The sequence below is a fragment of the Lactuca saligna genome, chromosome 5 (genome assembly GCF_052625555.1).
Source record: "Lactuca saligna cultivar CGN05327 chromosome 5, ASM5262555v1, whole genome shotgun sequence".
Taxonomy (NCBI): domain Eukaryota; kingdom Viridiplantae; phylum Streptophyta; class Magnoliopsida; order Asterales; family Asteraceae; genus Lactuca; species Lactuca saligna.
The window spans coordinates 221,898,974-221,971,062 of NC_136421.1; the positions used below are offsets into that span (position 1 = coordinate 221,898,974).

At 39.5% G+C, this 72,089-nt stretch overlaps 1 protein-coding gene across 1 annotated transcript; it reads left to right on the forward strand.

The window, feature by feature from the left end:
- The first annotated feature begins 38,461 nt into the window (after positions 1–38,461).
- EIF3K (eukaryotic translation initiation factor 3K) lies at positions 38,462–40,904 on the forward strand. Its single transcript, XM_078993443.1, has 8 exons — positions 38,462–38,658; positions 39,601–39,657; positions 39,758–39,808; positions 39,915–39,977; positions 40,081–40,131; positions 40,227–40,293; positions 40,402–40,484; positions 40,574–40,904. Exons 1-8 carry the CDS (start codon positions 38,536–38,538, stop codon positions 40,775–40,777), a joined length of 699 nt encoding a protein of 232 aa, XP_078849569.1. The 5' UTR covers positions 38,462–38,535; the 3' UTR covers positions 40,778–40,904.
- Positions 40,905–72,089: the final 31,185 nt, after the last annotated feature.

Below are 72,089 nucleotides of genomic sequence, written 5' to 3' on the forward strand. Positions count from 1 at the left end.
GTGAGCGAATGCCGCCTCATTTCCTGTTCCTCGTTTGGTTGTGGATTTAGGGCGGAGTCGCTCAGTCAATAGTCCTCCCCACCTTAAATATACATGACTAGTATATGTGAGGCGATTATAGAAATGCCTTGTGAGAATTCCTTCGTTAAAAAAAAAATAAAAAAAAAAATACTCTATTCGGAAACACTTAGAAATCTCTATAGTTCCGCGTCAACTCTATCAGTCCCAGCATCCGCGGTAGTGATACATAGGACGAAAACTGAGATGCCTAGAACTGGTGTGCCTGTTCGGCACATGACTCTATCAATCTTCACTTTATATCATGTCGGAGTGTGCCAACTTCGACAACTCTATTGATCACGGTTTGACTTCGTGCAACCGTGTGTACATCCTTAGTGTTGTGTAGAAATAACTTCCTCCATATCCATGTCGGCAAATAAAGTTCCTCCCGAACCTAAAACATAACACAAATAATCCACCTAATGCGATCCGTCTATCGTCTCTCTTAACTCGAACCTTCCGAAGTACCCAAGAAAGGGTACAGTGCACCGTCGACCAACCCCTCGTAGTCAGATGAACACCGAAGTGAACGACACTGTAGAAACTTCATTAGATGACAACCAACTAAAGCATTCTTCGTAGATTCCCCAGAAAGACCCTTCGCACCTCGCACATCAGGTTCGTGAACCCAGAGAACAAAACTTGTGAGGCCCTATACTCACTAGATTTGACCTAGACCACGGAAACTCAGAACCTTCGGAGGAGTAGTTGTAGAATATGCTCGCACTACTCAGGCACTTCGTCTGCCCAGTTATAGACGAGCAATGCCTATCATCCTCCACCCTCTCGTATGGAGGAAATCATCGTCGCTCTGTAGATGATAGACTTCATTCTCCGAAGTGAACCCTAGGATACCGAGAACTACAGGATACCCTTCGTAGCCAAGAATACTCGATCGAAGTGTGAAAGTAGTTGCGTTAAGCCTCAAGTCCCGAATCCCGAAGAGATTATAGACTTGACACAAGCCTTGGTGTTAGTCTAGGGATTATGCAAGAGCCTGCGCTTTCCGCACTAGATCAAACAAAAGTCTTAGAGGTTAATTGGACTATTAGGTGTTTCACGAATACTGTCTCATGTGGAGATAGTAGAACCACCTCCCGAGATAGTCCAACACTCGTCTGGTGAAACCTTATATTCCCGACCTCCAGGGTTTCCGTATCTCAAGCTTCATTAGTGCAGGTCCATTTTGCACAAGCTTGAGATAGACACTCTACAGCAAACCGATAACCATAGTCACGCAACCCACTTGACAATCTAGAAAGTCTCTATCAGCCAGTTGACAGGCAACACGAAACCAAAGACCACTCGAGATTCCTAAGAACCAACCTGAAGGACTACACACACAGTGCGAGTGAGAACGTTAGGAACTTCGGAATGGCGATCACACCAGTGATGATCTTGCCATAGAAGTAAACTATGTTCTGAGTACTGAAAAGCCCTACCATTCTGAGAGCTTAGGACCATATGAGAATTCTCGTGGAGACTTGGTCCAACCCTTTTCAGGCCGCTACTACCTTCGGATATACCACAAGATTCACACCCGGTCGATCCACTTCTTAGACTTGATATATGAATTCCTGACAACACTCTTCGTTCCTCATACATCTTGATAGGAACCATTGAGAACCTTGACTTCATAGATACACCAGTCAGAACCCACTAGCTACACTAGACGGAATCCGCATCCCGTATGTGAAGGTCTGTTGGAATGACAAACACAGACTAGAGTTCACATGGGAATGCGAGGACAAACTGTGTAGGAGGTACTCTCTTACCTCTTCTTGGCCATTCATACCTACTTCCTTGCCTAGACCTGAATTTCGGGACGAAATTCCCTCTAACGGGGGGATGATGTGACAACCCAAGTTGTCCCGTTACATTTTCCCCGTTATCATTAACGGAATATTCCACTGTATAAAAGTTCCATTAATTTTAGGGCGTCAATTTAATAAACATTCCATTGGTTCACATTAATATGCCGTTAAGTCGTGATAAAAGGAAATAAAAACAAATAACACACATTTCCATTTAAATGGAAAATGTTAAGTTTTATTGTTACGACCACTAAATCGGGTGCGACCAAAAGCCCCGTTTAACGGTAGTATCGGGTAAAATCCCACTGAGCCCCGACTCGGAACCCTATATAAGGATGAGTGGAGTCCATTGGAGACTTTTGACACTCTCTCTATACTCTCTCTAGACCCGTTTTCGCCCCGAATCCGCAACCAAACGCTTCCAAATTGTAAGTCCGCTTACCCTAGCTTGTGCTAAACATTACTAGCTGTAGTTATACCCCAAAAATCGTCCAAGAAGGCAAGGAGTAAGGAGTTTACGGCCCAAGAACACTCTAGGGCTGTAAACCCCTAAAATGATGCCAAACTTGCCTTTAAACTGACCCTTAATCTTGGAAACTAATTGGAGATCTAACCTAGGAGTATTTAAACATCAAAACACAATGATTTAGGGCATAAAAGAGAGTTTACGGCCCAAGCACATGCTTAGGCCGTAAACCCCTCTAAACCATGTCAAAATACCCCAAAAACACTCCCAAACCACCCTAGGGCTTCATTCATAATTAAGGGACTTAGTATTTGGGGTTTGGACCAATTAAACACAACAAAATGAAGGGTCCAAAGGAGTTTACGGCCCAGGCATGTACCAGGGCCGTAAACACCCTTAAACATTCCCAAAACATTAATTTTGTCCCCCAAATGGCCTTAGACTATTATCAAAATGCTTAGGAAATTACCCACTACCATTTAAGCCCTTAATACACCAAAAGAAAGAGGGTATAGGAGCTTATGGCCTTAAGCTCCCTTGCTTATGGCCGTAAACTCCTCAAAGGGGCCATTACATGCTTAAACTCATTCACACTTTATGGTTTTGGACTTAGGATAATTCCATGAGCAAGTAGAAGCCTTAAAACACCCAAGGAATATGTCCCTAGGAGTTTACGGCTGTACACTCCCTTGATTAGGGCCGTAAACTCCAAGTTGGTCCATATAGGTGCTTTAAACCCATTCACACACTTGATATTTGAGTTTAGCAAAATTCCACAATTGATATGAGACACTTTAGCACCCTAGAACAGCCTCACCATGAGTTTACGGCCGTAAACTCATGGTGAGTAGTCCCTGGGCCGTAAACTAGGTATTAAGGGTTTACTCTTGGACAGTAAACTCCATTCCTTAGCCATACACACCCTTAAACGCTACCCGGGACACCCAAACATTTAACCAAAGTGTTTTCCGCTCCTGTGAGCGCGTATATTTGTTTAATTAGTATTAAATATACTAATTGTGTGCGAACATATGTTATCATATGTTAAATAGGTCATTGTGTGTGTTCAAGTCCTTGCGTGACACCGAACGCCCAAACGGCACCTTCGTCGGACCTACTTACACCAGGTGAGTTCATACCCCTTAATGAACCTTTTAAATGTTTTAACATGTTTGATAGGGGGAGAATAAAAGTTAAACATGCCAGTTATTATATCAATCACATGTGATTGATAACCCGCATGCACAAGATTTTACCACTGTACACTGTTTTACCTAGTAGGACACTATAAATGGCTTTAAAAAGGGTTTTCATTTGTTCAAGTTCTTACTTTTATTGCTTTATCAAAGTTCCATTTTCAAACCGATTTATGAAAGATTCCCAAAGATTTCTAAAGGTTTTCACACTTAATTTACAAAAGAATAAAAATACAATTTTCCTGAGTATAAAGGTTTTTCCAAAGTTTTCATGTATACTTTTACTTGTTAGTTACTGCTGCTTTACTTATACTTATTTTTTTTTAAACTCATACTTAATAACCCTTTCACTTTGTGATGTGTTTATACTTGGTATTGTCTCTATTTCGCTTATACTTGTAGCCGCTTATACTTAATAGACGCCCTTACTTCACTTATCGTCGTTTCCACTTCGTGATACACTTACACTTGGTACACATATACTTCATGATTCGATTATCCCACTCTGTACGCTTATACTTCACGACTCAGATGTTACACCGTACACTTATACTTCACTGTATGATACCACTTGATACACACTCAAGCGTAGTTAGATGTATGTTTGTGCTTGTATAGATGCATATAAATAATGATTGAAGGACTTAGGAAGGCTTGTCCGCCCTATTTCCTTTTCTTCGTTGAGATGTGGTCTGGTGGGATCGGATGTCCATCCGAAGGTCGTTTGATTCATTAGTTATATATTATGTACACAAGCATAGATATACGGGTTTTCTTTAGTCAATTCAGTTAAGAGTCTCTACCTCTAGGTCAACACTTACATTAGAAACCCACTACCCACTGTTTGGAAGTCATTACCCACTATTTGGGATGCATCTTCGGGACACGGCCTTCTCCGTCGTCTAGATGGTAACCAGAGTCTCCCGTAGGGAGAACGGACATTGTGTGTATAGATCTATATGGGATTGACACCCCCGCACCCTGACTGCTAGCTACAGTCCACGGCTCACCAAGCCAAGGGGTGACAAATGTCACATTATATAGACGCTTGTAGGGCGTCTGGTACTCTAGTTTCGGTTAGTATGGTTACGAGTATCTCGGGTTACCTTATAATTCATGGCCTTAAGGTAATGGTATTTCGCCAGTAATTTACACTGTATGCTGGTAATTCATTTTCAGAGTCACACTGTTTTGACCCTACAAGACATATCTTTCATTTGATACTGTCTGGAGTCTGTCTCCTCTGTTTTAACCTTACAAGATGTATCTTTCATTTGATAATGTCTGGGGTTTGTCTCCTCTGTTTTGACCCTACAAGACGTATCTCTCATTTGATGCTGTCTAGGGTCTGTATCCACTGTATTCACTGTTTTATACCGGGCTAGACGTATCTTTCATTTGATATTGCATGCGGTCTTTATTCACTGTTTTGGGCCTTACCAGCTGTACCTTTCATTTGGTACCTTCTGGGGTCTGTGTCTCTATTTGTTAGACGGAGCCAGACGTATCATTCGTTCGATACTCTCCTGGAGTCTATGATTCCTTTGCCTTAGTCGGCAGTCCTCACTGCTGAGGCATATGTTATTTCCCAGTCGTCTCTTGGTTTGTTTAATAATCAAATTCAGTATTTTGATAATGATAGCAATTAAGGGAAAACCACTTTTTACCACATAACACTGACCAGTCTTGGTAGAAGGCTGCTTTGATTAAAGAAAATATAGGATTTTCTGGAAAGAACCCTAATACACTGTAAACACTTAAACTATTACTTTATGAAGTTATTTGAATGAAATGTGACTTTATACTTATGAACTCACCAGCATTTGTAAAAATGCTAATACTCGCTTTTCAAATAACTTGTATTCTCAGGTTAGCATTAGACAGGTACATCTCGGAGCTGTTGGTGAAGATAGCTTAGTATTGCGCTGTATCTATTCGATTATTTGTATTACTTTGATGTATTGATGTAGCCATGTAAAACTATTACTATTAATGCAATGTTTTGTTGTACTTTGATTACTATAATGCATGTGTTGTGATACTTGACATGACGTCATCCACCCTAGAACTTTTCCACCGTTCCGGTTTTGGGGTGTCACACCTCGTTAGACCACATCAAGGTTTGGGCTGTCACACCCGCAAACCGAAACGATAGAAATGTTCGGGGGTGGAGGACGGCATGTATTGTATCACAACAATTGCATCATAGTAACCAAAGTAAACATAACTATTACATTAAGATATGAATATTTAAATCTATTTGATTTATTGTTTGTGTACATCAAAAGTATGACAGAATATGTAAAAGACGTGTCTCTAAACACCCTGTCTTCTCAAAATGTTGTGGGAGTAGCTGCCTACTGATTTCCTGAGAATACAAGTGATTTTGAAAGAGTATCAGCATAAAGCTGGTGAGTTCATAAAGAAATTTTGGTAATGGAAACTTGTCAATGTATCTGTAAAATGTAAGTATGTTTCCCAAGAAAATCCAATATTTTCTCACATATATGCTTGTTACTGTGTTCTGAGTTGTGTATCAAGTAATGGTTTGTATGCCCGGATACCACCAGCTGTATCGTATATCATTGTTTTGAATGAAAACCTTTTGTATGAAAACCCTAGTTACTACCAGTAAGTATTGTATGTTCTGATTGAAAACCTTGGTTACCACCTATATGTATAGTAGTTTTATTATTTAAAATATAACCCAGTATTGTATCCCTGGAATCCTCCAGTGTAATGTCTCGTAGTTCTATTAATTAAAATAAAACTCATGGAGAATGAAATCCCGTAAACAAAGGTTAGTTTGTACTATTGTGATTCATATAACCATGCTTGATATGACTGATGACCTCAGCGACGTTCTTCAGGCGTCGTACGGTATGATATTTGTCACCCCAGACATGCCTTCCTAACTGTAGCTAACAGTTTAGGTGTGGGATTGTCCGTCCCGAATAGATCTATTCACAAATCTTACGCTCTCCCTCCAGGAGACTCTGGTTACACTAAACGTTGAGGATTTTACCAGTACCCCGAAGGATACAATTGAAGAATTGTCTTACAATCATGTATAAACTAGTTTACGTGTAGTTTTGTATTGTTTTCTCGTATTTGAAACCATTTGTATACTTGGTAGAGTATTAATAATTATACTTAAATAATTATTTAGCGTTATACTCTTGTTATCCGAATGTAGTAATGAATATCATAAACCTAAGCTATGATAGCTTATATATTTGCCCATTTATATAGTCTGAATTGGTAAAAACTGTGTTATGAATTCCCAAACTATACCCATTATAGTGTGCCTAAAATGTTGTGTACCTGGTTCGTTAAATGCTTTCAAAACTATGCAATTATAATTTCAAGTTGAAAGCGTCCCTTATGCTCACCATGTTACAAAAAGGAAAAAATATCTAAGTATTTTATAACAATGTGGAAATCGTTTGACTATACCAATTGCATAAGTTTTAAACTTGTTGAAATTCTTTTGTATTAGTTTACAAAATCATTTGTGTTTGGCTTGTATTCCCCCTGAAAAAGTTAAAACCCATAAAAGCATAAGGGTACGAACTCACCTTTAGTTGCGTGAAATGTCGAACAATGAAACTGGAAATCAAGACCCTCGGATTGATGTACGTGGCACTTAATGGAATCCTAATAACAATTAAATACATATATGCATCTATATTAGCGATTTCGTTAGATAAAATGTTAGAGAAACACTTGTTTTTATTTAAGGAATGTTACCGAGACTTGATTGAATCGAGGAAAGCGGGTTTTCAGTCAAAGTCACCACTTAGGGAGGGTTTATGGTTGTGAAAAGGTTTGCAGCCGTGAACTATTCTCGGCCGTGAACAGCCTCTTGAAGGGTTTACAGTCGTGAACTGTGTTCATGAAGTAATTATGAAATTTTGAAGGGTTCTCGGACGTAAACTCAAGAACAACTCTAACATCCCAACAATACAGTCTCAAATTTTCATTTTAAATTAGTAATAAAACCATATTCATCAAACGTCATATAAGAATCATAAAAAATGTATCTCAAAATATCATAACAACTGTCAAATATATCAGAGTATAAACATCCCAGGCTGAACACATGGTGTGTGCACTGCAATCTTCCCGAGCTCCTCTTTTGAAAACTGAGTACCTGAAACCAAAACTGAAAACCGTAAGCATAAAGCTTAGTGAGCTCCCCCAGACTACCACATACCATACAATAACATATAAACACATACTGGGCCTTGCCCACTGCATCGGACCGAAGTTCGGAAACTGCATCGAACTGAAGTTCAGAACTAACCAGGGCCTTGCCCTCTGCATCGGACCGAAGTCCGGAAACTGCATCGGACCGAAGTCCGGAACTGACTGGGACCTTGTCCCCTGCATCGGACCGAAGCCTGGAACTAATTGCATCGGACCGAAATCCGGAACTGACTGGGACCTTGTCCCCTGCGTCGGACCGAAGTCCGGAAACTGACTGAGCATAACATTTCATAACATATCATATCAACTAGCGTAAACACATATACTACATACTGCATTGGACCGAAGTCCGGAACACATAACACAAAACATGCTTGAATCACAAAGACATCAAGCAATCTAACTACTGCATAACATTTCATAGCATATCATATCAACTAGCGTAAACACATAAACTACATACTGCATCAGACCGAGGTCCGGGACTACTGCAAACTAAACGGGCCGGCATTGTGGCCGTAGATCCGTTCCTACAGGAAGGAAACTCACCTCACACTGCTGAAGTCCCGTAGACACAACCCAACACTGCTGAAGTTCCGCAGACTCAACCCTAGCTGCTAGATGACAGATTGCCAAACTATCAACACCAAAATAACACCCAATTAATAATTGGGTTCTAACACATTACTATAAATACATACTTTGGATAATTACTACATTACCCCTAGCTTGGCTTACCTAAGCCCAAGGCCCAATCCATAAGCCCAAAGTCAACTAGGGATCAAAGCCCAACATATGGCCCAACTTTCCAAATTGAGCCCAAACCTCTACGTGGACTTCCCTTAAGGCCCAATTGTTCAGTCTAGTCCAACATGTCTCATTCTAAGGGCTCAATATCATACAACCATCTAGGCCCAAACTATGGCCCATCTATGGCCTAATTTTCCAAATTGGGCCCAATCCTTCATATAGGCCTTACCCTAAAGCCCAACTAATTACTCTAGTCCATTTGATTATTCTTGGATGGCCCAACACAAAGCCTAAGTGAAATTAGGGTTTCACATAAAATGACGATTAGGGTTAAGTGTTTCTTACTTAACGTATTAAGGGCTTAACCCACTAAGGACTTAATCTACTAAGGACTTAATCCATTAAGTCTATTATTGCTTAGATTAATTTCTTCCAATATTTATTATTTAATATTTTACTTATTTAATAATTCTTGTGTGTTTGTGTGTCCCGATAAGTTCTCAAAATTAGGGTTTTCTCACTTAGCCCATTAAGGACTTAATCCGATAGTTCCTTTACTCTGCTAGATAAATGACATGGAATAATTGGGCTTAATATTCAATCCAATCTCAATGGCCCAAAAGTGGGTCCAATAAGTCTAAGGCCTAATACTCATAATTAGGGTTTTCCACCCAAAGATGGCCCAATAGGCCCAAAACCAATCTCTAAGCCCATTAGGGTTTGCTAGTGGGGCATCACCTACTACCACCTCGGGTAGTGGTGGTCAATGGCGGCTTCGGCAGTGGCCACCACCTTACGGTGGTGGTTTGAGTTTCTTTTCATTAATCTTTTGGAACTTACAATTACAATGCTTTATCCAAAATAATCCACACACTCACTAACACACACACTAACTAATTCACATAATAATTAACACACACATAGCCACACCATGGTGGCCGGCAGCGGTGCTTAGCAGCACCCACCACCTCACGGTGGTGGTGGTGGTGGCTTTCTTGATTTATTCGGCATGCAAAAACCCAGTCATTCGTCACTGAAATAACACACACCCACCCCTAAGCTCGAAAAGTTACACAGCCACCACCTGGTGGCGCTCGGCGGTAACAACGATGGTCTTGGGGTGGCAGTGGCGTTTGACAGCAGCTCCCGGCGACAACCACCATGGCTGGCTGCCATGTTGGTCCTCTTGCGTTCTCAAGCCAACCCTTCACCCACATATCTCTCCAGCGACCACTGAAACACGCACTAAAACGACATTGGCTGAGATTCGAGCACACACACAAAACACACACTGCACTGCCACACATCAGGTGGCATACGGTGACCCGGAAAGGTGTATCATTGGGACGCGATAGCCATCGGGCAGAGATGGAGATGCTTATGAGGGAAAAAGGAAGTAGGATGAGAGAGAGAGAGAGATATAGAGAGAGAGGGAGGGGGAAGGTTTACCAATACTGGAGATTGTAGAGGAACAGCAGCCCCCGACATCATCCTTGACTCGCGCATCCGTCGATAGCGAAACAACAATGATAGTGCTCCGCTCACTCAGTGTCTCAACTGATCGGAAGAATAGCGTAACTGGTGGTGGCGGTTCCTCCGACTCCAACACTCTTGGCGGCCGTCGGTAGAAGAAGAAGAAGGAAGGAAGATGGCGGCTGCAACTCTCCATATTAGGGTTAGGGTATTTGCTGTTGAACCTTCATACGAGAGGGTATAAGTCGTCGGGTTCAAGTCCCATGTATATACCAAACTTCCATACACTTTTGTCAAAACCAGCCCCTCCTTGCCAATTCTTTTTCAAACTAAATCCAAAATTTACCTTTTTTGGCCCGTGATTCTAAAGTTCCTTTCAATTTAAATCCTTAATTTACTAAACAGCTCTCGACCTTCAAAATTCTTTACAACTAATCCGGAATTACACTTTCAACCCCTGACCACTGAAATTGTGACAATCAGCTTCTCGAAATCACACCTCGCTATATAATTATTGATTTTAGGGCTACTATCCATTCATCAACTTTATCTATTTATTCATTTAATAAACAGGTTGTTACAACTCTCCCCCACTTAAATTAGATTTCGTCCTCGAAATCATCTCTTGTCATTCCTTACACGCCTAACTAGTCAAGTAACATGGTCACAACCCTAGGCACACCCGAGCCTTCTCAGGATTACTGTGACCAAACATCACAAGGCCTTAAATTCTGCAGATTAACGAATTCCTGGCAACAAGATCACATCTACTCCGTCTGGAACCTATTGTCTCGAGATGGTCTGAATCCCCGACAGGCCACTCTTACTGAATCATTATTGCCGAATCCATTCTACTTGCCTCTCAGTTACCTATTGATCTCCTGATAACTCAAAGCCCCCACTAGGAAAAAAAAATCACAGATCCACTTATCCTTGTGATTCACTTATACTGACCAAAACTTAGATAATCCTGCTATAAGTTACTTAGCATATCCCAAGCTGTCTGAATCACTGGTCTGCCTGGAAACACTGAACTGCCTGAAACACTAACTGTCTGAAACACTAAACTACCTGAACCTTGAACTACCTAACACACTGAACTGCCTGAACACTGGATTGTCCGAAACATTGTACCGCTTGAAACACCATGCTGCTACATGGCTGCTTTCCAACATTTATCAAGACCTTCCTGGTCTCAATTCATTCGTCAGTCATATGAAATATCGGGTTCCAGCCCGGCTGCGGAGCCAAAGGACTCCCTATCTAGTCGCCTCACACGACTTTTGAACAAAATCCTTCTGTGGAACTAGTTTCCACTAGTTATCATGTCACCGAGGCTCTAACAACCTCCTGATCCAACCGATCGAGTTCGTACGTCGAATCCTGACGTCACCAAATACAGTCTAAAAGTGATTGCTACCTAACTGATGGTAGCCCTATATCACACGCAATCTTATACAATCCATTACTTCCCTGATCCCACAACTACAGTGGTACTCCTGCAGTCGTATCACTGACTCAACCTGATCTAATCTTTCTGGGTGATTCCGAAATCTAATCTGTGGATTTCCATATCCTTACTGCTACACCCGAGCTGGTGGGTACTACTATTCTTTCCGCGCCGTAACAACACAATCACGCTATCTACCAACCTAGTGAATGCTACGGCTACACCCGTAGACTTACAACAGTTTATCACTATCTACTGCTAGTGAATGCTACGACTACTCCTACAGACTTACAACACTCTAACACTATCTGGCTGCTAGTGAAGGCTACAGTTACACCCGCAGACTTGCAACACTCTAACACTATCTGGCTGCTAGTGAATGCTATGGCTACACCCGCAGACTTACAACACTCTAACACTATCTATACTGGATCGAACACGCACTTGACCCACACTCTTCTGAACTCATGTCCTGACTGGAATCCCCAACCAGATTCCCTAAGGCTTGTTAGCAACATTCTGAGAACGCGATCTCATCATTGGCAAGTTTTTTCGAACTTCCATATCACACTCTCCTCGAACCATACAACCACATGGGTTGTCTTCCTTTCAGAAAAGGATGCAAAACTTATCCTAGCCTCAAAACTGCTCCCGCTTCTGAATCCTTGGGCGATTCTCCCCCACTTTGATTCAGCTAATGCCTTACAACATACCAAACTGGAATAATTCCCAATCCTTCTCACCACCCATGACCAATCTGCTAGAACTCACGCTTATCCGTGCTAGAGTTTCAACACCAACTAATCCAAAAGATCACACAACTTCCAAAAATCTGAATAAATCTCCGGTAATAACCCGCTAGACCCAGGAAGCGCCGAATCTCAATTGGAGACCTCAGAATCTCCCACTGCATCACGACCTCTATCTTGGTCGGATCTACTAGAATATTTTTCTTATTGACAAGGTGCCCAAGAAATTGTACCCCGCGCAACCAGAACTCACAATTAGAGAACCTTGCGAAAATTCTCTCCCTCCTCAAAGTCTCTAGCACCTCCCAAAAGTGCTTCTCGTGCTACTCCTCAGTCTTGGAATAAACCAAGATGACGGTGTACTCTCCTACTCCCGCTAGTGTTGCACCGAATCTGGTCCCGTTGGTCTCTCGAAAGCTAATCTGAAATCTTGGGTCTCCTCTCGAGACCCTTCTATATAAACAACTGATTTGGTTCCCTTTTCCTAATGTGCTCCAAGCCCATATCTCGTTCTCAGGCTCAAGAAGCCATATCATTCAGGGTCTTGCACCCCGAGATACTCACGATCTCCCTGCTATCATTCTACAGTATGCTCTGATAACTTTCCTTCTTCATTTCCTCATCTACTGCATACTGTGGTACCATATAAGCTCTTTCCCGAGACTTGGCAGTGATCTCTGCCACGGTCTCAGTCGTCTGGTGGAGATCTAACAACCATTGTGCTAACTGTTGCGCCTCAATCTCTTGGTCACACTCTGCCCATAATCTGGTCTAAAAGTCATCCCATGACCTAGCATTAACCGCATCATCACACAACTCACTACCGACCTCTTCCTATCAATCTCGTGCTCTATCCCTCAGGAGACAGGAAGTAAGCCAGATCTTGTCTCCTTTCGAGACAACATCTGGTACGAAAATTGTTGGCAACATCTGCTAACCATCTGCTGCTAACAATGGGGTCCCTAACCCCCATATTAATCTGAAGCCTCACAAACTCTAAATTCCCGAAACATAAACATCTGGGTCTCTATCATGACTATTATCTCAGTGCTGAATGCACTCGGCCTCTCATCACAAATCTCTATAATGCTCTCCTTGATCATTAAGGATCACAGGAGTCTGGTCAATGATACTGCGTGAAATTCTTGGATGGAATGAACTCCCTCATCTTATCATCAATCTGTCTGGCTCCAGAGTCCGAGCCTGATCCCTCGTCGACGCCAGAACTACCATCTAGTCTACCGCGTAGTACCACTATACTCGGTAATATACCACCACTAACATCACAATGCTCATCAAAACTCAAGGTATCTCACACACTACAAGTTTCCTGGATTCATCTCAGCCTTCCTTGATTCGAGTACGGATCCTCTGCTTTCAGTAGTACGGGCCCATACTACCTTCCACATCTATCCGTTCTTTCCTCAAGTACTGCCTCGACTCCACCAAGTCACTTCTACTACTACTGATCTCTGCTACTCTCATCCTAGGCTTGCCCTAAGTAAATCTCTGACTCCACCCAATCCAGTCCTCAGCTGCTGAAGGCCTCCCTGTAATGCTAATTAGCCATCACCTGAATACCATCACATGTGATGAGGCTCAGATAATCCTTCGAGTAAAAGACTCGTCCCTACAATGGTTAGACTCAAACAAGAGCTGCGCAATAGGGCCAAATCCAGCACTCTGAGATTATTCAACCCTGATCACATGTGACGTGACGTACTCACCTAACGGCTAACTCCCATCTCTCAGAGTCCTACAAAGCACAAAGCAAGCAGCATTCGGACACAGGAAACTGCTCAAGCAAATCTATTCTCATAACGAGAAATTGTACTAGCATACAATGCTAAGCTCATACTATCAGGCATAACCTAAACAAGCTATCCTACTACTGTCTACTCAATACTAGCATGCAATTCTCATAAAGCTGAAACACATATAGCAGGCACATAAGGTATCCTCCTAGATCCTTAGTCCTATTCTAGCATGCTGTTCTACTGAAACTGAAACTGACAATCATAACATAAACTTGTATGGGTAATTTTGGAGTACTTAATTGAGCTCGACTGATTGCATGCACCACACCCTTTTCTATTTTCTAAACTTTTTTCGCTTTTTCTAAAACTCTTTTCTTTATACTTTTTCTAAAATTGTTTTCTTTTCTCAAAATTCTTTTGTAACCATGGTTTTTCTATTGAAAACTTTATACCACTTCCTTAGTTTGAGTTCAGACACACTCGTGAGTGCACCCGAATCCCTCAAACCAAGGCTCTGATACCAACTTGTAACATCCCAAAAATACAGTCTGAAAATTTCGTTTTAAATTAGTAATAAAACCATATTCATCAAACGTCATATAAGAAACATAAACAATGTATCTCAAAATATCATAACAACTGTCAAATATATCAGAGTATAAACATCCCAGGCTGAACACATGGTGTGTGCACTGCAATCTTCCCGAGCTCCTCTTTTGAAAACTGAGTACCTGAAACCAAAACTGAAAACCGTAAGCATAAAGCTTAGTGAGCTCCCCCAGACTACCACATACCATACAATAACATATAAACACATACTGGGCCTTGCCCACTGCATCGGACCGAAGTCCGGAAACTGCATCGGACCGAAGTCCGGAACTGACTGGGACCTTGTCCCCTGCATTGGACCGAAGCCCAGAACTAATTGCATCAGATCGAAATCCGGAACTGACTGGGACCTTGTCCCCTGTGTCGGACCGAAGTCTGGAAACTGACTGAGCATAACATTTCATAGCATATCATATGAAATAGCGTAAACACATATACTACATATTGCATTGGACCGAAGTCCGGAACACATAACACAAGACATGCTTGAATCACAAAGACATCAAGCAATCTAACTACTGCATAACATTTCATAGCATATCATATCAACTAGCGTAAACACATAAACTACATACTGCATCTGACCGAGGTCTGGGACTACTGCTAATTAAACGGGTCGGCATTGTGGCCGTAGACCTGTTCCTACTGGAAGGAAACTCACCTCACACTGCTGAAGTCCCGTAGACACAACCCAACACTACTGAAGTTCCGCAGACTCAACCCCAGCTGCTAGATGACAGATTGCCAAATTGTCAACACCAAAATAACACCCAATTAATAATTGGGTTCTAACACATAACTACAAATACATACTTTGGATAATTACTACATTACCCCTAGCTTGGCTTACCCAAGCCGTAGGCCCAATCCATATGCCCAAAGTCAACTAGGGATCAAAACCCAACATATGGCCCAACTTTCCAAATTGGGCCCAAACCTCCACATGGACTTCCCTTTAGGCCCAATTGTTCAGTCCAATCCAAAATGTCTCATCCCAAGGGCCCAATATCATACAACCATCTAGGCCCAAACTATGGCCCATCTATGGCCCAATTTTCCAAATTAGGCCTAATCCTTCATTAGGGCCTTACCCTAAAGCCCAACTAATTACTCTAGTCCATTTGATTATTCTTGGATGGCCCAACACAAAGCCTAAGTGAAATTAGGGTTTCACATAAAATGACGATTAGGGTTAAGTGTTTCTTACTTAACCCATTAAGGGCTTAACCTACTAAGGAATTGATCTACTAAGGACTTAATCCATTAAGTCTATTATTGCTTAGATTAATTTCTGCCAATATTTATTATTTAATATTTTACTTATTTAATAATTCTTGTGTGTGTGTGTCCCAATAAGTTCTCAAAATTAGGGTTTTCTCACTTAGTCCATTAAGGACTTAATCCATTAATTCCTTTACTCTGCTAGATAAATAACATGGAATAATTAGGCTTAATATTCAATCCAATCGAATGGGTCCAATAAGTCTCAGGCCCAATACTCATAATTAAAGTTTTCCACCCAAAGATGGCCCAATAGGCCCAAAACCAATCTGTTTGCTAGTGGGGCACCACCTACTACCACCTCGGGTAGTGGTGGTCAATGGCGGCTTTCGGCGATGGCCACCACCTTACGGTGGTGGTTTGAGTTTCTTTTCATTAATCTTTTGGAACTTACAATTACAATGCTTTATCCAAAATAATCCACACACTCACTAACACACATACTAAGTAATTCACATACTAATTAACACACACAGCCACACCATGGTGGCCGGCGACGATGCTTAGCGGAAGCCACCACCTCACGGTGGTGGTGGTGGTGGCTTTATTGATTTATCCAGCCAGCAAAAACCCAGTCATTCGTCACTGAAATAACACACACACACCCCTAAGCTCGAAAAGTAACACAACCACCACCTGGTGGCGCTCGGCGGTAACAACGATGGTCTTGGGGTGGCAATGGCGTTTGGCAGCAGCTCTCGGTGACAACCACCATGGCTGGCTGCCATGGTGGTCTTCTTGCATTCTCAAGCCAACCCTTCACCCACACATCTCTCCGGCGACCACTAAAACACGCACAAAAATGACATTGGCTGAGATTCAAACACACACACAAAACACACACTGCACCGCCACATATCAGGTGGCTTACGGTGACCCGGAAAGGTGTATCATCGGGAGGCGATAGCCATCAGGCGGAGATGGCGATGCTCATGAGGGAAAAAGGAAGGAGGACGAGAGAGAGAGTGAGAGAGAGAGAGAGGGAAAGGTTTACCAATACTGGAGAACGTAGAGGAACAGCAGCCCCCGAAGTCGGCCTTGACTCGTGCATTTGTCGGTAGCGAAACAACAATGATAGTGCTCCGCTCACTCGGTGGCTGAACTGATAGGAAGAATAGCATAACTGGTGGTGGCAGTTCTTCCGACTCCAACACTCTTGGCGGCTGTCGATAGAAGAAGAAGAAGAAGGAAGATGGCGGCTGCAACTCTCCATATTAGGGTTAGGGTATTTGCTGCTGAACCTTCATATGAGAGGGTATAAGTCATCGGGTTCAAGTCCCATGTATATACCAAACTTCAATACACTTTTGTCACAACCACCCCCTCCTTGCCATTTCTTTTTCAAACTAAATCCAAAATTTACCTTTTTGGCCCCTGCTTCTAAAGTTCCTTTCAAATTAAATCCTTAATTTACTAAACAACCCTCGACCTTCAAAATTCTTTACAACTAATCCGGAATTACACTTTTAACCACTGACCACTGAAATTGTGACAATCAGCTTCTCGAAATCACACCTTGCTATATAATTATTGATTTTAGGGCTACTATCCATTCATCAACTTTATCTATTTATTCATTTAATAAACAGGGTGTTACAACAACGATGCTTGATCCGACGAAAAACGTGTTTTAGATGTTCCACAATAACCCCCAAAGGTGATTCTTGGAAGAAAAGAGGGTATTTGGTGTTTGCAGTTGAGAGGTTAGAGAGAGAACGGGGGAGTTTTCGGCCAAAAAAGTGTAAATGAGGGTAGGAATCACGTATATATAGGGAGTTCATGGTCGGTGGTGGGGTCCACCAGCCGTGAACTAGTTTACGGTCATGAACGGGTTTACGGTCGTGATCGGGTTCATGGCCGTGAACACCAGTCAGGCTGGAAACTGCGGCTTTTTGAAGGAAAATCGGGTTTTTCGCACGATTTTTGGTTCTGACTCGTATATAAATTTAATTATATAAAACTTAAATGATTTTTCCAAACCATAGAAATTAACGGAACAAATAAAATATGAAATTTATTTAACGGAAAACGGTAAACTTTAACGGATAAAGGTTCGGGTTGTCACATTGGATTGCGAAACTTTTGTGAGAAAAGAAACTCATGATAAGCTCGATTCTTGTAGTGAGCGATGTATTTTCATCAGATACCCATAAAAATCTTTTGGATATCTCTTCTATAGACTGAGTGACAATGTTGTATTTGTTGCGAGGAGAGGAGTCTTTCACGAGAGAGAACTCATATGCCATCAGGATAGTGGGAGGCAAATTGACCTTGAAGAGCTTCAAGAGTTATGTAATGAAGGAACCTCAAACACTAGCGCTCAACCCGAGGAGGATGTGTACATGAATCAGCCAAAGGGTTTTGTTAATGTAGAGTATCGGAATAAAGTGTGTAAGCTTGAGAAATCCATTTATGGATTGAAGCAAGCATCTGGCAGATGGAATCTTTGTTTCGGTGAGAAAGTCAAAGAGTTTAGCTTTTCGAGAAGCGAGGATGAGTCCTGTGTATATATCAAATCTAGTGGGAGTATATTTAGCTTTCTCGTGTTGTATGTAGATGCCATAATGCTCATAGGAAATGACATCCCAACCTTGCAGGAGGTTAAGTCCTGGATTGGGATGCTTTTCGCTATGAAGGACCTCAAAGAAGCTGGCTATATTCTTGGGATAAGGATATTGAGAAACAGGAGTAAAAGGCTAATAGGACTTAGTCAAAGTATCTACTTGGACAAAGTGTTGAAATGTTTCAGCATGGAGGCTTCCAAGAAAGGAGAATTACCTATCCAGAGCAATACCAAACTGATTAAGACTCAGAGTCTGAGTACAGATGCAGAAATAGCAGAAATGAGTCGAATACCATGTGCTTCTATCGTTGGCTCGATCATATATGGTATGACATGTACTTGTCCTGATGTAGCCTTTTCTTTGAGCATGGTTAGTAGATATCAGGGGAACCCTGTTAAATCTCATTGGACTATAGTAAATAACATTCTTAAGTACCTGTGGAGGACTAAGGATTGGATCGCTACCCTCGGTGGGAGTGATGACTTGAGAGTGAGAGGGTATAGTGATGATAGCTTTCAGACCGATAGAGATAATTTATGCTCTCAGTCGGGCTGGGTATTTACCATGGATGGAAGAGCAATAACTTGGAAGAGTTCTAAACATGAAACTGTAGTTGATTCTACGTGCGAATCAAAGTACATAGCAGCAAGTGAAGCGTTGAAGGAGGCGATATGGCTAAAGAACTTCATCGGATACCTTGGAGTTGTACTGGCTGTAAATGAGCCTATAGATATTTTCTGCGACAATGAGAGTGTGGTCGCCTTAGCCAAGGAATCAAGGGGTCATGGCTGATCCAGGAACATCGACAGAAAATATCACTTCATAATACATCAAATAGAATAAGGACTTCTCGTAATGAAGGGGGTATCATCAGAGGAGAACCCAACAGATCCCCTTACGAAGGGACTGGGCAAGGTTGAGTACTTGCAGCACGCTAGGAGTATCGGGCTAAAGAACAATATTAGTTTTAATGATTAGATAGATATTTAGAAACTTGTAATAGCTAATTTGTAATTGACATTTGATGATTGAATAAAATGAGTTTTATTTATAAGTAAAGTTACTATCTTGTGTTAATTATTTACTATTGTTTCAATTTGCATGTTTTGACTTCCAGAATAATTAAATTATTCAAACTATCCACAGTCGATCATACTTTGGAAGTAGGTTATGAAAGTAGACCATCATGAATGGGTTTTTGTAAGACTATCTACGGAGTTAGACATTGCAAAGTTTGCTACATACATTTATAAGTGCTCTTGAAATAAGATTTGAGTATTGGATTTGACCCACACTCACATGAATCACTTCATGAAATTTATCACAAGTGATTATGAGATGATAATATCATATAGTCTTCAAACCAATATATATATATATATATATATATATATATATATATATATATATATATATATAGCTTGTACAGTGATAGTGCGTAAATGCATCAGTAACTTGGTGTTATAAAACGTGATGTTATGTATGATTTAACGAGTAGTTAGTACAAGCATATAAGTCAAAGTTTATCTGTTCCTTTTATCCTAAGAAGGTTAAAAGCGATATATTGGGCCACGCCGATGATTTTGTTCTGACTTATGTGTCGGGCCCGGTCAGAACTAAATTGATGTGTTCAATTAAGTTCTATGTCAAACAAATCAGAAATCGGGAAACAAAATGTTGGACAATGAGTATGACGTTAATTCCATGTCTTTGTCCACACAATATCTTAAAGAACAGAGGATTTATGATCCCTTATCTAATGGAAACATCAGATTTTAACAACTTTATGAGAGATATGATTACTAATCGGATTTAAGTTACATTGGCAATTATAGTTATTAGATTTATCCAAGTGGAGACTGTTGTATTAGGTGTCTAAGCCCATAACTATAATTAGTATGTACTTGACCCGATAGTAGCATGGTCCATTTCGAGTTGCCTTCACCAGAACAGTTTGATAGAGGGATATTTGAGTAAGAGGTTATTAGTTATTTATTAATATATTATAAGTATAATATATTAATTGAGAAATCAGATTATTTAATAGCATTGATCAAGAATTAATTTGGAATTGATTTAGTGATCAAAAGAGACTAATTGAATTAATAGGGACTGATTATGTAAATCATGTAATACATATGAATTGGGCTAATGATCCATGATTGATTTGTGATGGGATATGCTTATGGGTTAATCTATGAAGTGGTAATCCAAATAAAATGCATGGATCATAAGCTTAAGTGTAATATTAGGGTTACACATGACTCTTGGAATTCTACACTATAAATATGTAACCCTATGCACTAAAATCGGCTACCACCTTGCATTTCAAGAAGAGAATCTGATTTCTAGTCTCTTAAACCTCTCTCATATCCATTTAGTTGTATATTGGTGTTTGTGACTTGTTTGAGGCACAACACTTGGGGTGCTAAGCTCACTTAAGGTGAAAGTCCCACTAGCTACATCAAGAGGTAATCTTTTAACTTATATTATGATTCATATATCAAATTTTGCATGCTAGTTTAGGCTTCATGCTTTGGAAACAAATGTTGCATGTAAAATTAGAGAAAACTTAGATCCAAAGCATTAGGGTTGTATGTGCACCATAGGGATGTTAGAGTACATAAAACCCTACAGGGATCTCCAAGATAATTGGATAAACCCTAATTTGAATAATAAAATATTAGATTTTATCTATTCAAGGCAGTTATCCTTATCAGTTGTAGGAGACTTCCAAAAATCCTAGAACCCTCCCTAAAACCACCCATACCATGGAGGGTTATGGAAGTTCTTTTGTTCAACTTTTGAACAATTACAATTCAGTCCTTGTACCTTTAATTAATTTCAATTAACCCCAAACTAATTCTATATTAATTTTATGTAACGTCCCAAAAATTACTAAGTAAAAATTTCATTTTAAACCAACAGAAACATCATTCATTCATTTCAAAAACCAATCAAAACATGATAATGTATAAAATATTTATTAGAGTATAAATCATGTCATAAAATTCAAAATGCAGGTGGATGCGATACAATCATACCGCGCCCTTCCTTTTCGAACTGGAAGTACCTGAAATCATAAATATAAAACTGCAAGCACAAAGCGTTGTGAGGTTCTCCCAAAATACCCCTTACCATACATACATAACAGTTCAAAACTAAATTACGTCTATTTTATCCCCTTCGGTATCTTTCAATCGGTACTAGGTCTATTTCACCCCCTTCGGTATCTTTCAACCAATACTGGGTCTATTTCACCCCTTTGGTATGTTTTAACCGGTACTGTGTCTATTTCACCCACTATAGCTAAGCATACAATCATATCAACAAGAGTCACAAAGTCAACAAGCATATATAGAAATAACAGTAAGTGTCACAAAGAAAACTATCATTCTAAAAACATAATCCAGTGGGTCGGCATTGATGCCTTCGACCCACGAGTATAGTGAGGAGACTCACCTAGCAAACGATGATTGCAAATACAGATGCTACAAACCACCTATACAACCATATAAAGTATACCTTTAGCTTCCTATCCAAAACTAGGGGTTTGACCAAAAGTCAATGCAAGTCAAAGTTGACTCGACACGCCGTGGCCCCTAAACGACAAAAGAGTGTGTTTTCTCCAGTCGCCATGCCATGGCAGCCTAGGCCATGATGTGGGAAATGGATCTGTCTTACTGAGTTAAGCCAAAACCTCTAATCCTAGAGGTTCCGAAACCATGATCTGATCGTTAATGTTGTCTAAAGGGATAAAGTTGGAAACTTTATCCCTTGAGATACACCAAAAGGTCTAGATCTTAAGTCTTAGATCCTTAAAGCATATCCATGACATGGGCTTAATCAAGAAGTACTTAATCCCTTAAGTCTTGAGCCTATTTGCTCCATAAGTACTTATAACACTAAAACCATCCTAAAGAAGGATGATTTCTAGACTTACATGTACAATGTAAGTCTTGGACTCAACTTAGATTAAAATGGGATTTTATGACCAAATAGAGTGATGGGCCCAATTTAATAAATTGGGCCAATAATAGATTTGGACAATTTGGGTCTAGCTGAGTAATTCGTATTCTTTTATCTCTCAGTCGAGGGTGTCGGGCATTGCAGTTGAAGACTCTCAGTTCAGTTCTGCACTATTACTAGGTGAGTTATCCTCGCTATACCAACAGGGTCTACGACACTAGGTCGGTCGCTTGGGATTTATTCCTGGAGTTAGTATGTGTTCCATATTCATGATCAGTTAGATTGGTATCTTGATGGATAGTATGTTACTATGTTTAGCAATTAGCATGATCTGTGTTTATTGTATGATTATGTGTTAATTATATGTCGACATATATGGATGTGTTGGGTTGAGGTGGTGTCCTACTTTGTGCGGTTGAGGCCAACATACCCGAAGCGGTCCGGATAGGCTGTAGGCCAGTAGGAGGCAGACCAGTCATGTTAAAGGCTCGAGAATGGTCCAGATAGGTTGTAGGCCCGTAGGAGGTGGTCCAGTCAGGTTGAAGGCTCATATGCATGTTGTTAATTATTATTATTTTGTATTGGATGATAGAGGTTGGTATTTTGGGGGTAAATCACTAATGCTTCGAGCTTACATGTTCTCGTTTATTGTTTCAGGTACATCAGTTGACAATGGCAAAGCGAAGGTGTGACGTACACATCCCCGTTTTTATGATTCTGGATTTCTGGGAACTCTGATATGAAAACATTTTGAAAACAATTAGAACTTCTTGATGTTTGATTACTTTTAATTGTGTAAAAATGGGTTTTTTTTGGAAGTTTGAATTTCTTTTAAAATTTTTGGGTTATTACACCCCTTTTGGGGCCTCCCTTACCAGCCTCCCTGTCCTTCAAAACCCTAATTCCTTGTGAGCTTCATTCTTGAGAGATTCTTCAACTTTTGAGTGTGTTTTTGTGATATAAAAAGGAGTTGGAAGAGCTTGGAGCCATCAAGCTTGTGGAGAAGGTCAAGATTCGGGATTTCCTTCATCTTTGGTAACCTCTCAAGGTAAAAAGCTGCTAGCTTGGTAATCCATGAATAGATCTCTTCTAGTTTTGATTTATGGGTCTTTTTGACCCCTTTGAGAAGGATAAGTTATCCTCCATGGGTTGTATTCCAAGAAATCCCTTTTCCATGTGATATTTGGCCTCTAGAATCATAAAAGAAGTCTTGAACCCGTTTTTGTCCAAGTAATGGTCATGTTCATTGAAGTAGGTTGCTATAACTTGATTTTGGGTCCATTTGAGGTGTGAAAAGACATCAAGTCTCCAACTTTATAGAAATGGACCATGGAAACGATTTGGATCTTTAATTTGGAGCCCTGGATTTGTAAAATTAGTTGTTTAGGTTAGATCGGCAACGGACTCGACGAGTTCCTTTGGGGAGTCAACGAGTCCGATCAAGGAACCCTGATGTTGTTCATGAAACTCGGTGAGTTATCAAGGAACTCGATGAGTTTGATCATCATGTCCTCTTTCTGATTATGCTAGGACTCGACGAGTCTGAGGACGACTCGACGAGTTAGTTCGTCCGGTCACGAGAATGGGTAGCCTGGAAACTCGACGAGTCTTTGGGTGGCTCGGCGAGTTGAGTTGCAATTTCAGGGAATCTGAGTTTTAGAACTCGACGAGTCTATAGGATGACTCGGCGAGTTAGGTTAACTTAAAAGGTTGACTTTGACCAAAACGTTGACTTTGACTAGGGTAAAATGGTCATTTTACCCTAAGCAAGATTGCCATATTTTGACTAAGTATTATTATATAGTGGTAGCCGAGGAGTCATGGGAGCAACCAACAGAGATTTCTCACGTACGAGTTCAACATTCAGTTTGAGAGGTGAGTTTCCTTTCACTGGGAACGGGTAGAAGGCACCAAGGCCGGCCCGTTTATGTGATATGTTAGTAGTTAAGTGTGGGCGGGGCAGGAATCTCGTAGTAGTTTAGTGTGGGCGGGGCCTGGATCTCATAGTCTTAATTGAGTATAGTTATGTGATTGCTTGATAGATATACTTGTTGTCTGTGTGATACTTGTATGTTAGTAGTAGAGTGTGGGCGGGGCCCGAATCTCCATGAGAGTGGGCGGGGCCCGTATCTCCAAGTTGCATGATATTTGTATGGTATGTGGTAGTTTGGGGAACTCACTAAGCTTCATGCTTACAGTTTTCAGTTTTGGTTTCAGACACTTCCACTAGCAATGGGAAGGGCTCTGGATGATCGCATGGCACACACCGCATTTTTGGCCTGGGATGTCTTAGACTCTGATATTTATCTCACATGATTTTGACACAGTATTTGATATGATGTTTTGAGATACATGATACATGATTTTCTTAATGACTATGGTTGATTTGTGGTTCTATATTAATTTTTATAGCAAAATTTTGGGACCGTATTTTTGGGATGCTTCATGCTAAGTTCTCAAAGTGTGAGTTTTGGTTACGAGAGGTTCAGTTCCTCGGACATCTCGTTAACTAGGAGGGGATTTGGTCGATTCGGCCAAAATCAAGGTGGTTATGCAGTGGGAAGTTCCGAAATTTTCTTCGGATATCAGGAGTTTTCTGGGATTGGCAGGGTACTACCGGAGATTTATACATGATTTCTCCAAGATTGCAATACCCCTCACTCATCTAACGAGGAATGGGGTGGATTTCGGTGCGGCCTCGAGCAGCAGAGGGCGTTTGAGACCCTCCAACATCGACTATGCGAGTCTCTAATCTTGACTCTCCCAGAGGGAGTTGAGGATTTTGTAGTGTTCTGTGATGCATCCATCACGGGATTGGGGGCGATCCTTATGCAAAGATGACGGGTGATAGCCTATGAATCACGGTAGCTGAAGTCGCATGAGACGAGATAACCTACTCATGATCTAGAGTTGGGAGCGGTGGTATTCGCTCTCAAGATTCGGAGACATTACCTCTATGGGGTCTGATGTACCATATTCACGGATCATAAGAGCCTGAGACACATCATGGATCAGCCGAACCTTAACATGTGACAGCGCAGGTGGCTAGATGTAGTCAAGGACTACGACAGTGAGATCCTTTATCACCTAGGTAAAGCAAACATGGTGGCGGACGCTCTTAGCCGCAAGTCAGTTGGGTCTTCCATACCAACGACATGTATGAGGATATCGTTGGATTCTCCACTTATGAGTTTGATTAGAGATGCTCAGGCTGAGGGCATGCAACCAAAGAACTGGAAACTGGAGAGGATCAGGGGTGAGAACACCCAATTTGTGTAGTATAGTCGGGGATTTTTTACCCGATGTGGTCGGGTATGGGTTCCGATGTCTAGTGGGGTCAAGAAGACGATTATGGAGAAGGCTCATAAGTCTCACTTCTCTATTCACACAGGATCCACCAAAATGTAGCGGGATTTGAGTTTGAGCTACTGGTGGTCGTGCATGAAGCAAGAAATCACTTGGTATGTCGAGAGGTGCTTGACCTACAGGATGGTCAAGGCCGAGCATTAGAGGTCGCATGGCAAGCTGCAGCCTCTAGAGATTCCCTTGTGGAAATAGGAACAGATCACAATGGACTTCACTACCAAGTAGTCGAGGACAACAAAGGGATATGATGTTATATGGGTCATGGTGGATCGATTGACCAAGAGTGTCCATTTCCTGGCCATACAGGAGAGTTCGTAGGCCGAGAAGTTGTCCGACGTGTATGTTCGTGCGATCGTTGCTCGCCATAGAGTTCCGGTCTCTATTGTTTCCAACCGAGATGTTAGATTCACCTCCCGCTTCTGGCAGAAGTTCCACGAGGAGCTGGGCATGCTGCTGCATTTTAACACAACATATCATCCACATACCGACGGCCAGAGCGTGCAGACTATACAAACCCTCGAGGACATGTTGAGGGCTTGTGTCATTGATTTCAGTGGGAGATGGGATTCCCACCTAACCCTTGCAGAGTTCGCCTATAACAACATTTATCATTCTAGTATTGGTTCCACACCTTTTGAGTTGTTGTACGGGCGTAGATGTCGCACCCCAGTCTGTTCGGGTGAGGTTGGTCACAGAGTGATGGGGCGGATAGAGGTAATTTTACAAACTACTGAGAATATTTAGCAGATTAGACAGCGGTTACAGACTGCACAAAGTAGACAGAAGAGCTACGCTGACCGACGCCAATCAGAGTTAGAGTTCTAGGTTGGTGACATGGTACTCCTGAAGGTCTCTCCCTGGAAGGGTGTGATCTGCTTCAAGAAGAGGGGAAAATTGGGTCCCCGATACATCGGGTTGTTCAGGGTCATTGTCAGGGTTGGCAAGGTACCTTACAAACTAGATCTTCTTGAAGAGCTCAGTCGGATCCATAATACTTTTCACGTTTCGCAATTGTGAAAATTCATCTTGGACGACGAGGCAGTAGTATCATTGGATGACATTTAGGTTGATGAGCGCCTAAATTATATGGAGAGGCCCGTAGCCATTCTAGAGAGGAAGGTGAAGGTTCTGCGGAACAAGGAGATACCTTTGGTAAAGGTACAATGGGAGCACCAAAGAGGGTCTGAGTGGACATAGGAGCCGGAGACTGAGATATGAGAGCACAATTCGGAGATGTTCACAACAACAGACTTAGATGACGAAGTCTAGTTCAAGTGGGGGAGAACTGTAACGCCCCGACTCTCAGGTATTAATTTTACAGCTTTATTTTTCATATTGAAAACTCTACTCGACAAGTTGGATGCCCTGACTCATCGAGTAGGAATGTTTTTGGCTACATGTTTAAGTGACCAAATCGACGAGTCGGAGGATACGAATCGAAGAGTTGGAGCTAAAGGACGAAACCCTAATTTTCGGAGTTTTGCACCCTATTTAAAGGATCCTTTGCCTCCTTAGCCTCCACTTACAACCCCTTGTGAGTCCAGAAACCCTAATTCGTATGTGTGCTCCATTATTGTGTGATTTTCAAGCTTCGAAGGTGTTTTTCAAGGATAAGAATTGAAGTATAAGAGGAGTAGTGCAAGAGGCGCTAGTAGATCTGACTCTTCTGCTTCTTGACATCAGTTTGAAGGTAACAAGTCGTTACCTTGATGTTCCTTCCTTCTAGATCTCATTATGTTGAAGATTAGGTGTGACAACCCAAAACTTTCCATTCTGTACAACCATCCACTTCAATAGAAGTCAAAACTGTTTCTACTAACTTTCAAGCTTGTTGGAGTAAGTTTGAGTGTTTTGAAGTTAGTGCTTCAAGAGATATCAGGAGAGAGGATACCCTAGGTTTTATTACGTAACAATAAGTGTCAAAAACTTCAAGAGTAGGAATTTACAATCCAAAAATGGTATTTGGACCAAAACCCCCGAGACTATATAAGGAAAACTTAGCCATTTGGAATTCATTTCTTACATTTCCAACAAGAGAAAACCCGATTTCTCTCTCAAGGATCTTCACCCGAATTGTGAGTACTTTAACCTAGAGTGTATATAAGTGTGTTATATTCCTTAATAACATGAAAATCAAGCCAAAACACCAAGGAAATGGTGTTCACGGCCCAAGATCTTCTTGGACCGTGAACACTAAATCTAGGGCCAAAGTGTGCCCAATGTCCCCCTAAACCTTGGAAACCAAACATGGAACAACCCTTGACATGTCTAGGCCTCAAAAACATTAACATTCAAGGGTTAAAAGTGAGTTCACGGCCAAGGATGCTCTTGGACCGTGAACGCCATTTTATGGTACCAAAGTGCCCTAAATGCCTTCCTGAAGCCAAGACACTAGCCTAGAACTTTACCATGATGTGTTTAGGACTCAAAGCAATCAAAATACCATCGCCCATAGGTGATTACGGCCGCAAACACAAGCCAAAATGGTCTAAGGGCCGAAAATGCAAGTTAGGGGTGTTTTGATGCCGCAAACACTTCCTAAGGCTTAGGCTTGAATTTAGGATGCTTCTTTATGACCTTTAGGACCCTCATTAACATAAATGACCATGAGTTTATGGTAGTAAACTCATTTGGGCTGTGAACTCCTCAAAAACTCCATAGAAGGTGGTATTTCTCATCCTAGGGTAGAGCTAATGTCCCTAAATCACCTCCTAGCCTTCAAACTTGCACTAACCCATGAGTAACCATGAGTTTACGGCCATAAACTCCCTTGGGCCGTGAAATCATGGTAGTAAACTCATGTGAGTGCCTTTATACATTCCTATGTTGAATCACATGTGATTCCAACACATGGTCAAGGTGTTTCCTAGTCCCGGAAGGTGTTTCCTTTCATATAGTTGTTATAAACACTATATTCATGTCAATATGTGTCCTTATATGTCATTTAGGACTTATTGTGTCTCGGTAATTCATTCGTGGAACTTCTCATCTTACACGCATACCCGTTTGAATCACCCACATCATGTGAGTTCATACCTCGTAATGAATCTTTTAGCTATTTGAACTGTTTTAGGGGGGATACAGGTTGAACACAATGATAATTGTGTAAATGTTTGCTATTAAACATCTTTAAAAATGTTACTTATGTTAATTAATTTGTCAAAACATTTCAAAACTCATTTAAAGTTATGTTACTTGATAGTTATACAAAACTCCGTTTTTAAAGTAAAAGCATAACTTAGTAGAGAAATGAGTCTTTTCAGTAACAGTCCAAGTAGAGCATTAGTAAACTATTATAGGTATAGTTTAGGAGAATGTTATTCATTACTTCTAGTACAATGAAGCACACAAAGAAACAATATAAGAACAGAACGAACAGTGAAGAGAATCAAACATTACCAGAACAGAACATAACAAATTAAGTTGTTATAGCATGAGAACACACAGACAGGATCTAATTATGCCAATGAATCACTAACTCATTAGTGATAGTTATATTGGGTATACATGATCATATAACTTTAATGTGAATTACACGACTTGCATGGATTTGCTGGGGTTGCGTTGGGTTCCCTTAATCTCCTTTCATTGAGAGCGTTTAGTAGGGGTTTTAGCTTTCATATTATGACCGTAATAAGACAAATATGTTTTTAGGTTATTAGTACATCCGCATGTTATTATAAACGACATCTGTGTACTTACTTTTCCCATTACTTTCATAAAGTGACAATACCACTTGAAAGTTAATCTATTTTCTAGTCAAGATAGTTATAAACTATGGAGAACATACTTTACATTTGATAAAGGAATAGTTGGGTTTAACACAGAATAGAAGACGCCTTGGTAGAAGGCTACGATTAAAGGTTAGGATCATGATGCTAACTTTATGATTCCTTAATGTATACACTATAGGATACATATATGCTAAGTAGATCCCGACAGCTAATAGGATGTGTGCTCTTCGCTGTATGTCCTGTTCCCGTTGGATGTGGGCTTGCACCGAGGTCACCCAATCTATTATCTACCCAAATCTATATATATTTATACTTAGTATACATTAAGTCATCATAAGGGTACTAGGTATGGATCAGGTCACAGGACATAGAGTCAACGCACAGTTATTCTAGTACAAAACTTACTTTTCAAAGTCAGTACTTTTGGTATACAAAACTAGCGATTTCCCAGTTAAGGGCTTAATCCATTTTATTAAGCCAGCACAGTTTTAAAGACTTTAAGTGACTTAACTCTATGTCACCTTAGTTTATACACCATGTTTATATATAAGACTAATATCCAATAGATAGTTAAATGTGGGTCTTCCCCCAACGTCCTGTTCCCGTTGGATGTGGGCTTAGGGCAAATTCCCCCAATTAACTATCTACCCGATATCAAATTATATATAGCAGTATAAACAAAGCTATTATAAAAGTAATCACCGTAGTCAATGTTTTACTATAAGAAATATAGGTTTTCTTAAAAGAACTCTCCATTAGATATAAAGGAATCATTACAAATAACTCCATGAGTAACAAGTGAATACACCAAGGTTATATATGACAACGATATAACAACCAATGGAATGTGTGCTATCCGCCTTACTTGTTGTTCCCCGTTGGGTTGTGAGTTTAGGACAGATGCGCACAATCGATTGTTTATTTACTTTATGTGTATATTACTTGTACCCACTTAGTATGCATAGAAAGGTTTGTAGTGTCATTTTACTTAACTTCCATTAAAGTAGGAAATATAGGATTTTCTAGAGGAACAGGCGAACTTTTCAAAACATAACTTACAAGTTACATCACTTTTACTTATACATTTTCCACATGTTACAGCTTACTCACATCACTAAAATCTTATGAACTCACCAGCTTAATTGCTGATCAACTCTTTCAAATAACTTGTATTCTCAGGAGACTATTAGACAGGTGCTCGTGTTGGGATTCAGAAGATGGAGCATTACAGCTTCAAGTCTTGTTTTGTTATTTGTTTATGACTTCTATGTTTTGTGAACACACACATTGTAAACACTTTCTTTCTAAATGAAATGGTTGTTCATTACTTGCTTACCATATATATATCTCGTGATACTTGACATGACGTCCTTCACCCCTGAACATTTCCGCCATTCCGGTTTTGGGGTGTGACATTAGGGCTTTTCTAGCATATATTAGCCATTTTTGGGTATGGGCTAGGATCTGAAGTTGCAACTTCAGATCTGAGCTTACCTTGGTCTCCATAGCTATAAAGTCTCAAGGTTTAGCAAGTATGAACCTTCCCTTTTGAGTTAAACCCCATTACAAGATTGGATTTGATTTTCTAAGCCTTTAGAGCCTTGCATGCATGTAAATTTCGCAACTTTACGTGATAAACATGCCTTGGGAAGCTTGATCTGTAATATGGAGCTTTGGAATGGCTTAAAAATCATTTTTATGGAGAAAGGACTAAAGGGACTCGACGAGTTGCATGGCCAACTCGACGAGTCTGATGAAGATTGTCGTGCAAGGATTTCCGCATGGACTCGGCAAGTCAGTAGGATGACTCGACGAGTTAGCTAAGGTTTTCCCAACATTTGGACATGCATGAACTCGACGAGTTTCAGGGAAACTCGACGAGTTTCAGGGAAACTCGACGAGTTGCATGACCAACTCGGCGAGTCTGATGAAGATTGTCGTGCAAGGATTTCCGCATGGACTCGGCAAGTCAGTAGGATGACTCGACGAGTTAGCTAAGGTTTTCCCAACATTTGGACATGCATGAACTCGACGAGTTTCAGGGAAACTCGACGAGTCAACTGGGGATTTCACGACTTCTCGAGTTCAGGAAGGACTCGACGATTCGGTGAACTGCACTCGACAAGTCGGGTCAACATGGATTGTTGACCTTGACCATTGACTTGGACTTTGGCCAAGGGTTGATCAGTTGATTTCTAGGGTATTTTGGTAAATTGGAAATTTATGGAAATGGTCTTATGGTAAATATAGGTGGTGGAGTTCGTGGCCGTGGTTCGAGAGTTTGAGTTTATCACTTCAATTCGACAGTTGAGAGGTGAGTTATCCTCACTATACTAAAGGGTCGAAGACACCAATGCCAGCCCGTTGGATATGTTATCCTAGCAGTTTTGTAGATCTGTAGGACTGCCTGTATTATTATGTGATTATCAGTATGGGCATTAGTTATGTTATATGTCAACATATTATATGGGTTGGGTTGAAGTTATACTGCTCCGTGTAGTAGCCAACAAACCCTAGAGTATTCCAGATATGAGCTGAGGGCCGGGCGGGGCATGCCAGACTCATACTGAGGACTCAGGAGCATTCCAGATACGAGCTGAGGGTCGGGTAGGGTATGCCAAACTCGTACTGTGGGCTCGGGGGCATTCCGATACGAGCTGTGGGTCGGGTAGGGTAAACCAGATTCGTACTGTGGGCTCCAAGGCAATCCAGATGTGAGTTGTAGGCCCAGAAGGCAATCCACACTCACATTGTGGGCCAGGGGTAATCCAGTCTGTAAAGCTGTGGACCCAATACATGTTATTTGTATGTGTTATTTGTAGTGTATCGATATTTTGAGGGAACTCACTAAGCTTTGGACTTACAGTTTCAGTTTTTGTTTCAAGTACATCAGATGATCGTGGGAAGGCAAAGACATGATCGTACAACTCCTCATGTTTATAACTTGTTTGTAGGATACTCTGATATTATAATATTTTAAAAACAAGTTTTGTAGTGATTAATGGTTTTGAAATTTTTTGAAAAAGTTTAATTTTGGTATGATTTTTATGGATGTTACAGTCGCGTTGATAATACTTTGCGATTAATTCCATCATGCTTCACCTAATGCTTTTACCTTTCCTTGGACTTAAAACAATAATTAAAGAATGAAAAGCTTAAATGACACTCGGGTGTTACAATTCGAGGAAGACGAAAGGTGGTGGTGTAGCGAGTTAGATAATGGGTGGGTGGAAGAAGATTATAGGAGGCAGGAGGTTGAGAGAGTTGGTTTAGAGGAAAATGGAAGATGGTCTTTGATTTAAAATGAAATATAATTTTAATTAATAATAATAATAATAATAATAATAATAATAATAATAATAATAATAATAACTTAAAATCATTAAAAATTCTAATTAAAAAAGCCATGTGGAGGCCATGTCATTGTCACATTGACAAGTGTTAGAGCACCCACATCGGGTGCAATGTGGAGAACTTGCAATACATGCCACATAAGAATAACTAAATAAATAAGCAATTAACAATTTATAAATATGGAGCATTTTTTTTTACAAGGCTTTCAATACTTGAAAGAAGTATGTGGATGTGACATATTAATATATTGCAAGTTGTTGAAAGATGCGATGTGGATGATCTTAGCGACTAAAATATGAAGCCCGCCATGTAAGCATAACCAAATGACCTATTCATTTGTTTGATAATGGCTTAACTAATAATGATTTTACAAATTTAGTGGCCTGTTATGTAAACAAAAATCAATAAAAATAATTTTTATTAAGATTTTAATTAGAGTTGTTCACTAAAGTGACCATATAAAGTGACCATATATAAGTAATAATCCATATTCTAGAAAATATCACAAAATAACATCTTTAATTGCTAAATGTGCTCGAGAATTCGCTGATGGGATAAACTCTACGGATGGGATAAACTCTACAAAACTCATTTACATTGATGTGAAATTCTCCCCATTCCCACAAACTATAATGTCTCTTTCTTATTATCATTAGTGGACTTCTTTTCCATCTTAATGGCTTCAACACTATTGCTTCCCACCGTTAGAATGTGAGAACCCAAATCAAGTTCTCACAAGTTTGGTTATGGGTCATCTTAGTCACAAGTGACAATCTTCCAACGAGATCCTCATAGTGTATCAAGCAGTAAACCCAAATTTGACTTATATGGGTATATATAACAAAAAAAACTGTGATCATTTTCGGTGAATAACTTTTTTTTTAGTTATTAAATTATTACATAAGATAACCTTACTTATTTCAAAATATACCTTAGATTTGGCGTTCAAAAAAAAAAAAAAACATAGCTTTTTAATTTCGGAAATTAAGACAACAGAATCCTTTTACTCGAATTCCTTTTACTCGAATGACCCAAAATGATCCCAAATATGCAATCAATACTTGCTTCGCATCAAAGAATCATTCATGCGATTAATGGTTGCGGCATCACCACCTCTATATCCTTTTACACCAACTATTTATCACTTAACCAATAAATTGAACTCAAATAAAATAATAAACAATACCCAAAGTTGATATTCCCTCACATACACTACGTACCACACCCTTATTCATGTTCATATTTGATTATTTATGGATACCTCAATCTAAATACGTGTTGCAGCCCATGTTTCTATCAAATCAGGAGAAATGTATTCTTATAAATCAGAAAAGCCTAATGATGAACGAGGAAATAATATAAATAATAAGTTAAACCGAAAATAAAAGAACGAGGAAATAATATAAATAATAAGTTAAACCGAAAATATTAAAGAGCAACTAAAATAACAATAAAAATAAAGTCGAGAGTTGATATATTCATAAAATGGATCAAATACATTCACCTTAAATAAAATAAAAAATATTGATTTGTATACAATATTTTTATTTTATGTATAATTTATGTTATTTTAAATTGTACAATACAACATTTTAAAATATAAATTATTATTATGGAGAGAAACTATTATGTATGGATAGACTCTTTAAACAAAAAGGTTAGAATATGTTCATGAATAGTAGGTGTTTCAAAATTTTACCATAAAAACCAACCAACATGTTTGATAGCCAAAAAAAGTTGGCAGACAGTACATTTGGTTCTTAGTAGCGTACCAATTGACCAATCTTAGTACGGTAATTGTACACAAGTTTGAGTACCATGATAATATTGTACCAACCAATATATATATATATAGAGAGAGAGAGAGAGAAAGAGAGAGAGAGAGAGAGTTGTGAGTAGCGATGTCAACGGGACCAAACTTGAGCGGAAATAGTTGCTCCCGCTCCCGCCCCCGAAATGAGTTGTTACCCTCGCCCCCGGCTCCTTCGTTTACATAGCCCCCAGTCCCGCCCCTGTTCCCCCTGTTTATAGGCTTAAAATGCGTTTTTTTTTTACTAAACAACTACTTTGGTTTAGACTAAAAAGCCTATTTTTAATAACTTTAAAAGCTTAAAAACATAATATTTTAGAAACTAAAAAATTAAAAATCCAACATTACAAAACGACAATTCCAGCAATCTTAAAATTATAAAATACGACAAATCCAATATTACAATATAAAATATTTATATATCAAAAAATATATGATCAATTCACTACCTCTTTAATATCCATTAATTGAAACGGAAAAGTGAAACCTAACCTAAATCTAATATTAGAAAATCTATTTGATATATGTATTTTATATTAAATATATATATTTTTACATAAATGTACAATCGGGGCCCCCGCGGGAGTACGAGACGGAAATACCAACTCCCGACCTCGGTCCCAAAAATAAGCGGAGTTTAATTCTGCCCCCCGCTTCAGCTCCTGCTCCCTTTTTTTTTTTTTTTTTTTTTTTTTTTTTTAAATTTAGTCCCTTACGGGTTCAGGGTTCCACAGGTGTTTTTGACATCCCTAGTTGTGAGTCGTATATATTATACGGGTTGATTAAAACAAAATGTTAAATACGAATGATTAAACGGGAAGTTTATATGAATTTGAAATTTGAAATAAATGAAAATTATGAGGAAAAATATTTAAAAAATAAAAAATTAACATGCGAAAAATAAATAAATTAAAATTACGCTTTTAGTTGTTAGACCACTAAACGGGTTAATTATAACAAACTGTTAAATATGAATGTTTAAATTGTAATTTATTAGAAATTGAAATTGAAAATTGAAATTAAAAGTCATTATGGCATATTGCAACTAAATGATATATTATAAAATAAAAAATAAAGTAAAAAAATGGAAAATAAATATCTCAAAATTATGATAAAATTACATGTGACCAATTGAATTAGAATTGATCTTTATTTATATATATATATATATATATATATATATATATATATATATATATATATATATATATATATATATATATATATATATATATAAACAAAATCATGTATTTCAATTAACTGTGTTTAGTGTTTATAATTTTAAAAGCGTTATATAAGTTAGTTTGTCGTATTAATCAAATAATTATTACCATGTTAAAACACAAAATTAAAATATTACTTTAGCGTTATATCAATAGAATTTTGAGTAAATTACTGAAATCGTTCCTATGGTTTAGTCAAAATTACTTGTTAGTTCCTAACATTTTTTTTGCACTCGGATCGGTCCTATGATTTGACTTTGTTGCGTTTTTCGTCCCTTACATACATAAAGTTAGGGACCAAACATACAATGTTGACCAAACCATAGAGATAAAAAACGCAATAAAATCAAACCATAGGGACGATTCGAGTGCAAAAAAGGTTAGGGACCAAACATGCAATTTTTACCAAACTATAGGGACGATTTCAATAATTTACTCTAGAATTTTTTATAAATTAAAAGAAACGCGTAACTAATTTATTCACTAAACATCAAAATTTCATGATGTATTTGTTTATTTTAAAATGTTACAATAGAAAATTAAAAGAATTCGGTATATACCATTACCAATTTGTACCAATCAAACTAGTCGGTAACTAAATATATTGATACTAAATATATTTGATACAATACCGATAATAAATTTTTTATAACAACTATAATTGGTATGATACACGGTTTATAAAAAAACATGAATTAGTAAGGTACCAATTCCATAATTAATTTTCGTAGTATGGATTTTAATTTTCACAATCTATTTACATCACAATACATGTTTTTCCAAGAAAATACATGCTTTTGTAGATTTTTGCATGCCAATGAGATTTTCGCAAACATGAAAACGACGTCGTGTTGAGAAAAGAAAAACACATGCCAACGAGATTTTTGAAGATAGTGGTTTACAAAAGAGTAAATTACACGAATGGTCCTTATGGTTTGGGGTAATTTGCGTGCTTGGTTCCTAACTTATTTTTTTAACTTGGAAGGTCCCTATGGTTTGTTTTTGTTACACGTTTGGTCCCTAATGTTTATTTTTGTTACGCGTTTGGTCCCTATCTTATCTAAAAAGACTATTATTTAAAGAGGAAAAAATGATGGGGTAGGTGAGGTAAGGTGATGGGGTAGGATTAGGGGTGTGTTTATTTAGATAAATTAAAAAAATCAAGGGCATAATAGTCTTTTTATGTAAGATAGGGACCAACCGCGTAACAAAAACAAACAGTAGGGACCTTCCGAGTTAAAAAAATAAGTTAGGGACCAAACGCGCAAATTACCCTAAACCATAGGGACCATTCGTGTAATTTACTCTTTACAAAAATTACACTATTTGGAGATTTGTTCAGATTCTTGAAAGAAATTCTTTCTTTTTCCCAAAACGGAAACCTATCTTTTATAATAAAGGGTAAAAAAAATCATGAGATTCGTTTATACTATCCACTCTTATTCCGTTGCTTTTGTTAAATAAAAACAATATTTTTGATACATAAAAGAAAGTCAAAAACACACCACTAGTAAAAAAAAATCAGTCTCGTAATCATGACGTGATGAACTTTTTAATAACCTCAAAAAACATGGTACCCAAATTATGGTGTTGTCTTGGCCTAATTTATAACCTCTAGACAAACATTAGTTTGAGAAGGTAAAATTACTAGCCAACCAAAACGTCAACGTCTTATCTTTTAAACAATGTTTTATGATATCAATAATATGAAAGCTAACATACATACATACATAATACATACATACATAGAAATATCCAATTTATGAAAGAAGATAAATATATTGTTGCACCATGTAGCGGAGAGTGCTGACATGAAAGGGGTATTATACCTAATTCAACCTATGATAAAGATAGTTAGTTTGTCTACCAAACAACTTGTTCTTGAAAGGAAACCTTCACAAAACACTACAAAGTTCCATGAGATGAACCAACACTCAAGTATGAGTTGATATTCCATCATAACTTTAGAAGTTAGGTTTGCAAGAATTAATTCCAAAACAAGAAACAAAGAAAGACATGGAAACAAGAAAATATAAATGACAACTTGGGATTTGTTCATTTACGTTAAATAGCTTAAGCATTATGGATTGAATGGATTTATGACAAGGATGTTTAGTTTTTGGATTCTAATCGATAAAGACAACGTGTAATTATTATACACTAGTATTACTATTACACACAAGAAACATATTTGGTTTTAAAAAACACTAAAACCGAACTTTGTGCGTATAAACAATGTAGTATATGTGCTTATTATTGTACAAATAAATGAGGATTTATTTTCAAAAGATGAAAACTAATATTCAACGTGTAATTGTGAATGATTTGCTACATGGCTTGATATTTTTCCCTAAGGTGAAAACAATGGCATACCAAAGCTTGACATGATAGTAAGATGATAAACAATAAACAAATAAATGGGTAATGTTTGATATTGATAAAATTGTAAAATATATCAAGTATTTTATTTAGTAAAATAAAAAACTAAAATAAATTGTGTGATAAATCCAAATCCAATCTTATGTTATTAACCCAAATAACTTGTATTGGACCTACTGAATATATTGCGATCCATTGTCATTGATATGTAGTCCATTAGAAGGCCCAATTCCCAACCCTAACGGGAGAAACGTAGTGATCAATCACATAGACGCCACTCCATCGTCGTCCTGCGAAAACATTCCGGTAGAACTCGAACAAGATGGGGAGGGAGCAGCCGTCTCAATCTCAGTCTCAAATGTCATACACCGTCGAGCAACTCGTTGCTGTCAATCCCTACAATCCTGACATTCTTCCCGACCTAGAGAATTATGTCAACGAACAGGTACCCTTCTCTCTACTTTCTAATTCATTCTTAATAAGATTGATTCTCATTTCGCTGGTTTCTCCTCTTTGGCTCATGGTTTCTCCTATCTCTTCCATCCCCTAGAACCTTTCACCCCTTAAACCCTAACTTTCAATTTACCCCTAAACAGTAACTGAAACAGGATGTTCAAACTGCATCGATGATGGATTCTATATTACTTCATCTATTTTATGACTAAACACCACACCCCGTACACCGCCATATGAAACTACTTCAGAGAAAATCGATTAAACATAGGGACCAAATTACATTTGCGCTGGAGTGTAGATTGGAACCCTAGTTTCTTCGACAATTTGAGAGGTATCCTAGAAGGTTCGCAGTTGATGTTTATCAATCCGGTTCACTGAATTGCACGAAATACCAAGTTTTCAACTTTTAGGAACACTTGAATTGCTTGCTTACATTTTGCCATGCGATTATAGGCTTGGATTTGGTTTTGTGGATGATATCTCTATCACTTTGATCACCACTGCCTCTTCTTTTGATATTGTGCCCGTCAATTTCTTTCTTACTTCTTTTATAAGAAGAAGAAAAAGAAGAAGAATCTTCTTAGTTTAATTATTTGTCCGTGTATAGTTTTAGACATCTAAATGTCGCTTATGTTTCTAGCAATAATCTTGATTGAAAACAATTGGCGCTTTGTTAAAGTCTGAGAGAACATGCATATTTGGGGTTTATGATGACACATTGAAGCTCTTCTGCATAATAGGCCATAACTGGAAGTTTAGTCTATCATCTGTCTGCAAGTCATAATTTTAATCAACTTATGATCATCACCTAACACTTGGTCACATCTTTGTTTTGGGATCATTTATCACCTTTAGAAATTTTGGTATCTGTACATGCACTTCACTTACATCTTTACTAGGATTCTATATAACAATGCTGAATAATATTCAGGTTTCATCACAGACCTACAGTTTAGAAGCAAACCTTTGTCTTCTTCGCCTCTATCAGGTAATTCAATTTTCAGTTGCTTTCCATAAATCTTTTAAATCTTTTCTGCCTTTTTTATTCTTCAATGAACAGCATATTGTTTTGCTTACTTTGTACACAGTTTGAGCCAGAGCGAATGAGCACTCAGATTGTTGCCCGGATTTTGATCAAGGTTTGCATTTGCTAATTTATTTGAATATCACACATTTACAATATCTTTCTCTTATATTTATTTCTAATCCAAACCCATTATATCAACTACTGAATCTTGTATGCAGGCTCTTATGGCCATGCCTGCTCCAGATTTCAGCTTATGCCTCTTTTTGATTCCAGAAAGAGTGGTGCTTTTTTTTTTTTTCTCATGGTCTTTTCTATTTTTATATATTATATATTCAGTTGTGGTTTATTTATTTTGACCAAATTGTTTTTTCTTTCAATCTTCAGCAAATGGATGAGCAGTTCAAGACTCTTATAGTTCTTTCCCACTATCTTGAGGTGTGTTTATATGGATTCTTTTAGCATTTTAGCTCTTCTAAAAATATTAATCTTTTTAAATTTAGCGTTTATATAATATATCCTACAATTTGTAGACTGCCAAATTTCGTCAGTTTTGGGATGAAGCAGCTAAAAACCGGCATATTCTAGAAGTTGTGCCAGGTATGCAGGCATCTATCACCACCAATTGCCTTTTTTTTTTTCAGAAATTAAATATCCAAAATGATTTAAATTTGCTGAAAAAGGTTAAAGAAAACACTTTTAATACAGGATTTGAGCAAGCAATTCAAAGATATGCAGTTCATGTTCTCTCTCTAACATACCAAAAGGTCCCGAGAACTGTTATTGCTGAGGTATTATTCTCTCTCACGTGTTTCATTTCTTGTTTGTGTAAAGACGTAAATGCCCTTCAAATTTTCTAGTAAAATGGGTGGTGTAACAGGCGACTAATATTGAGGGGGTGTCTTTGGATAAATTTATTGAGCTCCACGTGGCAAACAGTGGTTGGGTAGTGACAAAGGGACAAGGGAAAGGGCAACTTGTTTCACTTCCAAGTAATGAGTTTAATCATCCGGACCTCAAGAGAAGTACTGCAGACAGCATTCCCTTGGAGCATATCACTCGAATTTTCCCTGTTCTTGGTTGAGATTATGTTCTTAACATATGATTTATCAAATCTTGTCATGTTTTTTGTACTCAATTGGAGAACCTTATTGCTTTATGCAAGGATATTGTTTGTCCTTAAATGGCTTAATGCATATGGATTTAAGAGATGTTTTGATGTTTTTTCAATTTGCATTCATCCCTGGGTTTCAACTGCAGTACTTGAACGTATTGTTGGTTTAGGAATTCTAAAAAGTAATTGAGAAAAAAAAACCTAATCGACCTGATCTGAAAACTCTCATGAATGTAAATAAGAGTTTAAGCTCTCGTTTTTAAGGAGGAGAAACAAGAACAAAGTTTTCTATATAAGTCAAAATCTTTCACTCATTACCAGAGGTGTTTTCCTCGTTTTCTTTCAACGACAGTTTTTCTTTATAGTGGAGCTTTACCTCACAAGCTGTTTGGTGAGGAGGACGGAGAAAAGTCTGAGATAGTGCCGAACATGAGATTTTTTATGGTGTTTACGGAGTTTGAGATAAATGTGAAGATGGTGGGTCATATTGATGAAGGTAAATTGGTTAAGATGTTGGCCATGAGGAAATAAATGAAGTAAAGATGAATATATTTTTCATATTTCAATACATGTACTCCAACTAATTACATTTTCTGTAGACGTGGTTACCTATTTTGATTATTTTTTGGAACTAGAACCAAATTCGGTGGGTAGCGGTTATAATACTGGGTATCCGGTTCGTTAAATTTATTGAATTTTTAAAAGTTATAAAAATATATCTATTGTAAATTTACAAGAAGTTATGGACAACATCAATATGTAATTTGCTACGTATTAAAAAAGATGATTAGAAAATATTAATAGCTTGAATAACATAACGGAAAAAAATGTGTATGTTTATTAAAAACTTTAATGGTTCAAACCAAATTACTTCAAATTCTAGAATTTTAAATGATGTTATTCAAGATACCGTATAAAGTACGTGCTAAAATCTATATATATATATATATATATATATATATATATATATATATATATATATATATATATATTAGATTTTATTATTAGTTATTATATATTGAAAAGAATTATTGTTTTTAAATAAAATATTTATTTTTAGACCTTATATTTATATTATATGTTTATATATTTAATGTAAGTTAGTTATTATTAGTGTCCAATTTAAGAAATGTAAATTATTTTATATATTTGAACTTAATATTTTAAAATTTTCATTTTACTCCAAATTAAATTTCTTATTAACTTTTATTAATTGAAACCTTCAAACTTTTGACAAGTATTAATGATTTATTTATGCATAATTGATTTGTACATAAAATTTTGTATCTTATAGCTCTTAAAATTCAAGATATGATTAATATATATATATATATATATATATATATATATATATATATATATATATATATATATATATATATATATATATATATATATATATATATATATGAGAATAGTGAATATACATTACAGCTCAACCTAAGATTAGGTACTAAACCTCATGAAAATACATTATTTTACTATATAAAGATTACGATTAAGGGATTCACGATTAATGCTTGAAGATGTAGATTAATGATGTACGCAATAGTTTTGATAAGGAAGAAAAAACATTGATCTCTTCTACCTTTGTGATGATGGAAACTATTATTGTTTACTAGGGTGAAGTAATAAACGATAATGAAGAAAAAAAAAATAAGGATGATAAAACGATAATGGAGGGAAGAAATGTTATTGGAGACGATATATTTTACCAAGTGAAATTCAAACGAGTATCATTACTGTTAAAACGACATATTTTAGAGGTTTAGTACCTAAGCTTAAGTGGGGTTGTAATGTATATTCTCTCTCTCTCTCTCTCTCTCTCTCTCTATATATATATATATATATATATATATATATATATATATATATATATATATATATCGGTTCCGTCGGGTACCCAGTGGTTAGCGGTTCCGTAAATAAGAACCATAACCGAAACCACTTAAGACGGTTGCAATTTCAAAACCAATGGTTCTGAGAAGGTTCTGGTATCCGAAGTTCCGCTGCTCATCCCTACCATCTCATATTCTATGTTCCATTTATTCATTATTATTACTAGTATTGGATTCTATATGATATTTATAAGGGTAAATGACATAAAAAACATATTTTTTACACATAAATTCGATTTTGACACCGTGTTTTTTTGTGTCAATTTTGATACTGTGTTTTTCAATTTGTTACAATTCTGACCACTTGATCGGTTATCCAGGTTACATGCTGACGTGACATGATGACGTATCAGTTTTGATGACGTGACATGCTGACATTATATGCTGATGTATCAAAATTGAATTTTTTTCTCACAAAAAACACTAAGTTTTCATTTTTTTTTCGATTTTGACACTAAGTTTAATTTTTTCTTTCAACTTTGACACTATGTTTTTTTTATTTCAAATCGAACATCATTTTTTCCAATTTTATTCAATGTTGACAATTTTCTATTTGAAACCGTATAAATATTTTTTAATACATTTAAACCGTATAAATATGTTTTTTTTCATTTAAAAACCATAGTTTTGTATAAATACATTTTTTTTACACTCAAACCATATTTTTATATATAAATATGTATTAGTTATATAAAAACTGTATTTTATATTAAATATGCAACTTTAAAATGTGTTTGGAGGTTTGGAGGTGTATAGTCGATCAAAACTCAGATATAAAGTTTGCAAACCATCAAAATTTTACATCATATTAGAAGTTTATGGTTAGTTTGATTCTCATGATATAACTAATGCTTTGAATGTAAGAAAAAAACAACTTGTATTTAAATAAAAATGTGGTTTTTAAATGAAAAAAAATATGTTTATACGGTTTAAAATGTAATAAAAAATATATTTATACGGTTTCAAATGGAAAATAGACAAAATTGAACAAAATTTGATAAATGATGTTCGATTGGAACAAAGAAAACATAGTGTCAAAATTGAAATAAAAATTAAACTTAGTGTCAAAATCGAAAAAAGTGAAAACTTAGTGTTTTTTTGTGGAAAAAAAATCAATTTTGACACGTCAGCATATCATGTCAGCATGTAATCTTCAATAAAGTTTATACGAAATTCACTAACCCTAGGAGAGGTGTTATGAATTTCGTGTATAGGAGAGAGAGAGAGAGAGGCAAGTCTCTTAGCTACTAGTAATAAGGTTTCGTCATAATAAATTTCTTGAGTGTAAGTGTAACCGTTCGCAACTAGCCTAGCTTTATATGTGTTCACATTCCCATCCATGCCGGTCTTCATTTTGAAGATCCACTTGCACCGAACGGTTTTAATGTTGGGCGTAGGATCAACCAAATGTCAAACTTGGTTATCATACATGGATTGGATTTCAAATTTCAAACTCTCCTTCCATTTAGTAGATTTAGAGCATGCCTTCACTTCCCGATAGTTGGATGGTTCATCCATATCCACCAATGTACGATCATTGATCATTATGTCTCATTTGGTTTCTATATGGAAACTATAAAACTTAGGAGGGATACAAAATCTATTAGATCTACAAATGGTAGGAGTTGGAGCTATGTTGGTTTACTCAACAAATTGATCAACCTCTGGTTGAGTGCCAGTTTCAACCGCAAGTTCATCTATTTGACTCTTGAATTTATTCAAGATCAATTGGGCTCTCACTAGCTTCTTTGGACGTGAGCTCCCTCTCGAGGAAGAAGCCTCTTCGAGCAACAAACGCTTTTTTCTTAGAAGCATTGTGGAAAAGATATCCAAAAGATTTTTGAGGATAGCCCATGAAGTAACATTTTTTCGATCTAGGTTCTAGTTTATCGCACCTCACGATCCACAAAAACTTCGCAACCCTAAATTTTCAAATGTAAAAGTATGGGAGGTTTCACATTCCAAAATTTGGATGGTGTCTTAGTGACCTTCTTAGTTGGTAGGATGTTTAATATATTAGCGGTTGTTTCTAGGGTGTGACCCCAAAAAGTTATTGGAAGTGTAGCTCGAGTTATCATATATCGAACCATATCAAGTAGAATTTGATTTCTTCTATCAACAACACCATTCAATTGTGGTGTTCCAGGAGGAGAAAACTATGAGTCAATCCGACAACCCTTTAGATGATCGATAAAATTAAGACTTAAGTATTCTCCACCCCTATCGGATCGGAGCATATTAATTTTCTTGCCTAGTTGGTTTCAACATCCTTTAGGAATTTCTTGAACACTTTAAAAGTTTATAACTTATGGTTAATCAAGTAGATAGCCATATCTACTAAATTCATTAGTAAAAGTCACAAAGTAACGTTCACCATGCCTTGTGGTAGATTTGATGGTCCACATACATCAGTGTGGATTAGGTCTAACAGATCCTTACCTCGTTCAAAGTTTCTTCTGAAATCTTTCTTTGGAAACTTTCCAAGTAAGCAAGACTCACATGCATCCTTCAACTCCAAGTCAAACGATTCCAAGATCCCATCCTTTTGGAGCTTGGCGATGCATTTCTTGTTTACATCGCCAAGACAACAATGCCACAAGCATGATTATTAGTGTTGCCTACACACAACACTCTGAAAAACACCACGAAAGGACTAGCTTTGAAAATAAATGAACCATTTTTTATAAACTAAAATGTAACCAAATTCATTATCAAAAGTAAAACGAAATCCATCATTGTACAATGCGTGAACTGAAATGATGTTTTGTGTCATATGTGGCGCGTAGCAACAATTCAACAAACTAAAAGAATGACCATTATATAGAATGAACTTGTAATTCCTGACTCTTGTAATAGTTGTAGTTCCTCGATTACCCATGATCAGGTTCAGCTCACCATGCTTCAACCTTCTACTCTACGTTAGTTCCTACAAATTCGATCAGTTATGAGTACCACAACCAGTATCAAGAACCCATGAATTAGAATTTGACGTACCATGAAATTCAATCATAAAAGTACTTGAAGTTCCAATTCCGTCTTCCACGTACTTGGGGAAGATACATACCCAATGACCTTTCTCTTGGTAGTAAAAGCAAACGACCTCCTTTGTGTCTGTATTTGTAATGTCCCGATTTTCACTGGCAACTTTTTCATTTTTATTTATCCAAATTATAAGTGTTACACACATTATATTACATATTTAATTATAAAAGTGTGTCTTAATAGAAGTCTTAAGTATTATTTATTGCCTTAGATGCAAGTACAGTCATGGGAGAGCCTTTCCTCGATCCGAAGAACAACATATAAAGTAGTTATCCAACAATTGTAAGTCGAGGCTTAGTGAATTCCCTCAAAATACCACATACCACAACATATATACAATGCATACACGTATTTGAATTCAACTTATAGCTGGTCCGCACCTTGGCCTTCAACATAAAGCTGGTTCGCCTTATAAGCCTTCAACACATAGCTGGTTCGCTTTCCCTTGGCCTTTAACATAAAGCCAGTCCGCCTGATTCTATTTGTAACGCCTGGTTCCTAGTACACATTTAATTATAATTTATTCATTTGTGTAGAGCTACTCGACAAGTTGGGAGCCACAAAATCGTCAAGTAGAAACCATAATGGACGCGGGATTTTAAGTTAACTACTCAACGAGTTGAGTGCCTCAACTCGACGAGTAGCGCTGCCAGAGTGAAACCCTAATTTTGGGGTTTTGCACCCTATTTAAGCATCTTAATCCCCACTTGCTAGCCTCATTTCCAGCCTCCAAGTCCCAAACCCTAATCCATGAAACCATGTGCCTTATATGAGCTTGTGAGTTGTTTTTGAGTGATTATTGAGTCTTTTGAAGCTTGTTGAAGAAGGAGGAGCTTGGGGATTCAGAATGAAGCTAGTAGATCCAAAAACAACATCTCACCCTCTTCATTTTCTGTTAAGCAAGTCTCAAACTTGCTTTGTAGCTTGTTAGATCTATTTGTTATCATTTCATGGGGTTTTTGGTCCAAGAAACATGATCTTCGGGACATGGACGCCCCAAGTGTGTGTGCCTTCAGATTTATGATCTTGAAGGACTCACATGGCATAAAGGTACAAACTTTATGGCCATGGAAGCGCCATGTAAGCTCTAAGTTGTCATCTTATTCTTTTAAACCCCAAAAGGCCATGCATGGAGGAAAAGGCAGAAGCTTTACGTATTCAAATGATGCCTAAGGCCTAGATATATGTTTATATGCTTTAGTTTGGAGTATGGATGACTTATGGACTAAGATCTAAGTTCTAGGGAGTTAGGGTTTGAGCCAAACCCGTTAAATGAGGGTATTAATGGGTAAAGTTGGAAACTTTACCCTTAAAAGGACGTTGTCAGTATGTATGAGAAACAAGAAGCTTAGATATGAAGTGTAGGGGCTTAATCCGTTAATATGGCCCAAACAGACAGAGTAACTCATTGAGTTCACACAGAAACTCGACGAGTTAAGGCGATTTGTCTCGATGTTGAATATGGTAGAACTCGACGACTCTGAGGATGACTCGACGAGTTGACTCGCTAAATCGCGACTATGAGTAACCAGGAAACTCGGCGAGTCAGGGGGTGACTCGACGAGTTGGATCGTGATTTCATGGTTGTGATTTATAGAACTCAGCGAGTTGATGAATCAACTCGGCGAGTTGAGTCAACCTAGAATGTTGACTTTGACCAAAATGTTGACTTTGACTAGGGGTAAAATGGTTATTTTACCCTAAGAAGGATTATCAATTTCCGACTAAGTGTTATTATGGTAATGATAGTTAGGGAGTCATTAGAGCAACCGTCAGAGATTCCTCACACGGGACTTCACATTTAGCTTATGAGGTGAGTTTCCTTCGGTAAGGACGGGTTGAAGGCACCAATGTTGGCCCATGTAGAGTAGCTAAGTGTGGGTTGGGCCTGTATATTAGAATTGTTTATGATTAGTAGCTAAGTGTGGGTTGGGCCCGTATCTTAGAATCATTTATGAATAGTATCTAGGTATGGGCAGGGCCAATATCTTAGTATTATCTGAGTATGAATATGAATTGGTAGATTATGGTTATACTTTTTGTCTGCGTGATACTTGTATGTATGCTTAGTTAGTGGAGTGTAGCTGGGGGACCATATCTCCCGGATAGCAAAGCGTGGGTGAGGCCCGTACCTCCTAGCCAACTGAGTGTGGGTGAGGCCCATATGTCCTAGTTAGCAAAGTGTGGGCAAGGCTCGTATCTCTAAGATAGCTGAGGGTGGGTGAGGTCCATATCTCATAGTTAGCCGAGTGTGGACGGGAGCTTGTATCTCCTTGAGTGTAGGCGAGGCCCATATCTCCTAGATGCATGTTATATGTTATGTGTATGGTATGACGTAGTTTGGGTAGACTCACTAAGCTTCGTGCTTATAGTTTTCAGTTTTGGTTTCAAGTACTTCTGCTAGCAAGGGGAAGAGCTCGGGATGATTTCATGACACACACCACATCTTTTAGCCTGGGATGATTTACTTTGATTTTTTGTCACATGATTTTGACATATCGAAAATTGCTTATGATATTTTTGAGATACACAACTTATGATTTTATATGATGCATGGCAATTATGTTTTTTATTTATATTTTAAAACGAAAATTTTGGACCGTATTTTTGGGATGTTTCAAGTTGGTATCAGAGCCTTGGTTTGACGGATTCAGGCACACTCTCGGGTGTGTCTGAACTCAAACTGAGGACTTGGTATGAAAAATTTTAAAAGAAAATCATTTTTATAAAAAAGAACTTTAAAAAGAGAAAAGAATTTCGAAAAGGGAAAATAATTTTGAAAAGAGAAAAGGGTGTGGTGCATGCAATCAGCCGAGCTCAAGTAAGTACTCCCAAATTATCCAGACAAGTTTATGTTATGATATGTTTAAGAGAACTACATGCTGGATTGGGGCTAAGGATCTAGGAAGGATGCCTTATGTGTCTGTTATATGTGTATGAGCTTTATGAACTGCATGCTAGTACTGATTAGTCAATGATATGATAGCCTAATTTAGATATGCTTGATTATGTGTACTTAATGCCCAAATGCTATTTGCGTTGTGCTTTTAGGAGTTCTAGTTATCTCTAACTAACTAGTAAACGAATGCTAAGTTACATACTACGAGGACTAAATAATTTCAGAAGGTTAGGTTTAGCCTTATTTCATAGCTCTCTTTTGAGTCTAACCATTGTAGGGTAGGACCTCTCACTCGAAGAAGTATATAGTCTTACTGATATGTAATGGTATTCGCGAGCTAGTTTGGAGGAGATATCAGGGAATTCTTATGTAGCTAATGACAGAGAGTGGTATGGTGATTACCCTAGGGAAATCCTAGGATGAGATTAGTACGTGAAGCAGTAGTAGTAGAAGGGACTTGGTGAAGTCAAGGCAGTTCATGCGAAAAGTACAGATAGATGAGGAAGGTACTATGGGCCCGTACTACTAAAAGCAGAGGATATGTACTCGAATCAAGGAAGGCTGAGATAAACCCAGGGAACTTGCAGTATATGTTATCCCTCGAGATACGATGAGTATTTTGATGTTTGTTATGATGTGTTTTCCAGTATGGTGGTATTATGCACTAGACTAGTCGGCAGTTCAGGCACCGGTGAGGGATCAAGCTTGGGCTCTGGAGTTGGGCAGCTAGATGTCCATATGAAGGAGTTCATCTTCTCTGAGATCATTGTCACACCCCCGAACCAGACGGCGGAAACGTCCGGGGGCTGTCGTGACTCAATTGAATACCATAACATTGAATATATATGAAACATAACAACATTCGTCACCATTCATCAACATAGTACAACCAGTAGTGTTTACATATCATACATTGTTTAAACATTACATTCCCCAAAAATTAAGTTGTTCAATTCATACAAAAATAAACCGCAACCGTCACTGGATATGATTTCCCTTGATTCACTGGCTCCCTGAGAATACAAGTATTTTGAAAAACGTCAACATATGAAATGTTGGTGAGTTCATAAGTAGTGTTTGAAATCGAATTTTTGTATTGTTTGAAGAACCACCAGAAAATCCGATATTTTCTGAAAAGATAAGTTTCCGAAAACGTTTGTGAAGATCCATAGGTATGCTTGTTTGTTCCTATACTTGTAAAAAAAAAAATGTTCGTTTAGAATGTATGCATTTCAAATTTGTAAGTATTGAAAACCCTAGGAAAACCCGATGTTCTCCTAGTTCCTTGAATTACGTGATGTTACATTGAAACCATTGCATAGCGTATAGTGTCAGTCCCAGGCGACGTTGGAAGGTTTTCGAGCAGGATTATTTACTACAAACCCGCGTTACACAAACGCCCAGTTTATAGTTATACTAACGACTCCGAAGGCGTCGTCAATACTAATCGCGTTATCCAATCGCCCTGACTAGGTAAAGTCCCACATCCGAAGAGAAAGAGGTCACGAAGACCCCGGTAACTCCATTAGCCGGTTGGGGATAAAATGTACGAGGGGTCCCCGACCCGCCTCGCATGAAATGTAGACTTTACTAGCAATACCAAAGGACCCTTGGGGACCGGTGGTATACAAGCCATTGAAAGTCCATTTACGTTGTGTCGGATCGGTAAAACCCAACACACCGTAAAAAAAATGTCTTCGGGCCTTAAGATCAGGTCATTGGGCTAGCTAGGCTCAACGAACAAGATTTTACACTTGTGGGGCCCAAAGATGGTGCGTAGACGTCTGTGCACACTCGCATGTATATGTATTACCAAACGTTACTTGTATGAATCGTAGTGTCGTAGTGTTAGTAGTTGTAGATTTCTATTGGCTCGAGACCGAGCCAATTCGTTTAACAACGACTTTTGGGTATTGTAATGTATTGTATTTCGTCGATAGTCGCGGTGCAATTATTTGATCAAATTGTGTACATTGAACTAGCCTTGAAATATTCCTGTTTTCAGCCCCTTATTATTTGTAAAATTTACATTTTCAACCCTTTTTATTAAATACTTCCCGGTTTGGTCCTTAAACTATTTTTCTTGACATTTTAACACCAAAAGTTATTGAAATTAATATTTTTCAGCAAATTTTTCATAGAAAACAGTTTAAGTCCTTGAAAATGCAGTTTTCTCGGTTTTAATCCCTTCTTTTCGCAACTTTGACAATTTTGGCCCAAATTGGAAAATTTTTGCAACTTTGGTCCTTTTTAAATTTAAAAAGCATTTTAAACCTTTGAAAAGGATTTGGAACACTTATAGTCTGCTGTTTTACAGAATGTTACAGTTTTGGCCCTCCAAAACAGAAAAATTCGCATAATGGGCCTTATTGGGCCGAAATTTTCATTTTTAGCCCATTAAGCTTGGAATTTATGTTTTTAATCCCCTAAATGAGTATATTTCCAGAAATTTATTTATGGAAACTGTTTTGGCACACTTCATCCATCAGAATCTGTGAAATGTCAATTTGGGCCCTTATTTTTGCATTTTTCACATTTTAAGCCCAAAATTTGTGTTTTTAACCCAAAGAAAATTATTACTAAACCACTTAACCATTTTTCTTGAAACACTTTGTGTTTAGAAATATATTTGAAGCTAAAATCATTTAACACAAGGTATATCTCGGTTTTGATGGGTTTTAATGCTAGATCCAACATAAAAACACATAAAAGCATACATATAAGCATGGAAATCACACAAGGCATACAAAACACATATAGATCTACACTTTCACTTGTATTCCCCCCCCCACAAAACTCATAAAAACAGAAAATAGGGGGTATGAAGCTCACCTTGGGGTGTTGATTCGGTTTTGCAAGGAAAAATGGAAGGAAAATGAAGTGTTTTTGGCCTTAGCTCCCTTTGAAGAAGATCTCGAGTTTTGAGATGGTTCTAGGATACAAGATCACGATTTTTGCATAGATTAGGAAAGGATTTTTGATAACAAAAGAATTTAAACCATAGATCTATGCATAATCTTACCTTAGATGAAGAATTTTGTGGAGATTTCCTCTTGAATGCTTCCTAGAACTCGAGATTTTGGAGAGGGAAGAAGAAGAAGCCTTGAGTGAATTTTAGAGAGAGTTTGTGAGTGTTTTGTGTGTGTGTGGTGTTGCTCTCGGCCGAAACAAGGAGAGAGGAGAGAAAAAGAAGTGATCTTGATATGATGTTTGCTTGGAAACATGAGTTATATGCATGGAAGTCCAACATGTAAAGGTGAGGTGGCAACCCAAGGTCAACTCTCCCTTTTCCTTGGGCTTGGGCCGAGAATGGGGAGGGAAGAAGGAAAAATTGGGCTTTTTGCCCCTAAGCCCAACATTAGGGGTAGTTTAGGGTATTTATTGGCCTTATAAATTAAAATTGTGATTTTTATGCTTTATTAAGCTAGGTTAGGTTAAATTATGGATCAAAGCTTGTGATTTATTTCATTCTAGGCCCAATATGACCTAAAATGTTGAAATAAATTAGTGTGGGTCCAATTAGAGCCCAATTAGGGTCCTAAGCCCATGATAGTCCAATTGGAAGCTTATTGGTCCATTTGGATCCAAATAGGAAGTCCTAGTCCAAAATGGACTTAACAAGAACTTCTAGGGTCTCCAATTGTTTGGTGACTACTTGTAGTGCTTGTATATTGTATTTGATTGAAGTTTTTGATTCACATTAGGTTGAATGTATAGATTACATGACACAAAATTTCCAGTTGTGACAATCATGCACAATATTCTAGACTAGAATCCTGTGATCTTCGACACGATGAAGGAGGGTGTTTTGGATCTTTTGGATGAGAGACTGAGTGATTTTTGCACCGAGGTGGCGGCCATGATGGGGTCGTGCACCCTAACATTCAGGGTGGCTGATGTCGCCAATGCATTCCGCACCAGCAGATGTCCCGAGGGGGACAAGGTCCGACTTGCATCCTGTATTTTGAAGGACTAGCACGCGACTGGTGGGAGGAGGTCGAACATGCCATTGGTGATGATGCAACTCTTGATGCTATGACTTGGAGTGAATTTTCGGCCAGGTTCAAGGCTGAGTTTGCACCTATGATTAAGGTGCAATAGCTTTCCAGGGAGTTCCAGGATCTCCAACAGACGACTGAGACGGTGAATGAGATCACTGCTATGTTTAGGGAGAGGGTCCTTCTTGTTATGCAGTACATGGAAGACGAAGAGATGAAGTAGGCCCGCTATCATGAGATGTTGCGGAGTGATATCTTCTAGTTTGTGAGTTGATCTAGCTGCAAACACTAGAAGATATGATTGCTAGGCTAGAGAGAGAGAGAGAGAGAGTTGGATTTAGAGATGGGGAGAAAAAGGAAACCAGATGTTGCATCTGGTGTGGAGGGTTCGAGCAAGAATCCTAAGGTAGATTGTCGAGGGAAGGGCCAGCAGGGCCGAGGCCGCTGTGGCAAGTGTTGCGGAACTTATGATGGGGCGTGTAGGGCAGGTAGTTTGGGCTGTTTAAGTGCAGCCGAACTGGTCATGTTAGCAGGGATTGTACTGCTACCATTACCACCACTGCAGTATCTGATCTAATTTGCTTCTAATGCAATCAGAGGGGCCACAAGAAGGCCTAGTGTTCGAGTTTAGCAGCATCAGCAGGACGAGTGGTGGCACCCGCTCCTGCTACATTGAGGATTACCGACGACCGTCAGGGCTAGGCGCATACGCCAGTGGAGAAGAGTAGAGCCTTCTAGTTGACAGCGGAGGAAGCACGTGCAACACCCGACGTGGTTACAGGATCGTTCTTAGTGAACGGTATATCAGCTTTGGTACTATTTGATTCAGGGGCTACCCGATCCTTTGTGTCGCTCACGCTTAGTAAGCAGTTCGTAGGGGATCCAGGGGAGCTGGATTGCCCACTTGACGTAGATATAGTAGATGATAGGACCATTCAGGTCGCAAGGGTTCCTTGAGGATGTACACTGCAGTTGTTTGATGAGCAGTTTTGTATGGATCTGGTCCTTATTCCCATGTGAGGGAGTAAGGTTATAGTTGGTATGGACTGGTTGAGCCCCAATGGGCAGTGATCGACTGCGAGCAGTAGCTAGTGAGAGTTTGGATTCCTAGTGGGGGAGGGTTAGTAATTCAGGGCGAGAGGTCGCATGGTGGACTTGTCCTATGTTCAGCAGCGAGAGCGAGGTGCTACTTTCAGCAGGGTTGCGCAGGTTACGTTGCCTATGTTATGGATACTTGAGATAAGGTTAAGGTAACAGTAGATGATGTACCGATTGTGAGAGAGTAGCCGGACGTATTCCCATAGGAATTACCTGGGATACCTCCGGAGAATCAGGTCGTGTTCAGGATTGACCTAGTCCCTGGTGAGACTCCGATAGTCAAGGCACCATATCGGTTGGCTCCTCCCGCAATGCAGGACTTGTCTAAGCAGCTGCAGGAGCTGCTAGACAAGGGATTTATCATGTCGAGAAGTTCGCCATAGGGAGCCCTGATCCTGTTTTTGAAGAAGAAGGATGGGTCACATCGCATGTGTACAGACTACCGGGAGCTGAATAAGGTAACGATGAAGAACTGTTATCCTCTTCCGAGGATTGATGATTTGTTTGACCAACTACAAAGAGCATATTGGTTCTCCAAGATTGATCTACGATAGGGTTATCACCAGATGTCAATCAGGGATGACGATGTGCATAAGACAACTTTTAGGACTCGCTATGGTCACTATGAGCTCGTAGTGATGCTGTTTGGGCTCACCAATGCTCTTGCCATGTTTATGGATCTCATGAACCGCGTGTACAAAATGATGTTGGATCGGTCTGTGATAATCTTAATTGATGACATCTTGGTTTACTCCAAGTCTCAGGAGCAACATGAGGAGCACCTGAGGGAGGTGCTGGAGACACTGAGGAGGGAGATACTTTTCAAAAAGTTCTCCAAGTGTGTATTCTGGTTGTGCAAAGCGCAGTTTCTAGGGCACATTGTCGACTAGAAAGGTATTTTGGTTGATCCAGCCAAGATAAAGGCCATGATGCAATGGGAGGTTTTGAGGTCTCCAACTGAGATTCAAAGTTTCCTTGGTCTAGCAGGTTATTACCAGAGATTCATCCAGGATTTCTCCAAGATCTTTGTTCCTTTGACCCGATTAACCAAGAAGTCGGTGACATTCCGCTAGGGGCCTAAGCAGCAGGTATGTAACACCCAAAGTTAGGAAGGCCAAGAAGGAAAGAAAACCCTAAGTCAAAGGGGTCAACTCGCCGAGTCTAGTGCGAAACTCGACGAGTCCGAGCGGGATTCAAAGTTTGAGACCCAATTCGAGTTTGGGGCCTAGATATGTCGTTGCCACTTCAGATCTAGTGTTGGGATGGTCCAATATGTCATAAAGCATCAGAAGATGAGTAGTTGGTGAAACCCTTTTGTCCCTAAACCTAGCCCTAGAGTGTTTTGAGCCTAGATCTCTTTAGTTATACGTAAAGTTTGCAACTTTACGTGAGGATTGAGCTTTGGGAGTATGGATCTATGAGTTGGAGCCCCTGCATGGCTCGAAAAGCGACTGTATGGATTAAGAACTGGAGCGACTCGGCGAGTCACATGGGTGGACTCAGCGAGTTGGATGAAGTTGGGCAAGAAATCAGCGAGTTGGAAGAACAACTCAGCGAGTTTGTTGAAGATTGCCTTGGACTCGGCGAGTCTGTTCTTGGACTCGGCGAGTCAAGTCACGAAACCCCAAACCCTTTCGAGTTAAGACTCGGATCAGTGAGTTGAGTGGGGACTAAGTGAGTTGGACAGGTCAGGACTCGGAAATCGGTGAACTCGGCGAGTCAGCTGGCAGACTCGACGAGTAAGGTTGACCTGAAAGGTTGACCTTGACCAGGACTTGACTGTGACCAGAGTTGACTTAGTTGACTGTTGGGGGATAGTTAGACTAAGTGTTGCATTGATATTAGCAGCTCAGGGAGCTAGTGGAACAGGAGTTCAAAGAGTTGCCAGGCAGCAGCTAGAGGGGTTATCAGCAAGTTCAGCAAGAGCAGGTGAGTTTCCCTTTGTGTGAATGGGTCTAAGGCCACAATGTCGGCCCATGTAGATACGAGTAGGAAGACCCGGGGGTTAGCCCTAGGCACAGTATGCTAGTATGATATTCAGGACGAGGTCCAATGATAGCGGGCGGGTGCCCAAGGAATGGTTTATATGATAGTTTATACTTGTTGTCTGTGTGATACATGTATGTGCCTTGTAGGGGGGTGAGTATGGGTGAGGTCCTATATCTCACCAATAGCAGAGTGTGGATGGTGTTCCATATCTCATTAGCAGCAGAACAGGGGCGAGGCCTAAGTTAGGGAAAGAGTGAGTGTGGGCTGGGCCTATATCTCACTATCAGTAAGGGCGTGGACGGGGTTCCATGACTCATCGGTAGCAGGACAAGGGCGAGGCCTGAGGACAGGATCTTTGAGTATATGTTATCTTATGTGTTGTTATATCCTTATGTGCTATTATATGTTAGCGGGCGGGGCCCAGTGATAGGCGAGGCCTAAGTTAAACAGATTTGTATCCGAGCAGGGCTCGAAGCCAGGCGAGGCCTGGAGCGGCGGAACCGTTGTAGCGGGCGAGGCACGAGGTAGGGGTGAGGCCCATAATAGCGGGCGTGGCCCTGTATGTGCAGTATGTGGCTATGCATGGTATGTGGTAGGGTGGGGAACTCACCAAGCTTCGTGCTTACGGTTTTCAGTTTTGGTTTCAGGTACTTTCGGTAGCAGAGGGAAGAGCTCGGGGTGATCGCATGGCACACACCATAGATTAGATAGTCCGGGAATGTTTTACTATGATAATGAACATGTGTTTTGGAAATTAATACTCTGGTTATGATATGGATTGATAATTATGTTTTAAGTAATGTTTTATAAAAAAAAAATTTAGTCTTGAAATTTGGGACGTTACAAGTTGGTATCAGAGTCTTGGTTTGAGTGATTCGGACATGCTCTCGGGTGTGTCTGAACTCAAACTGAGGAATTGGTATAAAGGTTTTCAAAATGAAAAGACAGATTGTAAAAAGAAATTTTTTAAGAAAGAAAACAGTTTTAGAAAAGGAAAAGGAATTCAGAAGGAAAAGAATTTTGATAAGAGAAAAGGGTGTGGTGCCTGCAATCAGCCGAGCTCAAGTAAGTACCCCAAAATACCCATACAAGTGTATGTTATGATTATCAGTTAATAGAATAGCATGGTAGATTAGGACTAAGGATCTAGGGAGGATGCCTTATGTGCCTGTTATATGTGCTTTGAGCTGCATGATAGTGCTGATTAGATAGTAATAGGATAGCCTGTTTAGGTTATGCCTGAGATTATGAGTTTGTGTTGCATGCTAGTACAGATTCTTGGTATGATATTATGATTGCTTGAGTATGTTATAGTTAGTTTTTTTCCCTTGTCTGAATGTTGCTTGCTTTGTGCATTATGGGATTCCGAGTGATAGGAGTTAGTCATTAGGTGGATACGTCATGTCACATGTGATCAGGGTTGAATAATCTCAGAGTGCTGGATTTGGCCCTATTGTGCAGCTCTTGTTTGAGTCCAACCGTTGTAGGGACGAGTCTTTTACTCGAAGGATTATCTGAGCCTCATCACATGTGATGGTATCCAGGTAATGGCTAATTGGCATCACAAGGAGTCCTTCAGTAGCTGAGGACTGGTTTGGTTTGAGTTAGAGGTTTCCCTAGGGCAAGCCTAGGATGAGGTAGTGCTGGGAGTAGTAGTAGTAGAAAAGGGACCTGATGGAGTCAAAGCAGTTCTTAAGGAAAGTACGGATAGATGTGGAAGGTAGTATGGGCCCGTACTACTGAAAATAGAGGATCCGTACTCGATTCGGGAAATGTCGAGACAAGACCGGGAACCTGGTAGTGCGTGTGTTTGGTCTCGCAGCAGTGATAAGTATTCTGATAGTTGTTGTGTTATATTTTCAGCATGGTGACATTGCGAGAGAGACCAATGGGCAGATCAGGCGCCGAAAAGGGATCAGGCTCGGGTTCAGGAGCCGAGCAGCTCGAGGAGCGAATGTGGGAGTTGATATCAGCTGAGGTTACACGCAACATACTAGACCAGACTCCTGTGATCTTTGGCACGGTCAAGGAGGGTATATTGGAGATTTTGGATGAGAGGCTGGCAGCCTTCCGTACCGAGATGATGGCTTTGATGGGAGCATGTACTTTGACATTTCGAGAGTTCAGGGCTTGCGGGGCACCAAATTATCATGGGGCTAGGGACCCCATCGCTAGCAGCAGATGGTTGGCTGGTGTTGCCAACGCATTCCGTACGAGCCGGTGTCCCGAGGGGGACATGGTCAGACTCGCTTCCTGTCTTCTGAAGGACAGAACGAGGGATTAGTGGGAAGAGTTTGGTCATGCTTTGGGTGATGATGCCGCATTGGACGCGATGACATGGGGTGATTTTTCAGCCAGGTTCAGGGCATAGTTTTCGCTAATTATTGAGGTGCAGTAGTTGGCATAGGAGTTTCAGGATTTGATGCAGACCACTGAGACTGTGGCGAAGATCACCGCCAAGTTCAGGGAAAGGGCCCTTCTTGTTCCGCAGTATGTCGCAAATGAGGAGATGAAGAAGGCCCAATACCATGAGATGTTGAGGGATGACATAAGGCAGTTTGTGAGCAAGTCCAACTACAAAACGTTGGAGGATATGATCGCGCGAGCTAGAGAGAGAGAGAGAGAGAGAGATTGATTTGGAGCAGATCCAGAAGAGGAAGCCGGATGAGATTCAGACAGTTTCGGGTTCGGGAAAAAGGCCCAAGGGATCGGATTTGAGATCGAGGGATTATCAGGACCACATCCAGTGCGAGAAGTGTAGTAGGGCGCACGGGGGCGCGAGCAGAAGTGGTAGCGGTGGTGAGTCTGGTTGCTTCAAGTGTGGTCGGTCTGCTCATTTTAGCAGGGATTGTTCTACTACCACCACACAGGAATCCGATTTGATATGTTTTCACTGCAACCAGCGGGGCCACAAGAAGGCCCAGTGCCCCAGTTTGTTTTCGGCAGGATGGGTGATGGCACCTGCCCCTACAACTTTGAGGATCACAGACGGCCGTCAGGGCCGCGCGGAGGCGCCTGCAGTAGGAGGCAGGGAGTTTCAGATGACTACCTTGGATACGCGAGCAATGCCGGACGTTGCAGGTGTGTGACTTCCATTTTCAGTTCTTTTATTTGTGCATGATTATATTTTTATGTTTCTACATCATTATCGGTATGCGTATTTTATTTTTGTGTGGCTTGTTGTGATAGAGTTATATGCCATCTGCATACCTTGGATATTGAATAGTGGTTAAGGGATGGGATCTATTGGAGAAGGATGCTTAGGATGTAATAAATGTAGCATGACTGGGAGGGACTTGGTATGTCTCGCTAGTTCGGAGCTGTATAGTTTCAGAAATGGACTGGTTAGATCCCTAGCTATGGTAAGCTTGGGGTTCCTCAGCAGATTGATTATGGATTGGTAGCAGGCATTGGGTTTTCTTTTCGAGCATTGAGCAGCGAGGGGTAAGCAGGATCGAAGTGGGGGAGAATCCTCCGAGTGTTCAAGGGTAAAAGCACGAAGGTCCAGAATGAGTACGCGATCTCTGAGAAGGAAAAGAAGTAGTACAGCGTTCGATGGTTAATACGTGGTTGGGAATCCCGATTAAAGCATGGTAGAGCGGCGGGAGAGCCGTAGCTTCCTCCAATAGCAGTCTGTGGTGGAAGGTGATGTAAGATTACGGGTAAGCCGTAGCATTCCATAGTAGCTTCATTAGCGGAGTTGGGGTGAGGCCCTTATCTCCTAGTGATCAGAGAGGGATCATGAATGGGTAGTGGATGAGAATAGTAAGGAGTTGCCTGTATCGCCTAGTGAGGTGAGACCTTAGGAGAGGCCGCTCCAGGGCGTAGTTGGGTGAGACCCGTGGGCGAGGCTCGTATGAGAGTAGCAGTATAGGTCAGACCTGAGAGCAGGGTTGCTCAATAGTATGGTTGGGTGAGACCCGTGGGCAAGGCCCGTGCGAGAGTGGTTAGGCAAGTGAGACTAGAAGGATAGAGGCGGGTGAGACCCGTGGGCAAGGCCCGTGAGTTTTAGTAGCACAGGTGAGACCTGGTAGGGACCGTAGTGTCGGATAGGGGATCGAGGATCCTAGGATTGTAGTGCCTAAATGGCAGAATAGATTGAGCAGTTATAGGTAGTTTAAGTGTCTTTGAAAGTCGATGGGAGCGACTAGGAGTTGTGCTGGGACTAGCAACCGGTGGGAGCCGGTAATCCAAATATCGATAGATTGGTAGGGACCAGGGTGGTCTCAGTTCATCCGGAAGGAAGATAAGGAATAGCAAATATTTTTAGTCAGTACCAGTGCTGGTAAGCAGTCTAAGGTGGAATTCGGTTAGTGGATCGTGGGGTGCTCGACACTAAAGTATAGTAGAAAGAAATGCCCAGTGGATACTGGCGATAATGACCCGTAATGGAGGTAGCGGGAGGAATGGATTTGGTGAAGGATAGGACCTTCACAGTGACAAAGGAAATAGTTGGTTATGGAGCATCACCTTGGGAAGGCAAGAAAACGCACAAGGAAAGAGGGGGTGAACCCCTATGGGTTCATTTGCAGTACTCGAACAGTACCAGAAGGATTGCCGGTTGAGTAAGTTGTGTTTCCAAAATGTTCAGGTTCAGGGTTGACCCGAGATTATTATTATCCACAAGGATTAATGGTCTTTAGGAGGACTGGGCGAAAATACAACGAAGGTAGGCAGCGAGTGTTGGATTAATAGTAGGGTATTGGAAGCAGATCGTAGGCGGTGGACCATAGCAAACTTCAAGGATGAAGTTTAGTTTAAGTGGGGGAGAGTTGTAACACCCAAATTCAGGAAGGACAAGAAGGAAAGAAAACCCTAAGTCAAAGGGGTCAACTCGCTGAGTCCAGTGCGAAACTCAGCGAGTCCGAACGGGATCCAGGTTCAGGAGTTAGTGACCGACTCGGCGAGTCGGCTAAGGGGACTCGGCGAGTCTGGTCGGAACGAGGAAAACCCTAATCCCGGGAGTCGTATCCTATATAATGGGTGTTATGTCCCTCCCTCGGACTCCTTATCATCCTAGAGAACCTGTAAACCCTAGATTTCTTGTGAGCTTCCATCATTTGAGAGAAATAGCTTTGGAGGAAGGAAACTTTGGAAAGGAACTTGAAGATCAAGAAGGTTTCTTCAAAGGGGAGGTGAAGATCCGGGATCTACTTCAGTTTGTGTTCATCTTGGAGGTAATAAGCTGCTATCTTCCCTCCTTTGCATCTAGATCTACTCTTGTTATGAGATTTGGGGGGTTTATGGTTGTTTGAGACCCAATTCGAGTTTGGGGCCTAGATATGTCATTGTCACTTTAGATCCAGTGTTGGGATGGTCCAATATGTCATAAAGCATCAGAAGATGAGTAGTTGGTGAAGCCCTTTTGTCCCTAAACCTAGACCTAGAGTGTTTTGAGCCTAGATCTCTTTAGTTATACGTAAAGTTTGCGACTTTACGTGAGGATTGAGCTTTGGGAGTATGGATCTATGAGTTGGAGCCCCTGCATGGCTCGAAAAGCCACTATATGGATTAAGAACTGGAGCGACTCGGCGAGTCACATGGGTGGACTCAGCGAGTTGGATGAAGTTGGGTAGGAACTCGGCGAGTTGGAAGAAAAACTCGACGAGTCTGTTGAAGATTGCCTTGGACTCGGCGAGTCTGTTCTTGGACTCGGCGAGTCAAGTCGCGAAACCCCAAACCCTTTCGAGTTAAGACTTGGATCAGTGAGTTGAGTGGGGACTCAATGAGTTGGACAGGTCAGGACTCGGAAATTGATGAACTCGGCAAGTCAGCAGGCAGACTCGGCGAGTAAGGTTGACCTGGAAGGTTGACCTTGAACAGGACTTGACTGTGACCAGAGTTGACTTAGTTGAATTTTGGGGGATAGTTAGACTAAGTGTTGCATTGATATTAGCAGCTCAGGGAGCTAGTGGAATAGGAGTTCAAAGAGTTGCCGGGTAGCAGCTAGAAGGGTTATCAGCAAGTTCAGCAAGAGTAGGTGAGTTTCCCTTTGTGTGAATGGGTCTAAGGCCACAATGTCGGCCCATGTAGATACGAGTAGGAAGACCCGGGGGTTAGCCCTAGGCACAGTATGCTAGTATGATATTCAGGACGAGGTCCAATGATAGCGGGCGGGTGCCCAAGGAATGGTTTATATGATAGTTTATACTTGTTGTCTGTGTGATACATGTATGTGCTTGGTAGGGGGTGAGTGTGGGTGAGGTCATGTATCTCACCTATAGCAGAGTGTAGATGGTGTTCCACATCTCATTAGCAACAGAACAGGGGCGAGGCCCAAGTTAGGGAAAGAGTGAGTGTGGGCTGGGCCCGTATCTCACTATCAATAAGGGCGTGGACGGGGTTCCATGACTCATTGGTAGTAGGACAAGGGCGAGGCCCAAGATAGGCGAGGCCTCAGGACAGGATCTGTGAGTATATGTTAGCTTATGTGTTGTTATATGCTTATGTGCTATTATATGTTAGCGGGCGGGTCCCAGTGACAGGCGAGACCTAAGATAAACAGATTTGTATCCGAGCAGGGCTCGAAGCCAGGCGAGGCCTGGAGCGGCGGGGCCGTTGTAGCGGGCGAGGCCCGAGGTAGGGGGTGAGGCCCATAATAGCGGGCGTGGCCCTATATCTGCAGTATGTGGCTATGCATGGTATGTGGTAGGGTGGGGAACTCACCAAGCTTCGTGCTTACGGTTTTCAGTTTTGGTTTCAGGTACTTTCGGTAGCGGAGGGAAGACCTCGGGGTGATCGCATGGCACACACCATTGATTAGACAGTTCGGGAATGTTTTACTATGATAATGAACATGTGTTTTGGAAATTAATACTCTGGTTATGATATGGATTGATAATTATGTTTTAAGTAATGTTTTATAAAAAAAAAATTTAGTCTTGAAATTTGGGACGTTACAAGGCAGCCTTTGAGACTCTCAGATAGCGGTTATGCGAGGCACCGATTCTGAATTTGCCAGAGGGCGTCGACGAATTCGTGGTTTACTGGAACGCTTCGATAATGGGCATGGGTGCGGTTTTGATGCAACGAGGCCACTTGATAGATTACGCATCGAGGCAGTTGAAGCTTTATGAGGCGAATTATCCAATGCATGATTTAGAGTTGGTGGCTATGGTTTTTTCCCTCAGGATTTGGAGGCATTACCTCTATGGGGTTCATTGTACCATTTACACGGACCACAAGAGATTGAGGTACCTCATGGATCAACCGAATCTGAACATGAGCAACATCGGTGGTTAGATGTGGTGAAAGATTACGACTGTGGGATCCTTTACCACCCAGGCAAGGTCAATGTGATGGTCGATGCCCTGAGCCGCAAGGCAGTGCTCCGATTCGAGGCATATGTCTAAGGATGAAAATGATTACCCCATTGATAGAGCAGATATGGGAGGCGCAGGTCGAGGTCCTGAAGGAGGAGCGCCAGAAGTACGAGCGGATCATAAGCTAGGTGCTTTACTTTGATTATGATAGCCACAGGTTCTTGACCAAGAATGGGAGGGTCTGGGTTCCGTAATGGGGCGGAGTACGACATATTTTGATGGATGAGGCCCACAAGTCGAGTTTCTCTATCCATCCCGAGACAACAAAGATGTATCTGGATCTTCGCCTTGATTACTGGTGGCCCTGCATGAAGCGAGACGTAGCATGGTATGTGGAGCGGTGCTTGACCTGCAGGAAGGTCAAGGCTGAGCACCATCGACCCCACGACAAGATGCAACCATTGGATATTCCCGTGTGGAAATGGGAGGATATCACCATGGATTTCATTACCAAGCTTCCGAGGACATCACATGGAGTAGATTCGATATGGGTCATTGTGGATTGGTTGGCCAAGAGTGCACATTTTATCTTGATCCAGGAGATTATATCGGCTGAGAAGCTAGGCGAGATCTATGTTCGAGAGGTGGTGGCACATCATGGAGTGCCTCTTTCAGTTGTTTCAGATCGAGACGTCCGTTTCACTTCCAGATTTCAGAAGTGGTTTCACGACGAGATGGGTACTCATCTCCACTTCAGCACCACTTTTCACCCTCAGACGAATGGACATATGGAGAGGATGATACAAAATCTCGAGGACATGCTACAAGCATGTGTCTTGGATTTTGGTGGCAGTTGGGATATGTATCTTCCGTTAGTGGAATTTTCGTATAACAATAGTTACCACGCCAACATAGACCGACCTCCCTTCGATATGCTCTACGGGAGGAAGTGTAGGACCCCAATCTATTGGGGAAAGGTCATTCAGAGAGTCATGGGGAGTACTGAGGTAGTACTCAAGACTATTGAGAGGATTCAGTAGGTCTGAAGCAGGCTCCAGACTGCTCAGAGGTGGCAGAAGAGCTATGCCGACAAGCAACGTTCAGACTTGGAGTTTCAGGTGGGCGACATGGTCCTCCTGAAGGTGTCACCTTGGAAAGGTGTCATCCAGTTTAGGAAGCAGGGCAAGTTGGGCCCCAGATACATCAGTCCGTTCAGGGTTTTAGCCCGGGTGAGACAGGTTTATTACCGTTTGGATCTTCCAACATAGCTTAGCCAGATCCATAACACTTTCCATGTTTCTCAGCTGCGGAAGTGCTTAATGGATGACTAAGCGGTTATGCCCCTAGAGGACATTCAGGTCGATGACAACCTGAATTAAATCGAGAGACATGTAGCTATTCTCTACAAGAAGACGAATGAGCTAAGGAATAAGAGGGTTAAGCTAGTAAATGTGCAGTGGCAACACCGTAAGGGCTCAGAGTGGACTTGGGAGCCCGAGGAGGAAATAAGGGAGCACTACCCAGAGTTGTTTCCCGACGCAGCAAACTTCAAGGACGAAGTCTAAGACAAGTCAGGGAGAATTGTAATGCCTTGTTCCTGGTACGCATTTAATTATAATTTATTCACTTTTATAGAGCTACTCGACGAGTTGGGAGATCCAAACTCATCAAGTAGAAATTAGAATGGATGCGGGATTTTGAATCACCTACTCGACGAGTTGAGAGCCTCAACTCGATGAGTAGGGTTGCCAAAGCAAAACCCTAATTTCAGGGTTTTGCACCCTATTTAAGCATCTTAATCCCCACTTTTTAGCATCATTTCAGCCTCCAAGTCCCAAACCCTAATCCACGAAACCCTAGTGCCTTATATGAGCTTGTGAGTTGTTTTTGACTGATTACTGTGTGTTTTGAAGCTTGTTGAAGAAGGAGGAGCTTGGGGATTCAGAAGGAAGCTAGTAGATCCAGAAACAACATCTTAACCTCTTCATTTTTTGGTAAGCAAGTCTCAAACTTGCTTAGTATCTTGTTAGATCTCCTTGTTATCATTTTATGGGGTTTTTAGTCCATGAAACATAATCTTTGGGACATGCACGTCCCAAGTGTGTATACCTTCAGATCTATGAGCTTGAGGGGCTCACATGGCATAAAGGTGCAAACTTTATGGCCATGGAATCCCCATGCAAGCTTTAAGTTGTGATCTTAGCCTTTTAAACCCTAAAAGGCCATGCATGGAGGAAAGGGCAGAAGCTTTACGTGTTCAAATGATGCCTAAGGCCTGATCTCTGTTTATATGCTTTAGTTTGGAGTATGAATGACTTATGGACCAAGATCTAAGTTCTAGGGAGTTAGGGTTTGAGCCAAACCCGTTAAATGAGGGTATTAAAGGGTAAAGTTGGAAACTTTACCCTTAAAAGGATGTTTTCAATACGTATGAGAAACAAGAAGCTTGGATCTGAAGTGTAGGGGCTTAATCCATTAAGATGGCCCAAGCAGACAGAGGAACTCATCGAGTTCACATAGAAACTCGACGAGTTGAGGCGATTTGTCCTGATGCTAAATAAGGTAGAAATCAACGAGTTGACTCGCTAAATCGCGACTATGAGTAGACAGGAAACCTGGCGAGTCAGGGGGTGATTCGATGAGTTGTATTGGGATTCCAGGGTTCTGCTTTATAGAACTCAGCGAGTTTATGGATCAACTCGGCGAGCTAAGTCAACCCGGAACATTAAATTTGACCAGAATGTTGACTTTGACCATGGGTAAAATGGTCATTTTACCCTAAGAAGGATTATCAGTTTCTGACTAAGTGTTATTATGGTAATGATAGTCGAGGAGTCGTTGGAGCAGCCATCAAATATTCCTCAAAATTCCCTCCTTGACTGAACCAAAGATTAGATGTGTCTGCTCCAAAATACTGCGGGTAATCTCTAACTAGATGAACTCCCGCATCTGCTTGCTAATTGACTCAACACCTGCAGTTGAGTCGGAACCCGAACCAGAACCACCTCCCTAAGTGCTCATCTCCAAAATGAAAAACCACAAAACCGTTAATCAAAACATACTCATGGATTCTCCTCCCCTAAGCTTCTCAGATTCTCCAAGAGTACTCTCGCCGATTCGAGTATGGATCCTGAGCTTTCAGTACTACGGTCCCAATACTACCTTCCACACCTATCCATACTTTCCTCAGCAATCCTCCCGAATCCTCCAAGTCATTTCCTCAAACTGATGTACCCAAGTCTCACTAAACCTCACTACTAACCCACTGAAACATATCCTAGGCTTTCCGAGGTTCCCGAACCCACCCAGTCCTCAACTGCTGAAAGATTCCCAACAACTTCAACTAGCTACCTCATGAATATAGCCACATGTAGCAGGGATCAGATAATCTTCCAAGTAAAAGACTCATCCTTAGAACGGTTAGACTCAAACAAGAGCTGCTTAATAGGGTCAAGTCTATCACTCTGAGATTATCCAGCCTGTACCACATGTGACTTAGCACATTCACTTAGTATCTAACTCACATTACTAAGAGTCCCATAAAGCACAAAGCAACAAACATTCAGACAATAGAAAAATCTAACCAACATACTACAATCAAACCATTCTATCCTCTTATCGGAAATCTATACTGGCATGAGATTCTAAAGCTCATACAATCAGACATAACCTAAACATGCCATCCTATCACTAACTGATCAGTACTAGCATACATGTCTACAAGCACATACAATAGGAATATAAGGCATCCTTCTTAGATCCTTAGCCCTAATCTAGCATGCACTTCACATATTTTCAATTCATATCATAACATAACATAGCATAACATAACATAACATAACATAACATAACATAACATAACATAACATAACATAACATAACATAACATAACATAACATAACATAACATAACATAACATAACATAACATAACATAACATAACATAACATAACATAACATAACATAACATAACATAACATAACATAACATAACATAACATAACATAACATAACATAACATAACATAACATAACATAACATAACATAACATAGCATAACATAACATGACATGTATGGGTATATTGGGGAAAACTTGAGCTCGAATGATTGCACGCATCACACACCTTGTTCTTTCTTAAAACTTTTTACTTTAAATTTTAGAAAAAACTATTTTCTTGTAAAAATCTTTCAAACCCTTGATTTGAGTCCAGACACCCCCGAAGGTGTGTCCAAATCCCTCAAACTAAGGCTATGATACCAACTTGTAACATCCCAAAATTCAAGAACAAAAAATTTCATTTTTAATTAAGTTATTATAAGACCAACAATATAAAAACATCCATAATAACATCCCAAGTTAAAACCCAAAATATCAATAATCGAAACATGTTATCATAAAACAATATTAGAGGGTAATCCCAAAGATCTCATTGCGGAAAACATAGCGAGATGTGCTGCGATCACCGACTCCTTTCCTTTGAAAACGAAGTACTTAAAACCAAAAATAAAAATCGTAAACACAAAGCTTAGTGATCTCCCCCATCATACCATATACCATACAAATAACGTACTGTCAGACATATCTGGGTGCTCGACCTACCCATTCGGTCTCTTTTTGTTGGATTAATGTCTAAGTCCATAACTATAATTGGTAAGACTTGACCCGACCCGGCATGGTCCATTTGGGTTGCATACCATCATGCACTTGGATAGACTATAATGAGAGAAATAAGACACTTATGGTTATTAATATATTATAAGTTCTAGTATATTAATAATAAGAATAATAAGATTATTTAATTAGTATTGATCAAGAATTAATCTATGATTAATTAAGTGATCAAAAGAAGACTAATTAAATATATGGGTTGATTGTGTAAATCATCCATACTTATATAGTGGGCTAATGCTCCATGGATAATCAAGTTGGGCTAAAACCCATAGGATGGTCCATGGATGCTCCATGGTGTATTTGAACCCATGGATCCAAGGAAATGGAAAGCCATGACAATTAAGGATTTACCCTAATTGTAACACTATATAATGATATTATTCTTGACAAAAATCGGCCACTAGTATACACTAGAATCACATTAGAAAGTGAAGAAGAGGGCTAGCCGATTTCATGAAGTGTAGAACTCTCTCAAGTTATTCTAAGTGTTTTGATGATTGTGATTCCATTTGAGGCTTCCACACTATTGGGGCTAGGCACTCAAGCTTCATGAAGACTTTCTACATCAAAGAGGTATGTATTCTATCTTGTTACACTCATTGTTTTGTATGCTAGATTAGGATAATACCTTGTATGTTCTTATTTGCATGTATAATAGAGAAAACATAGATCCAAGGTATTTAGGGTTGCATGTACACTTAGGAGTGTTAGAATGCTCAAAACCCCACAGTGGTATCAGAGCCTAGGCTTGTTTTCTTGTTATACCTGCAAAACTGCTTAAAAAATCGAAAGTGTTGCTGTTTGATCATCAGACTCGGCGAGTCCATCAAGGGACTCGGCGAGTCCATGCCTAAAAATTGATCAATTCGATCCAACTCGCCGAGTTGGTTCATGCACTCGACGAGTTGGACCCCCAGACATCATATTTTCGAGGTTTTTTTGGCTAGAAATGGACTAGGAACATTACCCTAAGTTGTTTTTGAACTTATAAACTTGTTTTTAATGTGGTAATGTTCATGCTAATCCATTTTCAAAGATAATTGTCAATAGATTCATGTTTTGTATTAGTTTAAGGTTTAGACTAATTACATGAGAAAGTTTGATTTGAATTGTCTTGTTCTTATGAGTTGCTTAGATTAATAGAAAAGTTAATTGAAATAGTTGTTTTCAATCCATTTTAATCTAAGAGTTGAGTATAAAATGTGTTTGTGTAACTTGTCCTCAAGTTACATGAAGAGTCACATTAAAGACTCATAAAACTCATAAAAGTTAGTAATGGTTACAAAATGAAGAGTCTTGTGTCATTGATTTTTTTTTATGACTCCATAACTTGTCCTCAAGTTATGGAAGTTCAAGAGTCACTTCATTAAAGAGTAAAAGTGTAACCTTAATTAATTCCATAAGTTATAAAAATAAAGAAAAGTTAATTCTTTTATTAGTTTAAAGTCTTCCATAAGTTATGGAACTTGAAGAGTTTTGGATTAAAACTACTTTAAACACATAAGTTATGGAATTAATTAGTTTTGAATAGTTTCAAAACTTGCCCTCAAGTTTTGGAATTTGAAAAGTTTTCACTTATGAATACTTTAATTCCAAATTAGCCCTTAGAATTCTAAAGAGTTAAAATTCAACACTTATACTATTTATAACATTAATGGTTAATTATTATATATATGTATAAGAACAAGTCGTTTTACCGTTAGTAGGCCTCATTCACAAAACCGGTCTATAAGGTGGGTATAAGGTTGTTGCCTATAAAATGGCGACTTAATGGGTGTATACTCTTACCCACCGCTTGCTTGATCGGTGGAGGGTCGTTAGCCGAACGGGTAGGACAATGACTTTAAATTCTCCCTTCATTAAAAGTATTAATGATAAATACTAAGTAACTAAAATCTTAATAATTCCTAATCTTAGTTACTTTAGGAAAAATGTGAATTTGGTGCTAGCCCATGGAATTCACACTTTGTACCTTACCAAGTCGTTGGTGGAGCGTGTGTGGTTAACCGGCACACTAACTTGGACTAGTAAGGACCACGAAGGGTGACTTAATGTTTGTCATAGATCAATGGAGCGTGTTTGGTTAACCGGCACATTGATTAGGTGATAATATTAAGGGTACCAAGTGAATTGGTATGGTTATTCACACCTTGTTTTGTGATCCTCGGCATCCCAGTCACAAAATTTGAGAGGGCACACTCGAGATTGAAACATGCCATTGAAAAGTTCAATGAATCTCAAAAGATCTAGGAATTTCAAATCCAATTAAAACCTAATAAATTATTTTGTTTATCTTGGTGGAAATTGGTGAATCGTCATTCGCCTACCTTCAAATATTTTATAGCTTGGATTACGGCATCCCTCTTCCAAATTATAAAATATTGTGTTGGGTCCTAGCCTTAATATTTCATATTGGGTGTCATATTAAGGACTTTAAATCAACTATCTTGAATATCTCCAAAAATATGTCTGGTTTAGACATTTATGATCTTCCCAAATCTCTTGAAGATGATGTTCCTCAACATCATGCTTCACTTCCTCTATCTCCTCCAATTATTCTCCCTACCCCATAAGTTCTTGAAAAGTTTAAGGTCACTCGAGCCCTATTGGCAAGTAAAGGTCTTGGTGTGGTCACATCTTGGAGATGTAGTCACATATTGACAAGCCGGGAGAGTTGGGTGTCAAAGTCTTGAGAAAGTTGGTGGTTCAATCACTTTCTAAGTCACATAGTGAGTTCTTTTGGAACACCTATGAAAAAGACTATGACAAGACCCTTAATGATTTTATCTATTTGTTAAGATCAACTTCCTCAAAACTTGATGGACATTGACAATAGTGACACAGGAAATCCAGAAAAGCATTCTCTTCCCAATGGAAAGGGACCGGCCATAGTCAACTCGGTTGACCAAATGGTAAAGAGAAAAACTAAGTCTGTGATAGTCCCGTGTACCATTATCAAAGGGTCCATATGTTTATATTGCCAAAGAAAGGGGCATTGGTTGCAAAGCTGCCATAATTTACCTAAGGATGTTAAAGTCGATAAGTTTGACTCTACTTCAGGTAAAGTCCACTATCTAACTCTGCTAAGTTTCTATTTGGAGATTCTTATTACATAATGTGAATGGGTCACATGCTGATGTCTTTTAAGAATCAAAGAAAAGATAAGAAGCTTAAAGAAGTATATGCTAATTTTGATTGCGAAGATGGGTTTCGATCGCATGGTTCGGTAATCAGAATTTTGAGCTGTTGCTTAAGAGTTATAATATATTGCTTGTGAATAGATAACAACAAGGTTTTCATGTGGATTGTAAGGATAAGTTTTTCCGCAAAGTTTTAAAATAAAAGAAAAAAAGGGGTTTTAATTTTGTCTATTTTAAAAATATCCTTACAATGGCATCTGTGGAAAATTGTTGCTTATATGTTTCCAGTAATAGCAATATTGGAAAGTGGATTTGATTCTTTCATTTGTGGTAGTGTCTGAATTTACCAAATGAAGAAAGTTTTTCATCAACCAAGTTTCATTTGGACAGAAACTTGGAATCATACAAGTTGTATTGTATGATGAATGAGAATTTTCATCTTTGAAAAATTAAGACTAATTCATTGATCACATGTATATGTGAGTCAATTGAAGGACTAAGGAATTAGGTACACTGAGTGTGCACTGGTCAGGGTCCACCACAAAGATTGATTTGTCATGATTTACTAAAGATTAGTAAATATGATTATACTTATAAGGTTAAGTATAATTCTGTAGCATTGAAAAGGTTCCAATGTATGGCAGAGCGAATAAGAAGAATCAAATTAGGCATAAGGATAAAAGTTTCTCAAATCTGAAAAGATGGGAGAGTACTTAGTATCAGTTTTATGATCATCTTAATGATATAGAAACCATATCACAAATTCATACTCTAAGGACGTCTTAGTGCATTGTTATGGCTAAGAAGAGAGGTCATGAATTGTTGGATTGGTTAAGATCAAGAAGATGAGTCATACTTCGTTCCAAAACAATTCTTAGAGTCATACTCCAAGATTGTAACATTGAGTGACATAAAGTAAGGTTTAAAACACTTATCAAATGTAGTGTGAAATGTTTCTACTCTTGTACATTTGAGATTGGTAAGTTGTGATGTCTTGGATGAGACAAAGACCAACTAAGACCAATTGTGTGAAGTGTTAGTCTTGATAAGAATCCGCAGTATCCCTTGAATATTTGTTTTGTCAAGGAATGGTTCTTGACTGGGGAAACTTATATGTCAAGGGGAAAGTGGGAGCCTTAAAGATCCTGAAAGAGTTTCAAGATTTAATCAAGAGTGAAACCTGTAATTTATCACTAGCACACGACTTAAGGTTTGCAACTTATCGTGTTGACATAATTCTCATTTCTGTACCTACTTCAAATAAGTTGGATTTGCATGTGAGTTAT

Coding starts and splice junctions, on each gene's coding strand:
- EIF3K (XM_078993443.1), top strand. CDS start 38,536: ATGGGGAGGGAGCAGCCGTCTCAATCTCAGTCTCAAATGTCATACACC. Junction 38,659..39,600: donor AGAATTATGTCAACGAACAG/GTACCCTTCTCT, acceptor AATAATATTCAG/GTTTCATCACAGACCTACAG. Junction 40,485..40,573: donor CGAGAACTGTTATTGCTGAG/GTATTATTCTCT, acceptor GTGGTGTAACAG/GCGACTAATATTGAGGGGGT.